This window comes from Triticum aestivum, chromosome 4B (assembly GCF_018294505.1).
Source record: "Triticum aestivum cultivar Chinese Spring chromosome 4B, IWGSC CS RefSeq v2.1, whole genome shotgun sequence".
In the NCBI taxonomy this organism is placed as follows: domain Eukaryota; kingdom Viridiplantae; phylum Streptophyta; class Magnoliopsida; order Poales; family Poaceae; genus Triticum; species Triticum aestivum.
Window position 1 is genome coordinate 480,990,117 of NC_057804.1, and position 72,089 is coordinate 481,062,205.

At 44.2% G+C, this 72,089-nt stretch overlaps 1 protein-coding gene and 1 long non-coding RNA gene across 2 annotated transcripts; both read left to right on the forward strand.

The window, feature by feature from the left end:
- Positions 1 to 18,368: 18,368 nt before the first annotated feature.
- LOC123092837 (protein Barley B recombinant) lies at positions 18,369 to 20,310 on the forward strand. The gene is made up of 2 exons (XM_044514686.1): positions 18,369 to 18,661; positions 18,801 to 20,310. The coding sequence occupies exon 2, from the start codon at positions 18,931 to 18,933 to the stop codon at positions 19,978 to 19,980; it is 1,050 nt and encodes a 349-aa protein (XP_044370621.1). The 5' UTR covers positions 18,369 to 18,661; positions 18,801 to 18,930; the 3' UTR covers positions 19,981 to 20,310.
- Positions 20,311 to 68,457: 48,147 nt separating this feature from the next.
- On the forward strand, positions 68,458 to 69,701 carry LOC123092838 (uncharacterized). Its single transcript, XR_006444891.1, has 2 exons — positions 68,458 to 68,931; positions 69,117 to 69,701. It is a non-coding gene; the product is annotated as an uncharacterized lncRNA (long non-coding RNA).
- Positions 69,702 to 72,089: the final 2,388 nt, after the last annotated feature.

Here is a 72,089-nt window from a genome sequence, read left to right on the forward strand (position 1 = left end):
TCCTTGTCTATGGAGCTAAAGTGGTTCTCCCACATGAGGTCAAGCATCGCTCCACGCGGGTCCTGGCATTCGATGAGGCATGTCAGGACACCATGCAGGGGATGGATCTCGTGCTGGGGGAGCAATGTCGCCATCAAGCCTCGCTCCGAGCGGCAAGGTACCAGTAGGCGATGCGGCAGTGGTACCGCCGCAGCGTCCGCTCTAGGACGTTGGAGGTGGGTGATCTCGTCCTAAGGGAGAGCTCTCTAGGGAGGGGCTGCACAACCTCTCTCCCATGTGGGAGGGCCTGTTTAGGATTACCCGTGTCTCCAGGCCTGGCGCCGCGTGCCTGGAGACATAGGACGGGGTCCCCATCCAGAACGCCTGGAACATCCAGCACCTCCGAAAGTTCTACCCATGAAGCAAGGCTCCGCCCTGTGAAGGTCTCCACTTGTGACACTCTCACGTAATAATGAGTGGGGTTGTACACACCTCGGAGTCTCCTAAGAGCTGCCCTGGGGCCTCACGGGGGCTCCCTCCCACATCCTAGTGGCAGCACTTAGCTCTGCATTAGTGAGAAGACTAGACTAGGTGCCGAACGCGGCTATTCATTTGCTTTCTGAAGTTGATTCGCAATCTTTTAGTGATCTTTAATGGAGTTGGTGTTTTCATGCTTTGGTTAGCCAAGTTGGATTTTCTCTCTCGTTCGCTCGTTCTTAGCCTGGGTCAGGAAAGGGCGGCAGTTGCCCGTCTCTCTTCCTCGTGCGCCTCGCGCATGGGGGCTAGGTATGTGTGTGTGTGCACGGGGCCGCCCTCACACAAGCACACCTCGCTGAACCCCATTGCCCAGTGCTTCGGCTTTGCTATCCTTGCGAGGAGCTCTCGATCAAGCTCATGGGCACCAGCACCCCCCTCATGTCTGTGCCCTCGGACAGCGTGACGCTGTGCATTAAGCCATAGCTAAACCTACCGCAGGGGGCTCGCGCAAGGAAGAGTGAGGTTCCTGTTAAGGTTTCTTCCCCTCTAACAGCTCTGCAGCAGATCTACAGCATCTCCCGAGGCCTCAAACACCTCCCGAGACCAGTGGCCCCCGAGTCACCAGGAATGGGGGCTTCGCCAGGTGTCAAAGGGTCTCGCCCTCATGAGGTGGGAGGCTATTGCAAACATGTTAAGCTAAGTTATCTTGCCCTTGCCTACCCAGAATACAGACATCATGGCACAACATTAAGATAATAAGCATAGCATAACGGGGCATAACTGCCACAGTTCATTACACACCCCAGCAGGGCACCCTACGTTTTCAAATTGCAGAAGAAAGGAAAGGTTAAACAAAAGTGTCCCGCAAGGCCGCGGCAAGTCTCGAGTCCAAGTTCAGCGGCCCCGAGCTCAGTCCAGGCTCTCCTCCTGCTTCACTGGGGCGTGGTGGCGAGATGATCCGCCACCTCCCTCGATCCGAGCTCGTCCGTGCGGAGGGTGATCGTAGCCTCCGCTGCTCGAGTTCTCGCCCGAGGAAGAGCTACCGCTGCAGGAGGAGGAGTGGACGTCGTCAAGGCCAAGCTCACCCCCGCCGCTGGCGCGGCCATCGTCAAGGCCAAGCTCATCGTTGCTGTCATCTTCTGAGCCGCACCCCGCGCGGCGACCGTCTTCCTTGAACACCCTCATGAAGAGGGTCGCCATGCCATCATACTTGAAGTGGAGGGTACACCTCCCGCTCAGGCCTCGTGCGAGGGCAAATGCTTTCCAGCCGTGGGTCAAGACCACGCTGCCTGCAGCGGCGACCTCAGTCCCCACCCACGAGGTCTAGCTGCTGCAGCCGTCGGCCTACAGCCAGAGGCCGTCGAGCCCCGAGGTCGGCAACTCGCTGGTGAAGAAGCGCGGAAGCCAGAATGAGGTGCCGGCGGGTCTCTCCGACCACACCATGAACTCTGGGAGTACATCTAGCAAGGAGAAGCGCGATCGAGGAGGGCGAGCAACCATAGCGCGCCTTCCCTTGTTACGGGGCCTGCCACGTGGCCGGTGGGCCCTGCCACAAGAAGAAGCACCACCGCGGATGCCAAGGGAGACGTCGGCCCTTGGAGATGCGCACCCGCGCCCCCTGGGGGCCACCGCCGGGGTCGTGGTGTACCTGCAGGGACGGCCGTGGCCCCTCTTGGGTGGTGGCGAAGCTGGTCCCTCTTTAGGAGCCTTCCCCTTCTTGGCAGTTGAAAATCTCCTCGTCGGCGCCATGGACGCAATGGCAAGATGGATAAGGAGAAGGGATGAGCAGAAAGAAGATGGAGGAGGAGATGAGCGAGGGGGGCTCTGCCCCTCCCCTCATTTATAGCCAGAAGGAGGACAACCGCCGGCCTCCACGACCTCACGCAATGATGATCCTCTGCATGCGGCATCAACTCATCAAGTCAGACGGATTTCAAGGCAGCATGGGGAAGTGGAGACGCCCACGTCCCATCAATCGCCACGCATCATCCAAGGCCGCAGGCGGTTAGGGCCCGCGGTGCTCCACACTTGCCCTTTGGCTTCGCCTAGAAGCCAAGTCCAAGCGCACCTTGGGCCCGGGGGCTACTATCAGCGTCCTGGATACACGGGTACCCAGACTTGCCTGCTTGTGGCCCACTGCATGGCTCCATCGACGGCCTGGTATGGCCCAGCTTCAGCGTCAACAACTCAAGACCCTTGCGAGGGGCCAAGCCTCGCGAGGCGGATGACACCAAGATCTCCAAGGAGATCGGCCTCCCCAGACTAGCTCCCGAGGAGCGGAGATTCCAATGAAAGGTGCACCTCGCGAGGCTCAGCTGACGTGAGCCATGACGATCAAGGCAGGAGGGCGCAGGGTACCAGTTTCCCCTTCGGTACAAAGAAGGCAAGTAGCAGGCACGGAGTCCCGAGGAATCAGCCAAAGGTTCCTATTCTGGTGCAACAAGACCAAGACCGCTAGGACAGCAGGACGGAGGTCATCATCGAGCCCACCGCAGCGTCACGACCAGAGGCTTTTTGCAGGCGAAGACCACTTTAGTCAGGATAGGATGTACTTGTTGCCCCCCTTCAAATTTGGTCGTTGTAAGATCCCTTCCCGCCTACATTTGGGAAGAGGACCAAGGCCACTATAAATAGGACCTAGCCACCACTATAGAGGGGGATCGAATCCATTCCACCCTCACCATCTCACCAGCTCACTTGAGCTCAAGAACACCTCACCTCCTGAGGCTATTCAACCATTGTACTAGTTCATCCTCAGCCCCTCGAGGCAATCCACCACAAGGCTGTAGTAGGGTATTACACCGCAAGGTGGCCCGAACTAGGATAAACTATTGTGTCTCCCTTTCCCTTCGAGTTCGTCGTGCTAGGATGTGAGGATCGCGAGTTGGCAGGTTGGGTAGGTTGAGATCTCCACACACACCCCAGAGTTCAAGCCTCTCAAGGGTTTGCGGAACCTGAAATCCGACAAGTTCCACACCTACATGGTAAATTTGCTCTTGTAAAATCATGGTTGCCTGCAACCCGCAAAAACTACCAAAAAATGAGATAATTTAAAACTCAAAGCAAATCCCAAAAGCGCGTAGCTCCCAGCAATGGCGCCAAAAAATCTTGCTAGCCTGCAAGTGCACATAGTTTAGTTGTATCCTTTTTGAAGTAAACGTATCGGTCCCACAGGGAGCACGGGAATTGAGCATTGCCTCTTGTAGTGAACTATGGATTTGTGCCTGCAAGTAATTGTCGACTACAAACAAAGTGAGGGCAGAAGTAAATAGTATTTTTTTGTGTAGAGCAAATTGAAAGTAAATAACATAAAGGTAAATAGAAAACAGCAACACGAGTAACAAGTGAAAATGACAAAGGAGTAAAGCATTCTCAGGGAGTCCAGAATCCCTTAGATGCAGTTGGATAACGTTCTACATATCACAGACGTAATGCCTATATGAGATTATATCATGAATGATCATAATCATAAATATAAATATTGTAATTTAATCGCTTCCCAACTATAATTTGTTCACCACACTACATTGTTATGCTCGCGAGAGATGCCACTAGTCCATACTAGCCTTCTTCTCGATTGTACGCCGCCCGTCAGATATTTAAAACTGCACTTAACCAACTGGAAAGGAAAGGGACACTTGCAAATGCCTTCATCATATCATGCTTTAAAGACTGTGAAGACACTCATCCCTTGAGACGAGTGTTGACGCACGAACATGTCACGTGTACCCTCGACGCCGGGGGTGATACACCGCAGCTCATGTCAAAGAAGACCCGACCGACAACGCGATACGCAGGACAGTCGACGACTGCTTTTGCAGACCCGAAACCCCGCACACCCTGGAGAGATCCCATCAGGGAGTGCGGCGGCTATGGGCTGCCCTAGGTCTATTCGCCCGCCCATATAGCCTCAGGATCCGCAACTCTCAAACTTGAGGAAAAACAAAGAACGAGAGAGAAAACGATGGAGAGATAAAATATAGATGAAAAAGTAGTATATTGATTTGTTCGATTGTGTGTTGTTCAATCGGCTGGACTTCCCGTACAAGAAAAGAATTCACCTAGGCTTTCCTTACGAGAAAAATTACATCAATTCACGTCCTAGAGTCCTAGTTCCAGTTCAACTTGTATTCAGTCTGAATCTGGCCCATATTCTGTTTTGCTTCTTGCGCGGGCCATCGAATTTGCATATGACCCCCGATCAAGACGTCCCAAACATCAAATTTATGCACCTTGATGAGAGGAACAACTCCCACGTTGACCACTTTTTCAAACAACGCCATCTTCAATACTCCACGAGACCATCTTTATCCTCTAGTTAGACTCGATCATGTAGCTGACTAGTCTGTCCGAGTCTTGTAGCGACACTGCGAGCCGTATACTATCTTAGATGATGATGCTCCCAAAACCAAAGTTGACCGTTTCAATGATACACACAACTACCATGTTGAACATTTTTCCATTCAAGCTAATCTAGATAACCTTTCGGGAACATCTACAGCTTCTTGTCGGAGCACTCGGATCTGAATCTCTTCACTCGGATGTTAGAGTGTTTCACTTGGATGTTAGAGTGTTTCACTCGGATGTTAGAGTGTTTCACTTGGATCGCCTGGCTAGACTTCTTCACTCAGATAGCAACTTTTTACTCGATCGACAAGCTTTCATTTTGATGGTAAACCATTCACTCGGATGATTATATTTTCACTCAGATGACAATCTTTTACTCGATCAGTAAGCTTTTCGTTCGAATTTCCCGACTGGAAACATAGTCTGATACTGTTTTGCCTCCCCAGGTTACATACTAACTTGGATCGAGACAATTTATATATGAAAATCGATCGGCTCGATGAGAAGAAACTTTCTTCTGTTGAAGGTTTTCCAATTCAATGCAATCTTGAGGGCCGAATTGCTCATGCATTGCATCAGACACTCATCAACATGTGTCTGGTGTCAAGCGTAATATTTTATCTCTGGACTGGCTGGACCGTATTGACTGTAACTTTTGCATATAAACTTGAATTAAGATAATATATATATATATCAAAATCGATTGCCTCGATGAGGTGAATAAAATTCCTTCAGGGCCCTCCTTCATCTGAGGTCATCTTGGAAGCGCAATCAGCCGAAAATCACTCGGAACACCAAATTCTGCCACTCCGAGTACAGTTTAGGCCCCTAAGATGAGGTCGGATGGTGATAACCTAAACATAAAAGTTTTTCCACTCGGCAACGCAAAACTTTCTCATGTTGAAAACCCTTTCACTCGAGGTCATCTTAGTTGCCTTTTATGTTGTGCCAAAATCCGATGTCAACAACGAGATATATAAGTCTCTAAAGAAGCATCGCTCGGAGCATCACCCCAGCAATGCAGGCTTGCAATCCATCACCACCGGTCAACAGGATTGGAGGAACTAGACAATGCCACAAAGCAACACAAAATAATATGTCAAAGTCACCACACCATTGGCTAACAAATTGCTCTGCTTGAAGTACACACCACTGCCAAGATATGAAGAGGGCCAACATATCTAGGGACACAAACTCTCACAAGACCTTTACCAGCACCGAGTCGGACGTCATCGAGGTAGGGAGAGACTAGAAAGATGTTATTTCAACGTGCCATTGCTGTTACCATCTCATCGATGTTGCCGGAATAAAAAATGGACGAACGGGTCCCACTCCTCTTGCTGCCAAAAAGACCGCCTGATGGAGAAGAGGAGGAGGCCTGAAGTGGCAACATGGCAGAGGAACTTGGCGGCGGCTATGGTTGAGACTTGGTTCTTCCTGAAGTTACTAAGCCTTTTGAGGGGATTGTGGCACGCACATGCGGGGCGCTGAACCCATTTTTCTTTAGGCTTTCGGTTTTGAATCTTTTGCATCTTTTGAATCGAAAGTACAAATTAAGTTTTGTTTGCATACTGGTATTCCTTGTGATGAGGGTTTTAAAATAAGACCACATTTAAATAGGTTTTGACAAGTTTTAAAGCTTCATCAAAGTTCAAGTACCGAAACATGGTTTAAAGGAACGTCAAAATAAGAAAGTTTCAGAAAGTAAAACTTAAAACTTGGGGCATCCTATGATCACGTGATCCAACTAAACTAAACTATGTCCGATCATCACGTGAGATGGAGTAGTTTTCAATGGTGAACATCACTATGTTGATCATATCTACTATATGATTCACGCTCGACCTTTCGGTCTCCAGTGTTCCGAGGCCATATCTGCATATGCTAGGCTCGTCAAGTTTAACCCGAGTATTTTGCATGTGCAAAACTGGCTTGCACCCTTTGTATGTGAACGTAGAGCTTATCACACCCGATCATCATGTGGTGTCTCGGCACGACGAACTGTAGTAATGTTGCATACTCAGGGAGAACACTTATACCTTGAAATTTAGTAAGGGGTCATCTTATAGTGCTACCATCGTACTAAGCAAAATAAGATGCATAAAAGATAAACATCACATGCAATCAAAAATATGTGACATGATATGGCCATCATCATCTTGTGCTCATGATCTCCATCACCGAAGCATCATCATGATCTCCACCATCACCGGCGTGACACCTTGATCTCCATCGTAGCATCGTTGTCGTCTCGCCAACTATTGTTACTATGACTATCGCTATCGCTTAGTGATAAAGTAAAAAAATTACATGGCGATTGCATTGCATACAATAAAGTGACAACCATATGGCTCCTGCCAGTTGCCGATAACTTTGTTACAAAACATGATCATCTCATACAACAATTTATATCACATCATGCCTTGACCATATCACATCACAGCAAGCCCTGCAAAAACAAGTTAGACATCCTCTACTTTGTTGTTGCAAGTTTTACGTGGCTGCTACGGGCTTCTAGCAAGAACCGTTCTTACCTACGCATCAAAACCACAATGATTTTTCATCAAGTGTGATGTTTTAACCTTTAATAAGGACCAGTTGTAGTCAAACTCGATTAAACGAAAGTTGGAGAAATAGCCATCCGCCAGCCACCTATGTGCAAAAGCACATCGATAGAACCAGTCTCATGAACGCGGTCATGTAATGTCGGTCTAGGATGCTTCATCCAACAATACCGTCGAATCAAAGTAAGACGTTGGTGGTAAGCAGTATGACTATTATCGCCCAACACTTTTTGTATTCTACTCATGCATAATACATCTACACATAGACCTGGCTCGGATGCCACTTTTGGGGAACACGGTAATTTCAAAAAAATTGCTACGATCACGCAATATCTATCAAGGTGATGCATAGCAATGAGAGGGAGAGTGTGTCCATGTACCCTCGTAGACCCAAAGCGGAAGCGTTTCAATAACGCGGTTGATGTAGTCGAACGTCTTCGCGATCCAACCGATCCAAGTACCGAACGTACGACACCTCCGCGTTTAGCACACGTTCAGCTTGATGACATCCCTCGTGCTCTTGATCTAGTTGAGGACGAGGGTGAGTTCCGTCAGCATGACGACGTGGCGACGGTGATGATGATGCTACCGACGTAGGGCTTCACCTAAGCACTACGATGGCATGATCGAGGTGTGTAACTGTAGAGGGGGGCACCGCACACGGTTGGGACAGAAACTTGTGTGTTCTAGGGTGCCCCCTGCCCCCGTATATAAAGGAGCAAGGGGGAGGCCGGTGGCCCCTGTAGGAGCACCCCAAGAGGGGAGTCCTACTAGGATTACTAGTCCTAGTAGGATTCCACCAAGAGGGAGAGAGGGGGAAGGAAGGAATGGGAGAGGGAGAAGGAAAGGGGGGCGCCGCCCCCCTTCCAAGTCCAATTCGGACACAAGGGGGAGGGGGGCGCGGCCTGCCCTGGCTACCCCTCTCTCTCTCCACCAAGGCCCATGTGGCTCATTAGTTCCCCCGTGGGGTTTTGGTAACCCCTCCGGCACTCCAGTTTTATCCGAAACTTTTCCGGAACTCTTTCGGTGTCCGAATATAGCCGTCCAATATATCAATCTTTATGTCTCGACCATTTCGAGACTCCTCATCACGTCCATGATCTCATCTGGGACTCCGAATAAACTTCGATCATCAAAAACACATAACTCATAATACTTATCGTCATCGAACGTTAAGCGTGCGGACCCTACGGGTTCGAGAACTATGTCAACATGACCAAGACACATCTCCGGTCAATAACCAATAGTGGAACCTGGATGCTCATATTGGCTCCTACATATTCTACGAAGATCTTTATCGGTCAAACCGCATAACAACATACGTTGTTCCCTTCGTCATCGGTATGTTACTTGCCCGAGATTTGATCGTCGGTATCATCATACCTAGTTCAATCTCGTTACTGGCAAGTCTCTTTACTCGTTCTGTAATACTTCATCCCGCAACTAACTCAGTAGTTACAATGCTTGCAAGGCTTATAGTGATGAGCATTACCGAGAGGGCTCAGAGATACCTCTCCGAAACACGGAGTGACAAATCCTAATCTTGATCTATGCCAACCCAACAAACACCTTCGGAGACACCTGTAGAGCACCTTTATAATCACCCTTTTATGTTGTGATGTTTGGTAGCACACAAAGTGTTCCTCCGGTATTCGGGAGTTGCATAATCTCATAGTTTGAGGAACATGTATAAGTCATGAAGAAAGCAGTAGGAATGAAACTGTAACGATCATAATGCTAAGCTAACGGATGGGTCTTGCCCATCACATCATTCTCCTAATGATGTGATCCCATTCATCAAATGACAACACATGTCTATGGTTAGGAAACATAACCATCTTTGCTTAATGAGCTAGTCAAGTAGAGGCATACTAGGGGCACTATGTTTTGTCTATGTATTCACACATGTACTAAGTTTCCGGTTAATACAATTCTAGCATGAATAATAAACATTTATCATGATATAAGGAAATATAAATAACAACTTTATTATTGCCTCTAGGGCTTATTTCCTCTAGTCTCCCACTTGCACTAGAGTAAATAATCTAGTTCACATCGCCATGTGATTTAACATCAATAGTTCACATCTGTATGTGATTAACACCCATAGTTCACATCGCCATGTGACCAACAACCAAAGGGTTTACTAGAGTCAATAATCTAGTTCACATTGCTATGTGATTAACACCCAAAGAGTACTAAGGTGTGATCATGTTTTGCTTATGAGAGAAGTTTAGTCAACGGGTTTGTCACATTCAGAGTTGTATGTATTTTGCAAATATTCTATGTCTACAATGCTCTGCATAGAGCTACTCTAGCTAGTTGCTCCCACTTTCAATATGTATCCAGATTGAGACTTAGAGTCATCTGGATCGGTGTAAAAGCTTGCATTAATGTAACTCTTTAGGAGAACTCTTTATCACCCCCATCACCGAGAAACATTTCCTTAGTCCTCACTAAGGATAATTTTGACCGTTATCTAGTGATCTACTCTTAGATCACTATTGTACCCCCTTGCCAAACTCATGGAAAGGTACACAATAGGTCTGGTACACAGCACAACATACTTTATAGAACCTATGAATGTGGCATAGGGAATGACTTTCATTCTCTTTCTATCTTCTCCCGTGGTCGGGCTTTGAGTCTTACTCAACTTTACACCTTGTAATACAGACAAGAACTCCTTCTTTGACTTATCCATTTTGAACTCTTTCAAAAACTTGTCAAGCTATTTACTCATTGAAAAATCTTATCAAGCGTCTTGATCTATCTCTATAGATCTTGATGCCCAATATGTAAGCAGCTTCTCCGAGGTCATTCATTGAAAAACTCTTATTCAAGTATCCCTTTATGCTATCCAGAAATTTTATATCATTCCAATCAACAATATGTCATCCACATATAATAATAGAAATGCTACAGAACTCCCCCTCACTTTCTTGTAAATATAGGCTTATCCAAAAGTCTGTATAAAACCATGTGCTTTGATCACACTATCAAAGTGTTTATTCCAACTCCGAGAGGCTTGCACTAGTCCATAAATGGATTGCTGGAGCTTGCACAATTTGTTAGCACCTTTTGGATCGACAAAACCTTCTGGTTGCATCATATACAACTCTTCTTCTAGAAATCCATTCAAGAATGCAGTTTTGACATCCATCTGCCAAATTTCATAATCATAAAATGCAGCAATTGCTAACATGATTCGGACAGACTTAAGCATCACTACGGGTGAGAAAGTCTCATCATAATTAATTCCTTGAACTTGTCGAAAACCTTTTGTGACAAGTCGAGCTTTGTAGATAGTAACACTACTATCAGCGTCTATCTTCCTCTTGAATATCCATTTATTCTTAATGGCTTGCCGATCATCGGGGAAGTCCACCAAAGTCCACACTTTGTCCTCATACATGGATCCCATCTCAGATTTCATGGCCTCAAGCCATTTCGCAGAATCTGGGCTCATCATTGCTTCCTCATAGTTCGTAGGTTCATCATGGTCTAGTAACATGACTTCCAGAATAAGATTACCATACCACTCTAGTGCGGATCGTACTCTGGTTGACCTACAAGGTTCGGTAGTAACTTGATCTGAAGTTTCATGATCATCATCATTAGCTTCCTCACTAATTGGTGTAGGAATCACTGGAACTGATTTCTGTGATGAACTACTTTCCAATTCAGGAGAAGGTTCAATTACCTCATCAAGTTCTACTTTCCTCCCACTCAGTTCTTTCGAGAGAAAACTCCTTCTCTAGAAAGGATCCATTCTTAGCAACGAATATCTTACCTCGGATCTATGATAGAAGGTGTACCCAACAGTTTGCTTTGGGTATCCTATGAAGATACATTTCTTCGATTTGGGTTCGAACTTATCAGGTTGAAGCTTTTTCACATAAGCATCGCAGCCCCAAACTTTAAGAAACGACAACTTTGGTTTCTTGCCAAACCACAGTTCATAAGGCGTCGTCTCAACGGATTTCGATGGTGCCCTATTTAACGTGAATGCAATTGTCTCTAATGCATAACCCCAAAATGATAGTGGTAAATCAGTAAGAGACCTCATAGATCGCACCATATCCAATAAAGTGCAGTTACAACATTCGGACACACCATTACACTGTGGTGTTCCAGGTGGCGTGAGCTGTGAAACTATTCCACATTGTTTTAAATGAAGGACAAACTCATAACTCAAATATTCTCCTCCACAATCTGATCGTAGAAACTTTATTTTCTTGTTACGATGATTCTCCACTTCACTCTGAAATTCTTTGAACTTTTCAAATGTTTCATACTTGTGTTTCATTAAGTAGATATACCCATATTTGCTCAAATCATCTGTGAAGGTCAGAAAACAATGATATCCGCCACGAGCATCAACACTCATTGGACCGCATACATCGGTATGTATTATTTCCAATAAGTCACTAGCTCGTTCCATTGTTCCGGAGAACCGAGTTTTAGTCATCTTGCCCATAAGGCAGGTTTGGAAGCATCAAATGATTCATAATCAAGTGATTCCAAAAGTCCATCTTTATGGAGTTTCTTTATGCGCTTTACACCGATATGACCCAAACGACAGTGGCACAAATAAGTTGCACTATCATTATCAACTTTGTATCTTTTGGCATCAATATTAGGAATATGTGTATTACCACGATCGAGATTCAATAAACCATCAACATTGGGTGTATGACCATAGAAGGTTTTATTCATGTAAACAGAATAACAATTATTCTTTGTCTTAAATGAATAACCGTATTGCAATTAACATGATCTAATCATATTCATGCTCAACGCAAACACCAAATAACATTTATTTAGGTTCAACACTAATCCCGAAAGTATAGGGAGTGCTCGATGATGATCATATCAATCTTGGAACCACTTCCAACACACATCGTCACTTCATCCTCAACTAGTCTCTATTTATTCTGCAACTCCTGTTTCGAGTTACTAATCTTAGCAACCGAACAAGTATCAAATACCCAGGGATTACTACGAGCACTAGTAAGGTACACATCAATAATATGTATATCAAATATACCTTTGTTTACTTTTCCATCCTTCTTATCCGCCAAATATTTGGGACAGTTCCACTTCCAGTGACCATTTCCTTTACAGTAGAAGCACTCAGTTTCAGGCTTAGGTCTAGCTTTGGGCTTCTTCACGGGAGTGACAACTTGCTTGCCATTTTTTTGAAGTTCCCTTTCCTTCCCTTTGCCCTTTTCTTGAAACTAGTGGTCTTGTTTAATCATCAACACTTGATGCTCTTTCTTCATTTCTACCTTTGTCGATTTTAGCATCATGAAGAGCTCGGGAATCATTTTTGTCATCCCTTGCATACTATAGTTCATCACGAAGTTCTAGTAACTTGGTGATGGTGACTAGAGAACTCTATTAATCACTCACTTATCTGGAAGATTAACTCCCACTTGATTCAAGTGATTGTAGTACCTAGACATTCTGAGCACATGCACACTAGTTGAGCAATTCTCCTCCATCTTTTAGGCAAAGTACTTGTCAGAGGTCTCATACCTCTTGACAGGGCATGAGTCTGAAATACCAATTTCAGCTCTTGGAACATCTCATATGCTCTGTGATGTTTCAAAAACGCTTTTGAAGTCCCGGTTCTAAGCCGTAAAGCATGATGCACTAAACTATCAAGTAGTCATCATATTGAGCTAGCCAAACGTTCATAACGTCTGCATCTACTCCTGCAATAGGTCTGTCACCTAGCGGTGCATCAAGGACATAATTCTTCTGTGCAGCAATGAGGATACACCTCAGATCACGGACCCAGTCCGCATCATTGCTACTATCATCTTTCAACTTAGTTTTCTCTAGGAACATATAAAAAACATAGGGAAGCTATAACGCGAGCTATTGATCTACAACATAATTTGCAAAATACTATCAGAACTAAGTTCATGATAAATTAAAGTTTAATTAATTATATTACTTAAGAACTCCCACTTAGATAGACATCCCTCTAGTCATCTAAATGATCACGTGATCCAAATCAACTAAACCATGTCCGATCATTATGTGAGATGGAGTAGTTTTCAATGGTGAACATCACTATGTTGATCATATCTACTATATGATTCACGCTCGACCTTTGGGTCTCCAGTGTTTCGAGGCCATATCTGCATATGCTAGGCTCGTCAAGTTTAACCCGAGTATTCTGCGTGTGCAAAACTGGCTTGCACCCGTTGTATGTGAACGTAGAGCTTACCACACACGATCATCACGTGGTGTCTCGGCACGACAAACTGTAGCAACGGCGCATACTCAGGGAGAACACTTATACCTTGAAATTTAGTAAGGGATCATCTTATAATGCTATCGCCGTACTAAGCAAAATTAGATGCATAAAAGATAAACATCACATGCAATCAAAATATGTGACATGATATGGCCATCATCATCTTGTGCTCATGATCTCCATCACCGAAGCATCGTCATGATCTCCATCGTCACCGGTGCGACACCTTGATCTCCATTGTAGCATCGTTGTCGTCTCGCCAACTATTGTTACTACGACTATCGTTACCGCTTAGTGATAAAGTAAAACGATTACATGGCGATTGCATTGCATACAATAAAGCGACAACTATATGGCTCCTGCCAGTTGCCGACAACTTTGTTACAAAACCTGATCATCTCATACAACAATTTATATCACATCATGCCTTGACCATATCACATCACAGCAAGCCCTGCAAAAACAAGTTAGACGTCCTCTACTTTGTTGTTGCAAGTTTTACGTGGCTGCTACGGGCTTCTAGCAAGAACCGTTCTTACCTACGCATCAAAACCACAATGATTTTTCGTCAAGTGTGTTGTTTTAACCTTCAACAAGGACCGGCCGTAGTCAAACTCGATTAAACTAAAGTTGGGGAAACAGACACCCGCCAGCCACTTATGTGCAAAAGCACGTCGGTAGAACCAGTCTCATGAACGCGGTCATGTAATGTCGGTCCGGGACGCTTCATCCAACAATACCGCCGAACCAAAGTAAGACGTTGGTGGTAAGCAGTATGACTATTATCACCCACAACTCTTTGTGTTCTACTCGTGCATAATACATCTACGCATAGACCTGGCTCGGATGCCACTTTTGGGGAATGCAGTAATTTCAAAAAAATTCCTACAATCATGCAAGATCTATCTAGGTGATGCATAGCAACGATAGGGGAGAGTGTGTCCACATACCCTCGTAGACCGAAAGTGGAAGCGTTTCAATAACGCGGTTGATGTAGTCGAACGTCTTCGCAATCTAACCGATCCAAGTACCGGACGTACGACACCTCCGCGTTCAGCACACGTTCATCTCGATGACGTCCCTCGTGCTCTTGATCCAGTTGAGGACGAGGGTGAGTCTGTCAGCATGACGGTGTGGCGACAGTGATGATGATTCTACCGACACAGGGCTTCGCCTAAGCACTACAATGGTATGATCGAGGTGTGTAACTGTGGAGGGGGGCATCGCACACGGTTGGGAGAGAAACTTGTGTGTCCTAGGGTGCCCCCTGCCCCCGTATATAAAGGAGCAAGGGGGAGGCCCGCCAGCCCCTATAGGCGCGCCCCAAGAGGGGAGTCCTACTAGGACTACTAGCCCTAGTAGGATTCCACCAAGAGGGAGAGAGGGCGAAGGAAGGAGAGGGAGAGGGAGAAGGAAAGGGGGGCGCCGCCCCCTCCCTAGTACAATTCGGACCCAAGGGGGAGGGGGCGAGCGGCCTGCCCTTGCCGCCCCTCTCTCTCTCCACCAAGGCCCATGTGGCCCATTAGTTCCCCGGGGGTTCTGGTAACCCCTCCGGCACTACTGTTTTATCCAAAACTTTTCGGAACTCTTCCGGTGTCCGAATATAGCCGTCCAATATATCATTCTTTATGTCTCGACCATTTCGAGACTCCTCGTCACGTCCGTGATCTCATCCGGGACTCCGAACAAACTTCGGTCATCAAAAACACATAACTCATAATACATATCATCGTCGAACATTAAACGTGCGAACCCTACGGGTTCGAGAACTATGTAGACATGACCGAGACACATCTTCAGTCAATAACCAATAGCGGAACCTGGATACTCATATTGGCTCATACATATTCTAGGAAGATCTTTATCGGTCAAACCGCATAACAACATACGCTGTTCCCTTTGTCATCGGTATGTTACTTGCCCGAGATTCGATTGTTGGTATCATCATACCTAGTTCGATATCGTTACCGGCAAGTCTCTTTACTCGTTCTGTAATACTTCATCCCGCAACTAACTCAGTACTTATAATGTTTGCAAGGCTTATAGTGATGAGCATTACCGAGAGGGCTTAGAGATACCTCTCCGAAACACGGAGTGACAAATCCTAATATCGATCTATGCCAACCCAACAAACACCTTCGGAGACACCTGTAGAGCACCTTTACAATCAGCCTTTTACGTTGTGACGTTTGGTAGTACACAAAGTGTTCCTCCGGTATTCGGGAGGTGCATAGTCTCATAGTGTGAGGAACATGTATAAGTCATGAAGAAAGCAATAGCAATGAAACTGTAACGATCATAATGCTAAGATAACGGATCCATCACATCATTCTTCTAATGATGTGGTCCTATTTATCAAATGACAACACATGTCTATGGTTAGGAAACATAACCATCTTTGATTAATGAGCTAGTCAAGTAGAGGCATACTAGGGACACTATGTTTTGTCTATGTATTCACACATGTACTAAGTTTCCGGTTAATACAATTCTAGCATGAATAATAGACATTTATCATGATATAATAAAATATAAATAATAACTTTATTATTGCCTCTATGGCATATTTCTTTCACTTCCAAGCTCTGTGCCGATGCTGGTGCAAACGCCGTCGCAACGACGGAGCCCGAGGACACAAGTCCACCACGAGGATACCATTGTCGCCATGCCACCCTTGCTTACAAACTAGTTTCCTAATTCATCCCTAACCTTAGGGTCAATCGCCTCGTCGAGGAAGGATATGAAGCTTCTTTATTCATCGTCGTCATCATTACCACTGAAGCCAAAACGATGAACGACCAAAATTCTAAGCTACTAGGGCCTAAAACCTAAAGCTAAACGATTCACATGCGTGGATCCGGCGACCCCCCTCACCACCAGTGATAGAGGTCATCGGCAGAGGGGAGTCACCGGAGGACAACGACTGAAGGAGACGCCTTGGCGGTTGTGCGAGATTGCCCGATGTTTCTTCCTGGGAAAGAAAAAAGCAAATGATGTGAGTGAACCCTAAGCCGATCATGGGAATTAAGAGCATCTATAGGTGGATACACCAAATCAGCCCCCTCAAACGCCCGCGGACGCGCCCGGGCGCGTCCGTAGATAGTGACCAGTCACACCTCAAAAATTCATTTCCACAGTCGGATGCATCAATTACGGAACCTCAAATCCATACAATTACATGCAACGTGAAACCAGGTCTAAGCGAAGCTCATCCATCTCCCCCGTGCCCACCGCCGGCCTGCTACGCCCCTCAAAGTGTTGCTCTAGTCACTGACGAGGTAGAGTAGGACATGCGACACACATGGGCTCACGGGACTCAAGGCGTCGCCGTCTTCCACAACCTACTCTTCCTTGTCAGAGTCCAGAGCCTTGACGGTGCCAGTCGATGTGAGGTCGGCGATGGATCCGTCGTGTTTAAGGGAGGCTGACACGTCCACCACGACACGACTGCGACGTCTGGGGTTGTCGGCCACCCATATCGGCGTCGGAGAGTGCCACTCCGCCTCGCCAACATCCGCCACGACCTCCCACGCCCTCTGCCTCACATGACGGGCGCACCACGCCATAGCCTCAGCGGACGGGCCATAGACAGCCTCGTCATCGACGCGCCAACGAAGGGGTTGCGCGTCCGCCACGACGTTTGGACGCCAGACGGAGCGCATCGTCTCCAGCAAGGCAACGATAACGCGCTGCGTGCCGGATCCAGGCGCCATTTGGGTGGAGGCGACGGATTCCCGGTGGATCGAGTCCGATTGTTGTCGGGTATTTCTCCTCGCGGGCGCGGCGAAGCATAATGCGGACGACCATCTCCTCCTCGAGCCCGAGTGGGATGAGGTCCCAGTTCGCAGATCGGCTGACGCAGGACTCGGATCCACTGCCCGCCATGTCGGAGAATGCTGGAGTTCGCCGAAAGTGAGCTTGGGGCGGGGGAGGAGGGGAGTTGAGTGGCTAGGGTTTGGTCCAGGTTGCAGAAGTGGACGAATATATGTGCGGGCGGGATGGACCATCGCGGATCCGACGTGGCGGACGCGCCCGGGCCACCCATATCCGTCCTAGATTTGGGTTGGATATGAGGAGTATCAGGGCATGTACAATGGTGGCACATGAATACATATGCCTCATGACAAAAAGTAATTTGAAGCACCTACATTCATTTTTCCTCTCCAATGCAAGCTATCACTAGTGTGCCTCATTAAGAAATAAAAAATAAAGACTCTAGTACACATGCATCTCTACTTTTCACTCCTATCTTTTCAGCTTTTGTCACCAGACCACGCTTTTTCTCTACAAGCACCCGTCTCCTGGAGAGGATCCTGCTTCCCTATCCAAACCTACTTTACGTCATATCCGATCCTACATGGCATGCGAGGCATCACCTTAAGGCTATGCATTGTACATGCCCTCAATCAGCCCGGGCGTTTGAGGCCGGTTTAAAGCGCTCGACTGGGTCGTATTTTTTTTGACCGGTCACTGATCTGCCGACCGTCCGGGTGTTTGACGGTGGTTTGAAGCGTCGATTGTAGATGCTCTAATTTCACTAGAAGATAGGAAATCTAACTGTTGCTGTAATTCCGTGGTATTTACTCGATCATACATTTAACTTTACATGTTTCGTTTGGAGATGCTCGGCAGTTTGGCTTTGACGAAGCGCCATTTCGGTACCGCTTACACGTGGGGGCTTATCCACGGCGTGGCATTTGTGTCAAATTGCAGAAAGAAATATGCCATTTTCTCTAGACCGTCCTGTACCTTGCTTTCGTCTTCCTCGCCCCGAGCCTCGGCCCTCCTGACCTAACCAATCCGACCCAAGGCGGCTCCATCTCCCCTAGACTGTACCACGCCGTGCCCTGCCGTAGCACTGCGTCACCGCCGACGCCTCACCCCCCCCCCCCCCCCCCCCACTCCCACAACCCCTCCGCCCCTCTCACGCGCCTCGCTGCCATCGCCGTTCCTGTTCTTCCCCGTCGCCGAATTTCGTCCCCGCTGTCCCCGCCCCGTCCGCAATCTCGGGCCATTGGGTTTTGAGGTATGAGGGTTGTTCCCAATCAGAGATTTGTTAAATCCCACTCACCAATCGCAATTTCTGGGTGTGCCGGTGCGCACCATCTAGATCCGCCCCTGCTTACGGATCCTTGAATTTTTTTTCTACTTGTTTTTCGAAATAGGTCTCAGGGATTGACGTCTGGAATGCAATGGTGGGGATAGCCTGACCGTCCAGAGCCCGAAAGAAGAGCACATTTCTCGTTCCAATCTCGGTTTCTTGGATTTCGATTCGTTTGTTCAGGGCCGGCCGAGATGGACGACGACGGCAGCCTGAGCATTCGGAATTGGGGCTTCTATGAGACGATGAAAGGCAACCTCGGCCTGCAGCTGATGCCATCTGTGGCCGGCGCCGGCCACCGGGACACAAAGCCGCTGCTCCCTAACGGCACCTTCTTGCAGCACCACAACGCCCCGCACCACCCGCCGCATTCACATCATCCCCGCGACTATGGTAACGGCGAACCCTCTGGTGGCATGCCCACCGAGCCGCCGGCTATTCACATGGATTTTGTGCGCAATGAGGCCTGGATGCACCCCTCGCAGCATCAGCATCAGCACCAGCACCAGCACCACCACCAGAACCAACATCAACAGCAGCATCAGCATCAGCATCAACATTCCCGTGAGCAGAAGGTCCTTCATGCTGTTCCTCTTGGGCCTGCTGGACATATTGGACATCCTGGACATGCTGTGCATCACCACCCTACAGGTTTTGGAATGATGCCAGATGCGCGTGGTGCGCACACTCTCCAGATGATGCAGCCACAGGAGCCTCCTGTGCCCGAGGAGGAAAAAATTGCCCCACCGTTGGTTGAAGAGCATTCTGTGGTTGGAAGCAAGCCTCCGGTAAAGAAGAGGCAGCAAGGTCGTCAGCCTAAGTTGCCGAAGCCGAAGAAGCCTAAGAAGGTTGCTACTCCAGGGGAAGATGGGGCACCCAAGGCCCGTGCACCCCGAAGCAGGGGTCCTCTTAAGCCTGTGGAAATGGTAATTAATGGTATTGATTTTGACATTTCAAGGATACCAACACCTGTGTGCTCATGCACTGGAGCTCCCCAGCAATGCTACCGGTGGGGTGCAGGTGGCTGGCAGTCTGCATGCTGCACAACTTCTATTTCGACATATCCGCTGCCAATGAACACAAAGCGCCGGGGCGCACGTATTGCTGGAAGGAAGATGAGCCAAGGTGCATTCAAAAAGGTTCTTGAGAAGCTAGCTGGTGAAGGGTACAACCTTAATAATCCAATTGACTTGAAGACCTTCTGGGCCAAGCATGGCACAAACAAGTTTGTAACAATCAGGTAAGAGACATGCTATGTTGATCGCCTTGTAGGGTCCAACGCTGCAGTTTGGTCTGGGTTATTCTCTGTACCTGCTCTTGCCAATCTGTAGACGTCTTTAGAAGTAGCTTGCAGCCATGTTCAGTTTCCTGGACTTAATTTACATGCCTATTTCGAGCTTCAGCTGTGAAGTAGGAAGTCTGTCTGTATCTGTCATGTCAATTTAGAAGTTGTAGTGTAATGGCAACAGTTTTTCTGATTTAGTTAGCATTTAATGCTTCAATGTCTGTTATGACCTGGATGTTTATGGCTTCATGTAGAGGTTTTCTCCATTAAAGTTGAAAGATAATCGCTACCTCTTCTAGGGCTAGTTATCATTTAATTTGGTATTTCTTTACGTCTGCCAAGTTTATATATGAAATACTCGCATGACTCATGCGGTTCTTATCTTTGACCTGCTATTAAGCTTGTGCTCCCCATGGATCTAAGCAAGTTAAATGCCTGATAGTTTCTCATTGTTCCGATCTGGTGTTACAATGCGCTGAACCAAGTATTTTTAATTGTGTGCCTCTACCTTAATACCTTGGACATAATTATAGCGACTGCTCACCAATGGTTTGCATATCTTAACTCAATATGTGTAGTATTTTCCTTTTGAAATAGCATGAACTTTAACTTGTGTGGTGTTTGATCGCCCTTTCTCCTAGAATTATGCAAGGGAGTATATTTATAAGGTATGTGTAAAAGTCTTACAAGTTAAAGAAAAAACATGACAAATGAAAACAGAAGAGAAAGAAAAACATCATCAGCAAGTAGACAGGCAACTACTGCTGCACAGCGTACCACCTGAGTGCCCCCAAGAGTGAAAGATTTGCTACCAAAGGTCAGTAAGATCCTGCAAAGGTGTGGCTGGGCCTCCTTGTGAAAAAACCTTTCCTTCCTTTGCTTTCATAGGTGCCATGGGCCCAAAATAATGAAGCTCTCCATACATTTTCCTTTCTGAAAGATCTGGGAGTCCCTATCCTCTTGCCACCAGTCTTAGAGTTCACTATCAAGAGAGGGTGTTGCATTTAAGACCAGTCCATCTGTAGTTGAAGATGTTTATTTGTAGAGACTTTCTATAACGAAATCTGAGTTGTTGAAATCTGATTACACGGCTTTCTGTCAACATCTTACTAGCTTAGAAGGTTTCCAGAAGTATGAAGATAGATCTTTGCTCAGGGTTCAGTATTTGGAAATTGAGGTTTCGTTGTGGCGTCTGTTTGCAAACATTTATCTATACTTGGAAACTGATTAGGTTTGATCGCAACAAGGGGAAAAAACATGGGTAGCAAAACTAAGTAATATGCAGATTGTTTGGTTTAGCCATTGAACAAAAGCCTATTTGCTTGCCAACTCTGGTTTGTTTCTTTTAGCTAACAGACATGATGAACTACTACCAATCTTTTTGCATTTACGTTCGCTGGCTTTCTGAAAGCGCTTTTCCGTTTCTATTTTTGTGTTTTTCAGTCATCTTAAGATCTACTACCACGCAGAAAGCGATTTCTTATTTCTATTTTTGGATGTACTCCCTCCGTTCCAAAATAGATGACTCAACTTTGTACTAACTTTGGAACGGATGGAGTATCAGTTACTTTACCATCCTAAAAGCGTTTGTCTGCTTCTACCATTTGATGTATTACTAGTTAGCTGGAAAAGCTGGAAAGTACTACTATCCTTTTGTGGAACTAACATCAACATCTTGCCGAAGTTAGTAATTATTCTCTATCACAATACAACATCGGCCGGATATGCTATGGGTCTATTTCAAGAAACTGGTGTGGCGGTGTAGGAGGTTGGGCCCCCCAACCAAATTAAGTAAAATCAATGATAGATCACTCTATCGCTCGCTGTATACATCTTTAAAGAATGACACAGCGAGAGAGGTTATTTTGAAGAATGTTCGCGTTGCTGGGCTCTCGCCTCCGCGACGGGTGAGTGACCGCGTCGATGGCGACTCCTTCTCTTTCCTCCGATCTTCCCCGTGACAACCTCGACCGGATCTGGTACCCCCTGCGTGTCCTCACTCCTCTCCCGTTGAAGCCACGCTCTCCCGTGCTCCCTTGAGCTCGTCTATGCTGCTGGCGCCATGGCTCCCGGAGCCCTTCTCCCAGCCGTCGTCAGCAGCGGTGGAGAGCCGGTGGTAGGCTCTCTGTCAGTGCTCCTGCAGCACACCCCCCGGTCTGCTTTGGATGGGGGGCGAGCACACCCCCCGGTCTGCTTTGGATGGGGGGCTTGTCCTGCTCGGTGGCCAGCCTCCCCAGCCGCGGTCGCCAAGATTCCTCGAGCTCTTCCTTATTTGGTGTCCGAGACGTCAGGAGCGACGGCAGGCTCTTCGTCCATGCTGCTGCAGCCCGCGCCGCGGTCTACGCTGGTTGGGGGGCTTGTCCTACCCGGTGACGAGCCTCCCCTAGCCGCGGTCGCCATGGCGCAATGACCCCTTATGCCTTCGGTCGTCCACGAGTCCCAGACTCTTCTATTGCCACCGCCGTTGTCCGTCCCTATCGTGTTGACGCAAGCCTCTGCTGCTCAGGACGATGCCCTTGTCCAGGTTACCTCGGATGGCATTACCCCTTGCGTGATGATACAAGGGCTCTGATGGCCACATTCCTCGCCTCCCGGGTCGCACGCGTCTGCGGCTCTGGAGGCTCCCCCAACCCTAGAACAACTAGATCCTCAGATCGCCTCCTCCGGCCGCTACCGCCGTCCCGACGGATCTCCTTCGCGCGGAGCGGGACGCCTCCGGGGGCGGCCATGGTGGTGGGGTGACCGGCGGCGCGATTCGCGGCGATGGTCGCCGGCGCACGACGGAGAGGGCGATGGAGAGGCGGATCCAGGCGAGCTGCTGCAGAATGGTGGAGGTTGGTGGTGCGCGGACATTGATTGTGGCGGCGACGCGAGCTCCGCCATGGAGGCGGCGACACCGAGGAGGCCCAGCCAGGAAGGAGATCCTGCGGGCAGCGGGCGGCCGACCGCCTCCTCGTGAGGGGCTTGCGGTGGTGCTCTCGGAGGTGTGGGCGCTGAATTTGTGGATGGAGGTGCGGGCCGGATCTGATTCGTGTCTGATTTGATCTGGGTCTTTGGGGTTGTTTCCATCGCCTGGCAGTCCCCTGGTGCGGGTGAAGGCCGACGTGGTGGAGCAGGCCCTTGCACGACGTGGTAGGAAGCGGCGACTCCTCGTCTGGATTGTTGGTGGCATGTTCTCTCGGCAGTGCTGGTGTGGGAGGGTCACGGCTATGCAGCTTCGTCGACAATTTGCTGCGGTGACGGCGGTGCGAGGATTCATGGACATTGCTTCCCCAAATCTTGAGGTGTGGAGATGAGTGACATTATGGATGAAAATCCTGTCCGGTTTTCGCTGGGTCGGCGACGATGGCAACTGCGGGTGTCATTCCCTTCCCTGGAGGTGTCGTCGAGTGTGTTGCCATTTCCCTTGTCTTCTTGGTGTTGGCAGTTGTCTCCGGACGAAAGCCTTGATTCGGTGTGGGATCAGCACGATGGCGGCGTCTTCCATGCCTTCTCTCTGTTGGAAGCATCGTGGCAGGAGACATGGTTTGGAGGTCCTATGTTGTGCTCCATCGGTGTTCGCCGCTACCCTTGTTCGTTCTTCTCCGGCGCAATGTACGGTCGTCGGTGGTGATTCCAGGACGGTGCCTTTGTTGGGTTGGATCGAGTCCTGCCATCCTCTTGCCACCTCCTTTAGGCATCAAGGGGGGATGGTGCGTTGACGAGGGAAGCTTGGTGAGAGCTGCTGTTCTTCAGAGGTGACTGACGTCGGTCGAGACGCGGTGAGGTTTTCGAATTAGGGTAGGGTCTTTTGCGTCCTAGTTGTGTTGCCGTTGCTGGTTGTCTTTGGACTAGCCGGTTATGGAGTGGGTGCTACGTTCGTTGTTCGCAACAAGTGCTAGTCATCTTGTACTTGCAATTCTCTTCTTCTATAAAGCTATGGTACGCAATTTGCGCACTCTTGAAAAAATACAATGGTGCCTGGGCGGCCTGTGATGTGGGCCTCCCTCGCCAATGACGACGAGGCCAAGGAAGACGGAGTGCTAGCCCCGCAGGTGGCACTGGCTACCAATTGCTCACCTCCAACTGCTCAGCCGTGTGTGGGGTGTGAGGCGGTGCCAGACAGGATGGTAGGAGGTGTTGTCGCAACGTCCAGCACCACCGGCCCCGGTGTTGACTCCCGTCCTATCCCCGCCTGGCTTCATGGTAGATGTTGCATATGCCTCGCTCTTGGGCACCATGCACTGTTTGTCGAGATTCCCTTTGGTGCTCCCGCTGTTTGAAGAACGATTACCGTGCGCGCGAGTGTCGTAACCCCTGGCGTCCACTCTGCTTGTCGGCATGCCTTGTCGTGTCGTCCCAGCCCCGCCTCGGCATCGAGAATCGTCGAACTCTAGCTTCCCGTGGAGGTCCGATGAAGTCTGTGCTTCCCTCCAAGGCGCTTCGTCGTGAGTCTTGGGCATATGTCATCTCTGCCTCTCTAGTATAGCTGGCTCGACAACCCCGTTTGATGTGGTGTTGCAGTCCGCTCTGGCAGATCAGTCCAAGCTGTTGCAAGGCTTGCTAGCGCGGGTTGGGAGCTTTCTGGAGTAGGTGGAGGCTGCTCTGGGCAAGCTCTCCCTCGTGCCGACTATGTTGTCGACTACTTCGACGTCGCGACCTCCTGTTGTTTCTGGTGTTGGTTTTGCGGAAGACAAGGGTACAAAGCTCTTCAATTGTTTCTCCCTTCATGTTGGGGTTAGTTCGTCATTGTTTGGCCTGCCCTCTGTGCCGTCTACCGCTGAGGGAGAGGCCATCATCGTGATCATCACCCCTGTGCTGCAGGTCATGCTTGAGCTTCAACAACTATGTGTGATACCTGCTTCGCCTCTGTCTATGGAGCATATGTGGCCAACTCGTCGGCGACCTCGTGTAAGGGACATGATTCACCTATGTCATGTGAGCAACTGGAGGCACTTGAGTCCATCGTGTCGGTAGTACCTATGATTGATAATGCTGAGGTGGTCGGTATGCTAGCACCTGATCCTTTGGAGCCGAGCCAGCCGCTCAACTTTGTGGACCGTGGACGTTCTGATGTTGCAGTCACCCACTCGCACGTGACCGTTGGGCAGGTGGTGTCTACGCGTGACAAGGTCGATGAGATTCTCTTCGAGTTAGAGCTTTGATGCTTGCTCACACGTTTGGAGGCAGCTAGCCCTGAATCTAGTAAGATGTTTGTGGAGAAGGCTCTCACGAGCAAAGGAAAGAAGAATGGCGCCATAGGAAAGGCCTCCGCAACTACTTGATGGATGGTCATCAGTCTCTTGGGTTGTGGCCTGGCTTGTCTCCATGGATGGTCATCAGTCTCTTATTTGGGGTTTCTTTGCGATGTAGCAGTGTGAGGGTCGGTGGTCGTTGCGTGTTGGTATGGTTGTCAGGGCGATCGTGTGCTTACGAGTTGCATACTTTGTGAGTAGTCGACATGTGGTTGGTTTGTAGCGGGTTTTGCTTGGTTTTTCGTTAATCAACTGGGCAATTCTTTTATGCTTAATTAATCAATGATAACTTGCGTCTACACAAGGGCACTTCAAATATTTATATCTTAGCATGGTTTCATGGATTTGATGTGACAACATGTTTAACAAGATGACAACATGTTTAACAAGGTGACAACATGTTTAACAAGGAAAGAGAGAGCAGCTATATCTTAAAGCAAGGATAGTATGTCCAATAGCTGGCTATATGAAGTTGTCACGTCACATATAGCCAACCTAATAATTCACTCATATAATAGTTAATTATACGAAAAGAAAGTAAATGGACATGACTGCTCGCCCCGCTGCTCCCAGGGGTGCGGCACGGACAAACTCTAGCCATTGTCGCTGCCTACTCCTCTCCCTCCCGATCTCCCAGCCGCCACCGAAGGAAGCCGGCGAGCAAAGCTCATCCGGTGGACGGCGGTGGCGGGTTCGCCTCTTTCCTATGTGGGAGGCCTTCGGCTAGAGCGTGGCCATGTCCCTAGGTAGCACGCGGGGCGGCGGAGCTGGGCGCTGGGGCGACGACTGACTCTTGGTGGTGGCCGTACCGCCATGGGTTGCGGGGGCAGTGTGGTGGCTGGCGGCTGCAGCGACGGACCTCCATTGTGATAACCCACAAGTATAGGGGATCGTTTGTAGCATTTTTTGATAAATAAGAGTGTTGAATCCAATGAGGAGCTAAAGGTAGAACAACTATTCCCGCAAGTTCTATCGACCACCGATACAACTCTACGCACACTTAACATTTGCTTTACCTAAAACAAGTATGAAACTATTTTGTAGGTGTGATGCTAGAACTACTTTGCAAGAATAAAACTATGAATAAATTGCAAGATAATAAAAGTAGATAGCTTTTGTCACACAAGAAAGTCATTTGTCCCTAGGTGATCGATAACTAGACCGGTGACCATTATTGCAATTTTATATGAGGGAGAGGCATGAGCTAACATACTTTCCGTACTTGGATCATATGCACTTATGATTGCAACTCTAGGAAGCATCCGCAACTACCAATGATCATTAAGGTAAAATCCAACAATATCATTAAATATCAAGTCCTATTTATCCCATACGCAACAACCCCCTTACTTGGGTCTGTGCTTCTGTCACTCACGCCATCCATCATAAGCGAATCATGAACGTATTGCAACACCCTACAACGAGGACCCCTCATGTTTGCGCGACATGGAGGGCATCGTAGGACAACACCAAAATAAAATATACAACTCAAACCAATCATGATCATCTATCAACCCATAGGACAAAACAGATCTACTCAAACATCATAGGATAACCACATATCATTGGATAATAATATATAGTGTTGAGCACCATGTTTAAGTAGAGAATTACAACGAGAATAGGGAGGTTACACCACTGCATAGAGGGGGAGAAAGTTTGTGTTGACGGTAAGGTTGTTGGTGTAGATCGCCGTCATGATCCTAGGCCTGACGGCACTCCGGCGCCATCGGGAGAGAGAGGGGGAGAGAGCCCCCCTCCTCCTTCCTTGGCCTCCCCCCTAGATGGGAGGAGGGTTTCCTCTCTCGTCCATGGCCTCCATGGCGGCGGAGGGGCGAGAGCCCCTCCAATTTTCTGGCCTTTCACCGTTTCATAAATATCCAGAGATCCGTAACTCGGATTGCGCTGAGAATTTAACACGATTTGTTCCGGATATAAGCTTCCTTGTGCCCGAAGTAGAGCAGCAACCGCCTTACGAGATGGCCACCACCATGTGCATGGGGCTGGGCCACGCCCTGATGCCTTGTGGAGGCCACGGGCCTCCATTTGCGTTGATTGCGTCTCCCAAAAATCACATATATTCTAAAATAATTTTCCATAAATTTTTATCGGGTTTGGACTTTGTTTGATATGGATATTTCGTGAAACAAAAAACATGCAACAAACAGGAACTGACACTTGGCACTAGATAATAAGTTAATCCCAAAAAATAATATAAAATGTTCTCAAAAGTGTATAAAAGTTGTATAATATTGGCATGGAACAATAAAAAAATATAGATACGACGGAGACGTATCTATATCCCCAAGCTTAATTCCTGCTCGTCCTCGAGTAGGTAAATGATAAAGAAAAGTTCTTGATGTGGAATGCTACCTAGAATAATCATGATCATATATCTAATCATGGCATGAATATTAAGACACGAGTGATTCATAGCAATAGTCTATAATTTGACATAAAGACATCAATACTCGGACATCCCAACAAACAATCATCTCTTTCAAAATATCAATGCTAAAGGACCCTACTGCAAAATCATATAGTTTTGTCATGCTCCATCTTTTTAACACAAAGTATTTATCATCTACTACCATGGTGTCAGCCAAACAATTGGTTCATACTTTTTAATGTGCTTCAGCTTTTTCAACCCCCACACAATACATGAGTACAAGCCATGGACATAGCACAATGGGTGGAATAGAGTATGATGATAGGGGTAAACATAGAGAAGACAAAAAGGTAAGAAAGTTTCACATCGACGCGACTAATCAACGGACTATGGAGATGCCCATCAATTGTATCAATGCGAGGAGTAGGGATTGCCATGCAACAGATGCACTAAGAGCTATAAGTGTATGAAAGCTCAGACTGAAAACTAAGTGGGTGTACATCTAACTCTATAGTGAAAAATTCCCACTAGTATATCAAAGTGACAACATAGGAGATTCTCCATACGAAAAACATGGTGCTACTTTGAAGCACAAGTGTGGTATTTGCATGCTCCTTCTCTCATTTTCTCTCATTTTTTTCTTTTCTTTTCTTTCCCTTTTTTTCTTGGGCTCTTTTTGGCCTCACTTTTTCTTTCTTGTTTTTTTCATTATTTTTCTTTTTGTCCGGAGTCTCATCCCGACTTGTGGGGGAACCATAGTCTCCATCATCCTTTCCTCACAGGGACATGCTCTAAAAAATAATAATGATGATCATCACACTTCTATTTACTTACAACTCAATACCTAGAACAAAGTATGACTCTATATGAATGCCACTGGTGGTGTACCAGGATGTGCAATGATCTAGCGTAGCAAAAATATAAAAAAAACAGACAAGCACTACAAAAAACCCACTTCCGCGATGATACGTGTTTGTCACAGTAGGTCACGTTTTTTGTCATGCATGTACATCCATGAGGATTTTATGACAGAATCAAGATAGTCAATACTTATGCTGTCGTAGAAGTGTTCCATGTCAAGGGTAACCGACATGTGGCATCCACCATAACGGGTTGCCGTTATGCTACCGGGTCTGGTTTTGGATCCGATAATCTGTTAACAGACCAGATCAATGGGGATTTTCCATGTGTAAAATTCTCATTGGCCGTAGCATCCACATGTTAGCTTCGCGTTGAGACATATGTCAACCGTCCAATGGACAGGAGGAGCCTCTGATACGTCGACACGTGGCAAGGCCAACAAAAGCCCATTTAGGTTAAAAAGGCCGGTCTAGTCAAAATTAGCGTGCTGGCCCATTAACGGCATGCTTGTAGATGACCCATTCGTAGTTTAGGCCCGTTGGAATAGTGTCAAATTGGTCCTCAACGGCACATTCTAGATTTCTCATCATTGCGGCCCATGGTCACTTCTGACCCGTTAACAAACCTCTAAGTATATGGACCGAATTATGGCCCGGTGTATTTTCGGCCTGTTAAAGGGCCTGCTACATTTGGTCCATTTATTGCCCAATGAAACTTTCGGCCCATAAAAGACCGTGAAGGAATTGGGTCATATTCGGCCATGTCTATCATTCGGCCTGTTAGCGGCCCACTATAGATTTGGGCCACTTACAGCCTGTTGTGTTTTCGGCCTGTTAACGTCGGACGGAATATATGGGCCATATGTGGCCCAATGTCACATCGGGCCTATTAACGACCCATATAATCACTGATACAGATCAAGCCCGATCGCACTTCCGGCTTGGTAAAGGCCCGTGTAGTAGGTCGGCACATTTACGACCCATCTGAATTCCGGCTTGTCAACGATCCACATTGTAAATGGGCCACCATGAGCTGAGATACATATCGGCCTGCTAATGACTAGTGGGTTATTTGGCCCAATCATCTTTCGGCCTCCTAAAAGCAATGGGCATAATCTGGCCCAACTAGGGTCCAATCTTAGGCCCAATCTGATTTTTGGCCTATTAAAGGCCCATGTTATTCATGGGCCATATTAGGCCTGCGAGATATTTACACATGTTAACGACCTGTTGTTACTATCGGCCCAAATTATGTTTAGGGTGTTAAAGGCCCACTGTGGGCACAACCCTATGAAAAATAAGAAAGCTTATGTTGGTTTAGGCCCAGACATTTTTAGTGGGCTACATGCCCATAACGACCCATAACCGTTTTTAGCCAAATTGGAATTGCGGGCCCGACGAATGTTGGCCCCTTGGGCTCCTACGATGCTTTCGGCCGAAAGGAGATCGATGATTTCGAATACATTACAAAGATAAACCTACACTACACAAAAATAGCGTCATAATTTCTACGACCTCTGGCAGCACGATAAATGCTGTATCACAACAAAATAAATTACATCCATACAACAAAAGGCATATTATCATAAAAGTTTACAGTCCTTGTAGATAAATGCGCCATCAGATGTATAGAAGCACATATCATTTGACCTGAGTGCTAATATTTCAGGCCATAGAATATGATGGAGCAGTATGACCTTCCCCTTTTTTCCCCCATTGCTCTTGAACAATGAAGCAAATGTCTGATAGTCTGGTGTCAAAACCATTCATATCTTGACGACATTTGTCAACCACTATTCTTGTTTCAGAAACGACCTCCATTAGGGGTTGGACTTGTTTCTGGAGCACAGATATATCACTCTGTCTAGCCGGAAGATTTTGTTCAGTAGGCAATTTGGACGAGGTTACCTTGACACCCAACCCAAAATTACGGAGGAAGGTGCTTTTTGCACTGTTGGTGGAGAGATATTGACGCACTGCAGCAAGAGGTGACACTGTGCCTGTGGTAGCCTCGTCACCTTCAGGTGGTTGTGGCTGTTCAATCATTTGTTCCATAGCTTGTTGAAAGTTTGAATTTGTAGATTAGTGTACCAAATGAATTACTAATGAGACAAAAAGAAACAAAATAGGTTTCACGTTTATACATCACTTATTTTGGTGAACTACTGTAATACATTAGCATGTATTGTAGTGCCAACTACATAATAAGATTACTTTTGCAACATATGTCCATGTAGCATGCCTACTGCATTGTCTATTTTCTCACATTCATTGACATCTAAATATAAAGAGACATGGTTTAAAGTAGGATGAACATACTATGACATCATTCATATCACGGGCAAAAAAATATCAAACAAACATGCTATTGTATCATTGTGTGGGCACGTGAACATCACAACTAGATTATAGATCAAGACCAAAAGAATACCCTTCCTCTCTTTTAAACCGTGTAAGGTGAAATGATACGTTAAGACAACTATGTATACAAGTGAACAGAATAACTGACACTGGCTGCAAACTAAGCAGTTAAATGAACATGTCACAGTAACAAGCAGTTCAAAGGCATGAGGAGTAAGGACTTACAACAACGACTTGAACTGGTGTGATCATGCCCTTTACCTTGCTGGTGTGGCAATCCTTGAAGATTTGCACTGCATTCGATTCAAGTTCTTTTTGGTCCGCACAGGCTTTCCTCTGTATTTGGAACAAGTCAATATAGATAGGATAATATGGCACAAAAAAAGAACTAGCAGCTATTTACAAGAGCACCATAGTGTCCAATATAGCTACGAGATCCTGTTGTCTGTTGGAATATCACTTTAGAACGGTTGGTCTTGTTCTTCAAACAGTTAGCCTAGAAGAAGATAGACCTATAAGGCACATACGTATATGAGTTCAATATGTGATCTGATCAAATACATATACCCTACCTAATACTTTGTATCAGGCCAGTGTTTAACAAGGGTTGTCCAGTCTTCATCCGTAATATATTCCACTGGAGATGTTTGGCAATTTCATTGTTAGCTGCTACGTCTCGAGCTTGTGTTGGATTTCCCCGAAGAAGAGAGGATGATGCAACACAGTAGCGTAAGTATTTCCCTCAGTTTTTGAGAACCAAGGTATCAATCCAGTAGGAGACCGCGCGCAAGTCCCTCGTACCTGCACAAAATGATAGCTACTCGCAACCAACGCTTAGGGGTTGTCAATCCCTTCACGGTCACTTACGAGGGTGAGATCTGATAGAGATAATATTTTTTGGTATTTTTGGTATAAAGATGCAAAGTAAAAAGTAAAAGCAAAGCAAGTAAATAAAGTGATGGAGATTAATATGATGAGAATAGACCCGGGGGCCATAGGTTTCACTAGTGGCTTCTCTCAAGAGCATAAGTATTCTACGGTGGGTGAACAAATTACTGTTGAGCAATTGACAGAATTGAGCATAGTTATGAGGTTATCCAGGCAATGATCATGTATATAGGCATCACGTCCATGACAAGTAGACCGAAACGATTCTGCATCTACTACTATTACTCCACTCATCGACCGCTATCCAGCATGCATCTAGAGTATTAAGTTAAAAACAGAGTAACGCCTTAAGCAAGATGACATGATGTAGAGGAATAAATTCATGCAATATGATAAATACCCCATCTTGTTATCCTCGATGGCAACAATACAATACGTGCCTTGCAACCCTTTCTGTCACTAGGTAAGGTCACCACAAGATTGAACCCAAAGCTAAGCACTTCTCCCATTGCAAGAACTACCAATCTAGTTGGCCAAACCAAACGGATAATTCGAAGAGACTTGCAAAGATAACTCAATCATACATAAAAGAATTCAAAGAAGAATCAAATATTTTCCATAGATAAGCTGGATCATAAACCCACAATTCATCGGTCTCAACAAACACACCGCAAAAAGAAGATTACATCGAATAGATCTCCACGAGAGAGGGGGAGAACATTGTATTGAGATCCAAAAAGAGAGAAGAAGCCATCTAGCTACTAACTATGGACCCGAAGGTCTGAAGTAAACTACTCACACTTCATCGGAGGGGCTATGGTGATGATGTAGAAGCCCTCTGTGGTGGATGCCCCCTCCGGCGGAGCTCCGGAACAGGCCCCAAGATGGGATCTCGTGGATACATGAAGTTACAGCGGTGGAGTTAGGTTTTTGGCTCTGTCCGCGATCTGTTGGGGGTACGTAGGTATATATAGGAGGAAGGAGTACGTCGGTGGAGCGTCAGGGGGCCCACGAGGTAGGGGGGCGCGCCCAGGGGGGAGGGCGCGCCCCCCACCCTCGTGACCGCCTCTGGTACTCCTTGGAGTAGGGTCCAAGTCTCCTGGATCACGTTCGGTGAGAAGATCATGTTTCCGAAGGTTTCATTCCGTTTGGACTCCGTTTGATATTCCGTTTCTTCGAAACACTGAAATAGGCAAAAAACAGCAATTCTGGGCTGGGCCTCTGGTTAATAGGTTAGTCCCAAAAATAATATAAAAGTGGAAAATAAAGCCCATTATAGTCCAAAACAATAGATAAAGTAGCATGGAGCAATCAAAAATTATAGATACGTTGGAGACGTATCAGGCATCCCCAAGCTTAATTCCTGCTCGTCCTCGAGTAGGTAAATGATAAAAAGAGAATTTTTGATGCGGAGTGATACTTTGGCATAATTTCAATGTAAATCTTCGTGATATGAATATTCAGATCCAAAAGATTCAAGACAAAAGTTCATATTGACATAAAAATAATAATACTTCAAGCACACTAATCAAAATAATTATGTCATCTCAAAATAACATGGCCAAAGAAAGTTCATCCCTACAAAATCATATAGTTAGGCTATGCTTCATTTTCGTCACACAAAGATGTTCCCAACTTCTATACCCCCGATGACAAGCCAAGCAATTGTTTCATACTTAAATAATCTCAAACTTTTTCAACCTTCACACAATACATGAGCGTGAGCCATGGATATAGCACTATGGGTGGAATAGAATATGATGATGGGGATTGTGTGGAGAAGACAAAAAGGAGAAAGTCTCACATTGACGAGGATAATCAACGGGCTATGGAGATGCCCATCAATTGAAGTCAACATGAGGGGTAGGGATTGCCATGCAACGATGCACTAGAGCTATGAATGCTCAACAAAATAAAACTAGTAGGTGTGCATCCAACTTGCTTGCTCATGAAGACCTAGGGCATTTGAGGAAGCCCATCATAGGAATATACAAGCCAAGTTGTATAATGAAAAATTCCCACTAGTATGAAAAAGACAACTTATGAGACTCACTATATGAAAAACATGGTGCTACTTTGAAGCACAATATATGAGACTCACTACATGAAGAACGAGGTGCTACTTTGAAGCACAAGATATGAGACTCACTACATGAAGAACATGGTGCTACTTTGAAGCACAAGTGTGGAAAAAGAGATAGTAGCATTGCCCTTTTTTGGGCCTTTTACTATTATTATTTTGGCCTTTCTCTTTTTTTATTTGGGCAATGCTCTAATAATGATGAGCATCACACTTCTATTGATTACAACATGAGGATTACAACTCGAAACTAGAACAAGGTATGACTCTATATGAATGCCTCCGACGGTGTACCGGGATGGTGCAATGAATCAAGAGTGACATGTATGAAAAATAATGCATGGTGGCTTTGCCACAAATACGATGTCAACTACATGATCATGCAATGGCAATATGACAAAAGTAATGTATGTCATAATAATGATGAACGGAACGGTGGAAAGTTGCATGGCAATATATCTCGGAATGGCTATGGAAATGCCATAATAGGTAGGTATGGTGGCTGTTTTGAGGAAGATATAGGGAGGTTTATGTGTGATAGAGCGTATCGTATCACGGAGTTTGGATGCACCGGCGAAGTTTGCGCCAACTCTCAATGTGAGAAAGGGCAATGCACGGTACCGAAGAGGCTAGCAATGGCGGAAAGGTAAAAGTGCGTATAATCCATGGACTCAACATTAGTCAAAAGAACTCATATACTTATTGCAAAAATTTAGAAGTCATCAAAAATCAAGTACTACGCGCATGCTCCTAGGGGGATAGATTGGTAGGAAAAGACCATCGCTCGTCCCCGACCGCCACTCATAAGGATGCACAAGCCAGGTACACTTCATGTTTCAAATTTGTTACACAACTTTAACCATACGTGCATGCTACGGGACTTACAAACTTCAACACAAGTATTTCTCAAATTCACAACTACTCAACTAGCATGACTTTGATATTATTACCTCCATATCTCAAAACAATTATCAAGCATCAAACTTATCTTAGTATTCAACGCACTCAAAAGAAAGTTTCACATATCTTGAACACCAAGTATATTAACATTAAGCAAATTACCATGCTATTAACGACTCTCAAAATAATCTAAGTGAAGCATGAGAGATCAAGTTTCTTTAAAACAAATCCACCACCGTGCTCTAAAAGATCTAAGTGAAGTACTAGAGCAAAAAATTATCACGCTCAAAAAGATATAAGTGAAGCACTATGAGCAACTATCAAGCTCAAAAGATATAAGTGAAGCACATAGAGTATTCTATCAAATTCCAAATCATGTATGGCTCTCTCAAAAGGTGTGTACAGCAAGGATGATTGTGGTAAACTAACAAGCAAAGACTCAAATAATACAAGACGCTCCAAGCAAAACACATATCATGTTGGTGAATAAAAATATAGCTCCAAGTAAATTACCGATGGAAGTGGACGAAAGAGGGGATGCCTTCCGGGGCATCCCCAAGCTTTGACTTTTTGGTGTCATTGGATTATCTTGAAGGTTCCATGGGCATCCCCAAGATTAGGCTCTTGCCACTCCTTGTTCCATAATCCATCAAAAGAATTCACCCAAAACTTGAAAACTTCACAACACAAAACTCGATAGAAATCTCGTGAGCTCCGTTAGAGAAAGAAAACAAAAGACTACTTTAAGGTACTGTAATAAACTCATTATTTATTTATATTGGTGTTAAACCTACTATGTTCCAACTTCCTTATGGTTTATAAACTAATTTATTAGCCATAGATGCATTGAAATAAGCAAACAACACACGAAAAACAGAATCTGTCAAAAATAGAACAGTCTGTAGCAATCTGTAACTAACGCAAACTTTTGGAACTCTAAAAATTCCAACCAAAATAGTACGTACTGGAAAATTTGTTTATTGATCAGCAGCAAAAAGAATAAATGCAAAAGCACGTTCCTGTGATTTATTGAATTTTTTCTCGTGAGCGCAAAATTTCTGTTTTTTAGCAGAATCAAATCAACTATCATCATAGCTTATCCTATAGGTTCTACTTGGCACAAACACTAATTAAAACATAAAACCACATCTAAACATAAAGTAGAAACAAAATTTAGCACTAAATAGGAACAAAAAACAAAGAACAAAAAATAAAATTGGGTTGCCTCCCAACAAGCGCTATCGTTTAACGCCCCCAGGTAGGCATAAAAGCGATGATAGATCTAGGTATTGCCATCTTTGGCAGGCAATCCATAAGTGGCTCTCATAATAGATTCATATGGTAATTTTATTTTATTTCTAGGGAAGTGTTCCATACCCTTATTTAAGGGAAATCGGAATCTAATATTCCCTTCCTTCATATCGATAATTGCACCAATCGTTTTAAGGAAAGGTCTACCAAGAATAATAGGACATGAAGGATTGCAATCTATATCAAGAACGATAAAATCTACGGGCACATAATTCCTATTGGCAACAATAAGAACATCATTAATTCGTCCCATAGGCTTTTTAATAGTGGAATCCGCAAGACGCAAATTTAGTGAGCAATCATCAAAATCACGGAAATCTAGCAAATCACATAATATTTTGGGGATAGTAGAGACACTAGCACCCAAATCACACAAAGCATAAAACTCAAAATCTTTAATTTTAATTTTTATAGTAGGTTCCAACTCATCATAGAGTTTTCTAGGGATACAAACTTTCAACTCAAGTTTTTCTTCATAAGATTGCATCAAGGCATCAACAATGTGTTCGGTAAAGGCCTTATTTTGACTATAAGCATGAGGAGAATCTAGCACGGATTGCAACAAGGAAATACAACCAATCAAAGAGAAATTTTCATAATTAAATTCCTTGAGGTCCAAAATAGTGGGTTTAGCAAAATCACGATTTTTATTTATTTCAATCCCACTTTCATCAATTTCATCATCAAGATCTAGAAACTCGGAATTCTTAGAGTGCCTTCTAGCTAAAGGAAGATCATATTAAGTTTCATCAAGATTCATATTTCAAAACAAGGATTTAATAGGGGACACATCAATAACTTTTAGATCTTCATCTTGATTTTATAGGAATCGGAAGAACACGCTTTAATAAAGGCATCTTTGGAAGCACGCATCCTAGCGGTTCTTTCCTTGCACTCATCAATGGAAATTCTCATAGCTTTGAGAGACTCATTGATATCATGCTTAGGAGGAATAGATCTAAGCTTTAAAGAATCAATTTCAAGAGAAATTCTATCAACGTTCCTAGCCAAATCATCAACCTTAAGCAATTTTTCTTCAAGCAAAGCATTAAAATTCTTTTGTGAATTCATAAACTCTTTAACACTACTCTCAAATTCAGAGGGCATCTTATTAAAATTTCCATAAGAGTTGTTGTAGGAATTTCCATAATTATTAGAAGGATTACTAGGATAAGGCCTAGGATTAAAATTCCCTCTATACGCGTTATTTCCAAAACTATTCCTTCCAACAAAATTCACATCCATAGATTCATTATTATTCTCAATCAAAGTAGATAAAGACATATCACTGGGATCAAGAGAAGTATTTTTAGTAGCAAACATCTTCATAAGTTCATCCATCTTTTCACTCAAAACATTGATTTCTTCTATAGCATGCACTTTTTACTAGAAGTTCTTTCGGTATGCCATTGAGAATAATTAGCCATAATATTATCAAGCAATTTGGTAGCATCCCCTAACGTAATTTCCATAAAAGTGTCTCCCGCGGCCGAATCTAAAAGATTTCTAGAAGCAAAATTCAATCCGGCATAAAAATTTTGTATGATCATCCAGAAATTCAAACCATGAGTAGGGCAATTGCAAAGCATTAATTTCATTCTTTCCCAAGATTGGGCAACATGCTCATGATCAAGTTGTTTAAAATTCATGATATCGTTCCTAAGAGTGATAATCTTAGCGGGAGGAAAATACTTAGAGATAAAAGCATCTTTGCACTTGTTCCAAGAATCAATACTATTTTTAGGCAAGGATGAAAACCAAATTTTAGCATGATCTCTAAGTGAAAACGGAAATAAGTTTAATTTGACAATATTGTTATCCGTATCTTTCTTCGTTTGCATATCACACAAATCAACAAAATTGTTTAGATGAGTAGCGGCATCTTCACTAGGAAGGCCGGCGAAGTGATCTTTCATAACAAGATTCAGCAAGGCAGTATTGATTTCACAAGACTCATCATTATTAAGAGGAGCAATCGGAGTACTAAGGAAATCATTATTATTGGTATTGGTGATGTCACACAATTTGGTGGCATCTTGAGCCATCGCGACGAACAAGCAAACTAACACACGAGCAAACAAAAGGCAAAGGGAAAAAGAGGAGGAGATTGGGAAAGAGAGGGCGAATAAAACGACAAAGGTGAAGTGGGGGAGAGGAAAACGAGAGGCAAATGGCAAATAATGTAATGCGAGAGATAGGGATTGCGATGGGTACTTGGTATGTTGACTTTTGCGTAAGCCTCCCCGGCAACGGCGCCAGAATTCTTCTTGCTACGTCTCGAGCTTGTGTTGGATTTCCCCGAAGAGGAGAGGATGATGCAGCACAGTAGCATAAGTATTTCCCTCAGTTTTTGAGAACCAAGGTATCAATCCAGTAGGAGACCACGCGCAAGTCCCTCGTACCTGCACAAAACGATAGCTACTCGCAACCAACGCTTAGGGGTTGTCAATCCCTTCACGGTCACTTACGAGGGTGAGATCTAATAGAGATAATATTTTTGGTATTTTTGGTATAAAGATGCAAAGTAAAAAGTAAAAGCAAAGCAAGTAAATAAAGTGATGGAGATTGATATGATGAGAATAGACCCGGGGGCCATAGGTTTCACTAGTGGCTTCTCTCAAGAGCATAAGTATTCTACGGTGGGTGAACAAATTACTGTTGAGCAATTGACAGAATTGAGCATAGTTATGAGGTTATCCAGGCAATGATCATGTATATAGGCATCACGTCCGTGACAAGTAGACCGAAACGATTCTGCATCTACTACTATTACTCCACTCATCGACCGCTATCCAGCATGCATCTAGAGTATTAAGTTAAAAACAGAGTAACGCCTTAAGCAAGATGACATGATGTAGAGGAATAAATTCATGCAATATGATAAATACCCCATCTTGTTATCCTCGATGGCAACAATACAATACGTGCCTTGCAACCCTTTCTGTCACTGGGTAAGGTCACCGCAAGATTGAACCCAAAGCTAAGCACTTCTCCCATTGCAAGAACTACCAATCTAGTTGGCCAAACCAAACGGATAATTCGAAGAGACTTGCAAAGATAACTCAATCATACATAAAAGAATTCAGAGAAGAATCAAATATTTTCCATAGATAAGCTGGATCATAAACCCACAATTCATCGGTCTCAACAAACACACCGCAAAAAGAAGATTACATCGAATAGATCTCCACGAGAGAGGGGGAGAACATTGTATTGAGATCCAAAAAGAGAGAAGAAGCCATCTAGCTACTAACTATGGACCCGAAGGTCTGAAGTAAACTACTCACACTTCATCGGAGGGGCTATGGTGATGATGTAGAAGCCCTCCGTGGTGGATGCCCCCTCCCGGAGCTCCGGAACAGGCCCCAAGATGGGATCTCGTGGATACAGGAAGTTACGGCGGTGGAATTAGGTTTTTGGCTCTGTCCCCGATCTGTTGGGGGTACGTAGGTATATATAGGAGGAAGGAGTACGTCGGTGGAGCGTCAGGGGGCCCACGAGGTAGGGGGCGCGCCCAGGGGGAGGGCGCGCCCCCCACCCTCGTGACCGCCTCTGGTACTCCTTGGAGTAGGGTCCAAGTCTCCTGGATCATGTTCGGTGAGAAGATCACGTTTCCAAAGGTTTCATTCTGTTTGGACTCTGTTTGATATTCCGTTTCTTCGAAACACTGAAATAGGCAAAAAACAGCAATTCTGGGCTGGGCCTCCGGTTAATAGGTTAGACCCAAAAATAATATAAAAGTGGAAAATAAAGCCCATTATAGTCCAAAACAATAGCTAAAGTAGCATGGAGCAATCAAAAATTATAGATACGTTGGAGACGTATCATTAGCCTTGCCTTCAAAGTGAGTTTTTCTAAGTTGATACCGATATAGTCGCAGAGCAGATTGAAAAACATTAGTGCATGCTTGTTTAGTTGCATCATCTTTAGGATCCAACTTGAATCTCATCTGTTGAAGAAAGAATGTGAGTCTCATTAGGAAGAAACTAGAAAGTATGGGACAGAGCAAGACAATATTACAAATTGCGATGAATAACATTACTTACGGATAAATGGTCAAGGAAGGTGTTAAGCTGGGTATTGTCCTTTTCATTCATGTACATGATCCACGTTTGAAGGATACATACATGACACCTAACGGCAACAAATGCCTCTGATACTAACTTGGCTGACTCTATAGCATCAAGTGGGCTTTTTAAACCTGCCTCAAAATGGATCTCCATTCTCCCCCCTTTAGATTTTGTTAATCTCTCAAGCATTATCCCTGATGTATGTTTCCGCTTGCATCATGGTGCTAGTTCAACAACGAATATGAAAAGTGTTAGTGCACATCAAACTATGAGAGTACATATAAAGGAGCAGGCAACTGCAACTTGACTCAGTCAGGTACTGTCTTGGTGTTGATGCTCATGAGGTTCATTTGATCTTGCCAAGTCCTGTTGTGTCAACAGTGCTTCGGAAGTAGTGTTAGGTGTGAAGGCAGCTTGGGAACATGCCACTTGTGGATCAAATGAATGAGTAACTCATTGATATGTCAGTATAGTTGAAGGGGGTGCTGTAGCTAGTGGAGCAGGTGATACTGTGGTTGTAGATTTAGCAGGTGGACTTGGACCTTCTACTGCACTATAAGTACCAGCATAATCTCGAGGGAAGATCCTTTTCCATGGCACCCGACGAGTAACACCATTCCCTACTATATTCTTTTCTTTACTCTTTTTTGACTTTGCCATGTCAAGATGTACCCACAACACAAAAGAATAAAATTGCGCTTCAGAACACATTGATGCATGATACAGACGAGCAATACTTTGATGTAAGACAATCATATGAGGAGGATGAAATATGTAAGAAAAACAGGACGACATGACATATTCACACCTACGATGTGTAAACTAAGCAGAAGGATTTTCAAGAAATTAGAAATAATGCAAGCTAGACACCGTATGAAAGATGCAACCAATATCATTCTGTGAAGTTAAAAGTGTCTTGTCATAAGTGGCACACCGAAAAATTAGAAGCAGTACAACCTAGGAATCAATGAAAGATGCAACCACTATCATACTGCCAAGTTAAAAGCATCCAATCATAAGTGATTGATGCGGAATACACAACAAAGTACTTTGATGTACGAACATGGTACGATAGATAGATCCAGTGTATTCTAGACACAGAAAGGCATGTCATATGCACATGTATAACGTATAAACTCAGCAGGTGCAATTTAATCAAATTAGAAGAAATACAAGCTAGACAACATATGCAACATGAAACCAATTATCACACTGTCTACTTAGAGCAAGCACGTGCGATGGTGGAGTAGGGGAGATGAACTCATCATATAGACTTGGGACTTCAACTGCAGTAGCAGTGGCAAATCTAGAGAGCCTCCGTTTGCGTCGGTCCAGAGGACCACCAACATCCCCTAACTTACTCTTTTCCTTCCTCTTTTTTGATATTGCCTTCTGAAGTCAAAACGACAAGAAGAGGAATAAAATTAGCTCTGCATAACTGGTTGATGCATGATACGGTCAAACACTACTTTGATGTAAGGCAAGCGCATGATAGCAGGATGGAATATATACAAAAAACAACAGCATTGCATATTCACACCTATGATAGGAGGATGAAATATGTATGAAAAACAGTAAGAAGAGGCATTTAAACAAAATTAGAAGAAGTAAAAGCTAGGCACCATATGAACATGCAACCAATATCACTCTACCAGGTAAAAACTGTCTCATCATAAGTGCCATTTAAACAAATTAGAAGCAGTACAAGCTAGAAGACAATGCAAGATGCAATCTACATCACACTCCCAAGTTAAAATGTGTCTATGGGTAAGTGACTATTGCAGGATACACAACGGTACTTTGATATAAGAACATGGTGTGATAGAAAGATATATTATGTTCTAGAAAAAGGAACACGTGTCATATTGACAGGTATAAGTTGTAAGCAATGCAGATGCAATTCAACAAAATTAGAAGCAACACCAGCTAGACATCATACAGAACACGCAACCACACATAACAGTGCCAAACCACACATAACAGTGCCAAGTTAGAGGAAGCACCTGTGATGGTGGAGTAGGGGAGATGTGCTCATCATCTACACAGCTACGTTGACTGTCCAGCCTTGTGTTGTCTTGTGAATCTTGTTGGGAGGATGGCGGAGTAGAATCTGTAGAGACGCTCTATTTGAGTTGCTCCGAAGGACCACCATCATCCAGTGCCTTACTAATTTCCTTCCACTGTATTTATTTTGCATTGTGAAGTCAAACCAATCAGAAAAAGGAATACAATTCGCTCTTTAGAACTCATTCATGCATGATACTGTCGAACACTACTCGGATGAAAGGCAAACACATGATACGAGGATGGAATATGTACGAAAAACAGGATGGCGTGACATATTCACACCTATGATGTGGTAACTAAGAATAAGGCATTTCAACAAGTTAGAAGCACCGCAAGCTAGACACCATATGAAAGATGCAACCAACATCACTCTCCCAAGTTCAAACTGTCTGGCATTTCAAAAAATTAGAATTAGTACATGCTAGACATCATATGCAAGACGCAACCAATATCACAGTGGTGACTTAAAGGTGCCTCATCATAAGTGACTGATGTGGGATACGCAAGAACATTACTCAGATGTAAGAACATGGTGTGATCAGATATAGTATGCTCTAGAAATAGGAACACGTGTCATATTCACAGGTATGATGCGTAAAGTAAGAAGATGCGATACAACAAAGTTAGAAGCAATACAAGTTAGACATCAGACGCAACATGCAACCACATATAATAGTGCCAAGTTAGGTCAAACACCTGTGATGGTGGAGTAGGGGAGATGTGCTCATCATCTTCACAACTACATTGACTGTCTAGCCTTGCGTTGTCTTGCGAATCTTGTTGGGAGAATGGCGGAGTAGAATCTGTAGAGACCCTCTATTTCAGTTGCTCGGAAGGACCACCATTATCCAATGCCTTACCAATTTCCTTTCGCTTTATTGATTTTGCATTGTCAGGTCAATCCGACAAGAAAAAGGAATAAAATTTGCTCTTTAGAACTCATTCATGCATGATACTGACGAACACTACTCTGATGAAAGGCAAACTCATGATACGAGGATGGAATATGTACGAAAAACTAGATGACATGACATATTTGCACCTATGATGTGGAAACTAAGCAGAAGGCACTTCAACAAAATCAGAAGCACTACAAGCTCGACACCATATGGAAGGTGCAACAAATATCACTGTCAGGGCCCCGACCCTAAGTAACACCGATCTAGTGTGTAACACATCATATCACTTTGCGGCCTCATGCACGGTATTCTCACGGGTGCCACCTTACTTGGCCTGGGATCGTTTGCGCCTTTTGGCTCACGTATATGATAGTGTCGCTAGCATTCATATGCCAGAGACCCCGGGCCGACATGACTAGTCGTAAACCCAAGGTGGCGCTAACTTACAGGGACACACATACATGACCGAACAACGAACGTGTCGATCATCAATGTATGAACCCAAGTCGTAGCAAGCTAAAAGGCATAAAGGAACAACACATGACATTTCCTCGAAGGGACAGACACAGGAACGAAGAAGGACACATGCCGGCCAGCCTATGTGTTCCGGAGCAGTAGCAAGCTACCATGGCTCAGTGGAAGCACTAGGAGACATTTACCGGTAAGAGAGGCTACCAAGAATAAACAACTAGGTTGTCGGATCCCACACATACCAAGCATTTCAAATCATACACACAATATGCTCAATATGTGCAAATACAACATGGCATCACAACAAAACTCTACAACTCGAAGTATTTATTCATTAGGCTCCGAGGAGCCAGATATTACAAACATGGGTCTGGTGACCCAACATTCAGAGCATACAAGCAACATAAGCATAACATGTTTGAGTATAGACAACTATAAATGAGAAAGGGCCGAGAAGCCTGACTATCTACAAGACCCTCCCAAGGGTACAAGATCGTAGCTGAGGTATCAAGCTAAACATCGAAGTCCATGCGGAACTAGTAGTGAGACTGAATTCTCTCTGCAAAACATAAATTAAGCAAACGTGAGTACAAATGTACCCCGCAAGACTTACATTAGAACTAGCTACATATTCATCAGTATCAACAAAGGGGTGGTGGAGTTTAACTGCAGCAAGCCAGGTTTGACTTAGTGGCTATCCTGTACTATGACTGTTGGTAACTCTTTTGAGGTGGCGCACACGAGTCCACATACTCACCATATCAATACACCATTATGGATCCGCTCCCGTCTCCCTACGAGAACGCCATCCATAGCACTCACGCTTATCTTGTGCATTTTAGAGTATCCACTTTCACTTGTCTATGAACTACACAAGCAACCCAGTAGTCCTTTTTCACGGACGCGACTATTCGAATAGATAATGTTAACCCTGCAGGGGTGTAATTCTTCACATACGCTCTCGCCACTTACCTCCATGTACATGTCATGTATATTGGCAACCTTCAAGCGGAAGCCTGGCGAGGGTGTCGGCCACGACCTGACTGACCACACAAGTCCGTAGTCTAGGTTTATCGCCTATTCAGGTTCCATCCGCAGGGAGTCCGGCTGAGATTTCCACACAAGGCCCCGAATGATGTGTGCAGGGTTCTCGAGGCACCAAACGGGCATCCCGGTACACCGTGCCACGCGCCTACCTCATCACAGCCCACCCCTCGGGTCAGCGCTGTGCACGACCTCCAGCATACTACAAACACCATAAACTACTTGCAACTCCTGGACAGAGGACATGGGGGATAATAAGTCGAGAGGGGCACTTAAGCATTCCAATGCGTGGTAGTAACTGTCCTGGATCACAGACACATAACTCAGTTCTCGAGGACGGCTTCAATGAGACAACCCACCATGTACTTCTACATGGCCTCTCATTGATACCTTTAGCAAATCGTGTTCACACACTTAGCTCTCAACAGTAGGACATGTTCACCACATTCCAATTCATCCCCGATGAATCAGGCCCAACTCAACTCTAAGCAGTAGCAGGCATGACAAACAAGCATGAATGAGTAGGCACATCAGGGCTCAAACAACTCCTACTCATGCTAGTGGGTTTCATCTATTTACTGTGGCAATGACAAGTCATGCAGAGAAAAGGGGTTCAACTACTGCATCATGTAACAGTTGAATCATTGTTGTCCTAACGCAGTAAAAGAGAGCAGGAGCGAGAGAGTGGGATTGTGTCGAAATGAACAAGGGGTTCTGCTTGCCTGTCACTTTTGAAGATAGTATAGTTCTTCATCGGTGTCATCGATCTCATCGTCGAAACCACGTCTACTGAGAGGGGATAAATACCGGCAAACAAGGAAGAACACAATCAATGCAATGCAACAACATGATGCATGATCATGACATGGCAATATGCTGTGATTTGGGCTAATGCATCTAGCAATAATTTAAATGAAGTTGGTTTGAATCAACGATTCAAATTCAAACTCCATATGTGATGGTTTAAATGCCCTTTATATGATTTATCCTAAACAACAACCATAAGTTGTTCTAACATGCATGAAAATGGTACAGATGAATAGATTGGATTTTTCTGATCATTTTTCGTATATAAATTATTTGTAGCTATAGATTATTTTCTATGAATTTTTGAAGTTTAGGGTATTTTCTAAAAATAAATAAATCATTTAGATTTATTTAAATTCAAGAAAAGGCTTTGTGACATCAGAGTGACATCATCACTATATTAGCAAGTAAAAGGCGCCAACCCAGGTCAAACCTGATGGCTGGGACCCACCTGTTAGTGTAACAACTAACTAACATAGTTAATTAGTGTTAGGTTAAACACTAATCTAGGTTAATTAGAGCCTGGGCCCACATGTCAGTGACTCATTTAGTTAACCAAGGTGTTTAGCACTAATTTATCCTAAACTAAAAGCTGTCAGTGGCCGGGCCACAGGTCATTGACCCAAGGGAGGTCAAACCCAGTCAACCCGGGGTCAAACCCGCTGGAGTTAGCCCACGGCTCGTCGCCGGCGAGGCCTGACGCGGCGGAGCGCGTCGGAAATCGCTCACAGGCGACCATTTGGACAACGGATTGGTGCTACGTGTAGCTGGGGCTCGCGCGCATCTGGTAGTCCAAGTGGGAGGAGCTGGGGTGGAGTGAGCTCACCGGAGTCGAGCTCGTGGCGGCAACTGGAGTTCGGGAAAGCTCGGGTTTGTGGCTACGGCGTGCAACCCTTTTTGTCCGGACGAGGGGTTTAGTGGAAACCAGTGGCTCCCAAGAGGCTGCCTGAGTTATCCAGGCACTTTCCATTGTGCAGTACTTCTGTAGTATGGTTGCCAGGTCAGCGAAGTATGATACGTGACGGTGATTGATTGCATTAAGGATTCCCTCATCCGTGCAGTTTTTGCAGAATAATGAGATTGCGTCTTCATCGCGGCAGTCTTTGATCTTGTTCTTGACAAGGAGGAATCTAGCCCAAAAGTGATGGACCATTTCTCGGGACTGCAGTTTGATGTGGGTAACATCGTTTATATCTAGGTGGGTGGGTGGATTTAAGTCTGAACCCTGACCCAATCTGGGATCTAGAGCTTGAGAAACTTTTGATCTTAACAGTTCGGGCTCCGGGATATCAACCAATTTCTCAGGCCCACAGTCCGATTCTAAGTTCGGAGTACGGGGCAGGTCTTCCCGTGGGTGAGTATCCGGCTCTATGAGCTCGGAGATCCGAACATAGTTTATCCTCAACATAGGGGAAGAGTCGTCACACTGCTCCTCCAATACCGCTATCTGATGGGTGATCAGTGGAGATTCAATTTCTCTCTGATTGGGTTTAAGCCCAATCCGATCGTAATCCGTAGCGACTCGCCAGGCGGTGATGTGGTCTAGGAGTTTGTTTAAAGACGACAACTCTGTCAGATCCATCTGTTCGGAGTATTCTGAGCTGATGTGAAGGTGATTTTCGATTACACGGGAAGTGATACGTCTCCAATGTATCTATAATTTTTGATTGTTCCATGCTATTATATTACCTGTTTTGGATGTTTATGGGCTTTATTTTATACATTTTTGGGACTAACCTACTAACCGGAGGCCCAGCCCGTATTGCTATTTTTTTTGCCTATTTCAGTATTTCGAAGAAAAGGAATATCAAACGGAGTCCAAATGGAATGAAACCTTCGGGAGCGTGATTTTTGGAACGAACGTGATCTAGAGGACTTGGAGTGCAAGTCAAGAAGTAGCCGAGGCTCCCACGAGATAGGATCCCCCCCTGTAGGGCGCGCCCCCTATCTCGTGGGCCCCTCAGGCGTCCACCGACGTACTTCTTCCTCCTATATAAGCCTACGTACCCCAAAAACATCCAGGAGCCACCTGAAGAAATATTTCCACTGCCGTAACCTTCTGTATCCGCGAGATCCCATCTTGGAGCCGTCGCCGGCGTACTGCCGGAGGAGGAATCCACCACGGAGGGCTTCTACATCAACATCCTTGCCCCTCCGATGAGTTGTGAGTAGTTTACCATAGACCTACGGGTCCATAGTTATTAGCTAGATGGCTTCTTCTCTCTTTTTGGATCTCAATACAATGTTCTTCCCCTCTCTTGTGAAGAACTATTCGATGTAATCTCTTTTTGCGGTGTGTTTGTCAAGATCCGATGAATTGTGGGTTTATGATCAGATTTATCTATGGATAATAATTGAATCTTCTCTGAATTCTTTTATGTGATTGAGTTATCTTTGCAAGTCTCTTCGAATTATCGGTTTGGTTTGGCCTACTAGATTGATCTTTCTTGCCATGGGAGAAGTGCTTAGCCTTGGGTTCAATCTTGCGGCGTTCTTACCCAGTGACAGAAAGGGTTGCAAGACACGTATGTATTGTTGCCATCGAGGATAACAAGATGGGGTTTATATCATATTGCTTGAGTTTATCCCTCTACATCATGTCATCTTGCTTAATGCGTTACTCTATTCTTATGAACTTAATACTCTAGATGCATGCTGGATAGCGGTCGATGTGTGGAGTAATAGTAGTAGATGCAGGCAGGAGTCGGTCTACTTGTTATGGACATGATGCCTATATACATGGTCATGCCTAGATAACGTCATAATTATTCTCTTTTCTATCAATTGCTTGACAGTAATTTGTTCATCCACCATAATACTTATGCTCTCGAGAGAAGCCTCTAGTGAAACATATGGCCCCCGGGTCTATCTCTTATAATATTTGTTTCCAATCTACTTTTATTTGCATCTTTATTTTCTGCATCTATATTATAAAATACGAAAAATATATTTATCTTATAATATTATCTCTATCAGATCTCACTTTCGCAAGTGGCCATGAAGGGATTGACAACCCCTTTATCGCGTTGGTTGCGAGTTCTTTGTTTGTTTGTGTAGGTTCGTGGGACTTGTTGAGGAGCCTCCTACTGGATTGATACCTTGGTTCTCAAAAACTGAGGGAAATACTTACGCTACTGTGCTGCATCACCCTCTCCTCTTCGAGGAAAACCAACGCAAGCTCAAGACGTAGCAAGAAGGATTTCTGGCGCCGTTGCCGGGGAGGTCTTCGCTCAAGTCAAGACATACCAAGTACCCATCAAAAACTCATCTCCCTCACATTTACATTATTTGCCATTTGCCTCTCGTTTTCCTCTCCCCCACTTCACCCTTGCCGTTTTATTTGCCCTCTCTTTCCCAATCTCCTCCTCTCTTTTCCGTTTGCCGTTTTCTGTTTGCTTGTGTGTTGGATTACTTGTTGCCATGGCGCAAGATAATACCAAATTGTGTGATTTCTCGAATACCAATAATAATGATTTCCTTAGTACTCCAATTGCTCCTCTTAATGATGTTGAGTCTTGTGAAATCAATACTGCTTTGCTGAATCTTGTTATGAAAGGTCAATTCGCCGACCTTCCTAGTGAAGATGCCGCTACTCATCTAAACAATTTTGTTGATTTGTGTGATATGCAAAAGAAGAAAGATACGGATAAGGATATTGTTAAATTGAAGTTATTTCCATTTTCACTTAGAGATCGTGCTAAAGCTTGGTTTTCATCTTTGCCTAAAAATAGTATTGATTCTTGGAACAAGTGCAAGGATGCTTTTATCTCTAAGTATTTTCCTCCCGCTAAGATCATCACTCTTAGAAACGATATTATGAATTTTAAACAACTTGATCATGAGCATGTTGCCCAATCTTGGGAAAGAATGAAATTGATGCTTCGCAATTGCCCTACTCATGGTTTGAATTTATGGATGATCATACAAAATTTTTATGCCAGTTTGAACTTTGCTTCTAGAAATCTTTTAGATTCGGCCGTCGGAGGCACATTTATGGAAATCACTTTAGGAGATGCTATGGAACTTCTTGATAATATTATGGCTAATTATTCTCAATGGCACACCGAACAATCTACTAGTAAAAAAGTGCATGCTATAGAAGAAATCAATGTTTTGAGTGGAAAGATGGATGAGCTTATGCGATTGTTTGCTACTAAAAATACTCCTCTGGATCCCAATGATATGCCTTTGTCTACTTTGATTGAGAATAATAATGAATCTATGGATGTGAATTTTGTTGGTAGGAATAGTTTTCGAAACAATGCTTATAGAGGAAACTTCAATTCTAGACCGTTCCCTAGTAATTCCTCTAATAATTATGGAAATTCCTACAATAATTCTTATGGTAATTTTAATAAGATGCCCTCTGATTTTGAGAATAGTGTGAAAGATTTTATGATTTCTCAAAAGAATTTTAATGCTTTGCTTGAAGAAAAATTGCTCAAAGTTGATGATTTGGCTAGGAATGTTGATAGACTTTCGCTTGATGTTGATTCTCTTAAAATTAGATCTTCTCCTCCTAAGCATGATATCAATGAGTCTCTCAAAGGAATGAGAATTTCCATTGATGAGTGCAAGGAAAGAACCGCTAGATTGCGTGCTAAGAAAGATAGCTTTATAAAAGCGTGTTCTTCTAGTTTCCATGAAAATAATGATGAAGATCTTAAAGTTATTGTTGCGTCACCTATTAGATCTATGTTTTGCAATATGAATTTTGATGATTATGGGACTGATGATGAATCATCTTTTCCTAGAAGGCGTCCCAAGAATTTGGAGTTTTTAGATCTTGATGCTAAATTTGGTAAAAGTGGGATTGGAGAGGTCACAACTTTAAATAGCATTGAACCCACTATCTCGGATTTCAAGGAATTTGATTATGATAATTGTTCTTTAAAAGGTTGTATTTCCTTGTTGCAATCCGTTTTTAATTCTCCACATGCTTATAGTCAAAACAATGCTTTTACCAAACATATTGTTGATGCCTTGATGCAATCTTATGATGAAAAACTTAATTTGGAAGTTTCTATACCTAGAAAACTTAATGATGAGTGGGAACCTACTATAAAGATAAAAATTAAAGATTATGAGTGTTTTGCTTTGTGTGATTTGGGTGCTAGTGTTTCCACGATTTCGAAAACTTTATGTGATATTCTAGGTTTCCATGATCTGATGATTGCTCTTTAAATTTGCACCTTGCGGATTCCACCATTAAAAAGCCAATGGGAAGGATCAATGATGTCCTTATTGTTGCAAACAGAAATTTGGTGCCCGTTGATTTTATCGTTCTTGATATAGATTGCAATCTTTCTTGCCATATTATTCTTGGTAGACCTTTCCTTATAACGATTGGCGCTATTATTGATATGAAGGAAGGGAATATTAGATTCCGATTTCCATTAAAGAAAGGCATGTAGAAATTTCCAAGAAAGAAAGTCAAATTACCTTATGAATCTATCATGCGAGGTACTTATGAATCAAGTGCCAAAGATGGCACTACTTAGATCTGTCTTCGCTTTTATGCCTAGCTAGGGGCGTTAAACGATAGCGCTAGTTGGGAGGCAACCCAATTTTATTTATGTTTTTTGTTTTTGTTCCTGTTTAGTGTTAAACTTTGTTTCTACTTTCTGTTTAGATGTGTTTTCTTGTTTTATTTAGTGTTTGTGCCAAGTAGAACCTATAGGATAACCTATGCTATGAGTTGATTTGATTCTGCTGAAAAACAGAAACTTTGCGCTCACAAGAAAAAAATCAATAAATCACAGGAACGAGATTTTGCATTGATTCTTTTTGATTCTGTTCAACAAACAAATGGTTTAGGATGTCCTATTTTGGTAGGATTTTTAGAGTTCCAGAAATTTATGTTAGTTACAGATTGCAACAGACTATTCTGTTTTTGACAGATTCTGTTTCTCGTGTGTTGTTTGCTTATTTTGATGCATCTATGACTAGTAAAATAGTTCATGAACCATAGAGAACTTGGAATACAGTAGGTTTTACACCAATATAAATAAATAATGAGTTCATTACAGTACCTTATGTGGTGGGTTTTTTTTCTTTCACTAACGGAGCTTATAAGATTTCCTGCTGAGTTTTGTGTTGTGAAGTTTTCAAGTTTTGGGTAAAGCTTTTATGGACTATGGAATAAAGAGTGGCAAGAGCCTAAGCTTGGGGATGCCCAAGGCACCCCAAGATATCCAAGGATATCCAAAATTCTAAGCTTGGGGATGCCCCGGGAAGGCATCCCCTCTTTCATCTTCGTTCATTGGTAACTTTACTTGGAGCTATATTTTTATTTACCACATGGTATGTGTTTTCCTTGGAGCGTCGTGTATTATATTGGTCTTTGCTTGTTAGTTTACCACAATCATCCTTGCTGTAACACACCTTTTGGGAGAAGCCTATTTGCTTATGATTTGATAGAATACTCTATGTGCTTCACTTATATCTTTTGAGCTTGATAGTTTTTGCTCTAGTGCTTCACTTATATCTTTTAGAGCACGGTGGTGGATTAATTTTGAAGAAATTTCTAGTCTCTCATGATTCACTTATATTATTTTGAGAGTCTCTTAGAACAGAATGGTATTTGCTATGGTTATAAATTGGTCCTAGAATGATGAGCATCCATGTTGGGTATAATAAAAACTATCATAGGAAGTGAATTGGATGCTATGATCAACTTGATACTTGATGATTGTTTTGAGATAGGGAGGTAGTGATATTAAAGTCATGCTAGTTGGGTGATTATGAATTTAAAGAATGCTTGTGTTGAAGTTAGTAAGTCCCGTAGCATGCACGTATGGTTAAAGTTGTGTAACAAATTTGAAACATGAAGTGTACCTGGCTTGTGCATCCTTATGAGTGGCGGTCGGGGACGAGCGATGGTATTTTCCTACCAATCTATCCCCCTAGGAGCATGCGCGTAGTGCTTGGCTTTTGATGACTTATAAATTTTTGCAATAAGTGTATGAGTTCTTTTGACTAATGTTGAGTCCATGGATTATACACACTTTTACCTTTCCGCCATTGCTAGCCTCTTCGGTACCGTGCATTGCCCTTTCTCACCTTGAGAGTTGGTGCAAACTTCGCCGGTGCATCCAAACCCCGTGATACGATACACTCTATCACACATAAACCTCCTTATATCTTCCTCAAAACAGCCACCATACCTATCTATTTATGGCATTTCCATAGCCATTCCGAGTTATATTGCCATGCAACTTTCCACCGTTTCATTCATTATCATGACATACATTACTTTTGTCATATTGCCATTGCATGATCGTGTAGTTGACATCGTATTTGTGGCAAAGCCACCATGCATTATTTTCCATACATGTCACTCTTGATTCATTGCACCATCCCGGTACACAGCCGGAGGCATTCATATAGAGTCATATCTTGTTCTACTTTTGAGTTGTAATTCATGTGTTGTAATCAATAAAAGTGTGATGATCATCCTTATTAGAGCATTGCCCAAAAAAAGAAAAAAAAGCCAAAAAGAAAAAAGGGAAGGCCAAAGAAAAAAAAGAAAAATAAAAAAAGAAAAAAAGAAAAAAGAATAAAAAATAAAAAATAAAAGGGCAATGCTACTATCTCTTTTTCCACACTTGTGCTTCAAAGTAGCACCTTGTTCTTTATTGAGTCTCATATATTGTGCTTCAAAGTAGCACCATGTTCTTCATGTAGAGAGTCTCATAGGTTGTCACTTTCATATACTAGTGGGAATTTTTCATTATAGAACTTTGCTTGTATATTCCTATGATGGGCTTCCTCAAATGCCCTAGGTCTTCGTGAGCAAGGAAGTTGGATGCACACCCACTAGTTTTCTTTTGTTGAGCTTTCATTCATTTATAGCTCTAGTGCATCCGTTGCATGGCAATCCCTACTCCTCATGTTGACATCAATTGATGGGCATTCCCATAGCCCGTTGATTATCCTTGTCAATGTGAGACTTTCTCCTTTTTGTCTTCTCCACACAATCCCCAATCATTATTCTATTCCACCCATAGTGCTATATCCATGGCTCACGCTCATTTATTGCGTGAAGGTTGAAAAAGTTTGAGATTATTTAAGTACGAAACAATTGCTTGGCTTGTCATCGGAGGTATAGAAGTCGGGAACATCTTTGTGTGACGAAAATGAAGCATAGCCTAACTATATGATTTTGTAGGGATGAACTTTCTTTTGCCATGTTATTTTGAGAAGACATGATTGCTTTGATTAGTATGCTTGAAGTGTTACTATTTCTTATATCAATATGAACTTTTATCTTGAATCATTTGGATCTGAACATTCATGCCACAATAAATAAAATTACATTGAGAATTATGCTAGGTAGCATTCCACATCAAAAATTCTCTTTTTATCATTTACCTACTCGAGGATGAGCATGAATTAAGCTTGGGGATGCTTTCTACGTCTCCAACGTATCTATAATTTTTGATTGTTCCATGCTATTATATTACCTGTTTTGGATGTTTATGGGCTTTATTTTATACATTTTTGGGACTAACCTACTAACCGGAGGCCCAGCCCGTATTGCTATTTTTTTTGCCTATTTCAGTATTTCGAAGAAAAGGAATATCAAACGGAGTCCAAACGGAATGAAACCTTCGGGAGCATGATTTTTGGAACGAAGGTGATCCAGAGGACTTGGAGTGCAAGTCAAGAAGCATCCGAGGCTCCCACGAGATAGGAGGGCGCGCCCCCTGTAGGGCGCACCCCCCTATCTCGTGGGCCCCTCGAGCATCCACCGACGTACTTCTTCCTCCTACATAAGCCTACGTACCCCGAAAACATCCAGGAGCCACCTGAAGAAATATTTCCACTGCCGTAACCTTCTGTATCCGCGAGATCCCATCTTGGAGCCGTCGCTGGTGTTCTGCCGGAGGGGGAATCCACCACGGAGGGATTCTACATCAACATCCTTGCCCCTCCAATGAGTTGTGAGTAGTTTACCACAGACCTACGGGTCCATAGTTATTAGCTAGATGGCTTCTTCTCTCTTTTTGGATCTCAATACAATGTTCTTCCCCTCTCTTGTGAAGAACTATCCGATGTAATCTCTTTTTGCGGTGTGTTTGTCAAGATCCGATGAATTGTGGGTTTATGATCAGATTTATCTATAGATAATAATTGGATCTTCTCTGAATTCTTTTATGTGATTGAGTTATCTTTGCAAGTCTCTTTGAATTATCGGTTTGGTTTGGCCTACTAGATTGATCTTTCTTGCCATGGGAGAAGTGCTTAGCTTTGGGTTCAATCTTGCGGTGTTCTTACCCAGTGACAGAAAGAGTTGCAAGACACGTATTGTATTGTTGCCATCAAGGATAACAAGATGGGGTTTATATCATATTGCTTGAGTTTATCCCTCTACATCATGTCATCTTGCTTAATGTGTTACTCTATTCTTATGAACTTAATACTCTAGATGCATGCTGGATAGCGGTCGAGGTGTGGAGTAATAGTAGTAGATGCAGGCAGGAGTCGGTCTACTTGTTATGGACGTGATGCCTATATACATGATCATGCCTAGATAACATCATAATTATTCTCTTTTCTATCAATTGCTTGACAGTAATTTGTTCACCCACCGTAATACTTATGCTCTCGAGAGAAGCCTCTAGTGAAACCTATGGCCCCCGGGTCTATCTCTTATAATATTTGTTTCCAATCTACTTTTATTTGCATCTTTATTTTCTGCATCTATATTATAAAATACCAAAAATATATTTATCTTATCATATTATCTCTATCAGATCTCACTTCCGCAAGTGGCCGTGAAGGGATTGACAACCCCTTTATCGCGTTGGTTGCGAGTTCTTTGTTTGTTTGTGTAGGTTCGTGGGACTTGTTGAGGAGCCTCCTACTGGATTGATACCTTGGTTCTCAAAAACTGAGGGAAATACTTACGCTACTGTGCTGCATCACCCTCTCCTCTTTGAGGAAAACCAATGCAAGGTCAAGACGTAGCAGGCAGTCATCATCGGCCCGACTGCCGAGCGGGCGACCATGCTAAAGCCGCCCAGACGGAGTGTTTGGCCTGAGGCCAGGGCTCCCCTGGCGGTGATGTTGTCCTTGATAACAAGGTGAGCCATGAAGCCTATCTTCGACGTCATAGCGAAACTCTCAATGAAAGCACCATGTCGGTGTCAAAACCGGCGGATCTTGGGTAGGGGGTCCTGAACTGTGCGTGTAAGGCTAATGGTAACAGGAGGTGGGGGACACAATGTTTACCCAGGTTTGGGCCCTCTCTATGGAGGTAATACCCTACTTCCTGCTTGATTGATCTTGATGAATATGAGTATTACAAGAGTTGATCTACCACGAGATCGTAATGGCTAAAACCTAGAAGTCTAGCCTATGAGGATATGATTGTTGTGACTACAGACTAAACACTCTGGTTTATATAGACACCGGAGGGGGCTAGGGTTACACAAAATCGGTTACAGAGAAAGGAATCTACATATCCGCATCGCCAAGCTTGCCTTCCATGTAAAGGAGAGTCCCATCCGGACACGGGACGAAGTCTTCTATCTTGTATCTTCATAGTCCAACAGTCCGGCTAAAGTATATAGTCCGGTTGTCCGAGGACCCCCTAATCCAGGACTCCCTCAGTAGCCCCCGAATCAGGCTTCATTGACGATGAGTTCGGTGCGCAAATTGTCTTCGGCATTGCAAGGCGGGTTCCTCCCCCGAATACTTCAAAGTACCTGACTTGAACAACAGTGTCCGACTTTTCATTTAATGATGCGCTCCTCGGCTTCCACACCTTCATGATTTCAGCTTCCACGTGTTGAGTGAATACGAGAGGTCGGGGCATGTTTGCATTTACCACCCTGACCACATAAGAAAATTCTCTATTAAAGAGATGGGGATCTTCAGATCTAATCCACCCCATCTTCCCCAACGAGAAATCCTCGGAGCTTGCTCGCAGAAACCACCCCAACAAGGCTAGTGCTCCCAGCTCTTCCTCCCGCCTTTGCGGCCCCAAACAGGGTGATTGGGAAAAGTGTTTTGTATCCCACGACCAATTGGTGAAGTTGCAGACCCAGGGATTTCTTCCACCCGCAGATCTAGTCCCCGTTCGAGCCGGACTGGCTTCCTTCGACGGTGGGGAGCTGGTGGAGAAGTTCCCCAACCCATCCTGGGGGGAACAAGTATGCTTTGTTCCCTATTTATTGAGAGGCGTGGATTTCCAATACATCCGTTCCTCCGGGGGGCTTCTGGAGCACTACGGCCTCCAACTGCACAACTTTACACCTGCCTCTATCCTGCATATCGCGGGTTATGTTGCTCTTTGCGAGCTATTCTTGGGTTGCGAAGCTCATTTCGAGTTATGGAAGAAGCTGTTTTGCCTCGTCCCTCGTAATCAAGATGGATCGATATTCCAAGTGGGCGGAGCCAAGATATGGCGCATCGCCGGGACCGGATACCTATCTGGTACACAGAAGAAGGCATCTGAAGAATGGCCTTCCGAATGGTTTTATATTGAAGACGTCTCCCTTCCTGACCCAATCCTGAGGGGTCTTCCCGAATATTCAAATACTCCATTGAAGAAGCGCCTCAAATGGCGTCCTTGGAGCCCTAGGGAAGAAGATAGCATGGAAGTCCACCAACTGATGAGCAAGATAAAGATACTCGCTCAATCTGAATTGTCGATAGTCGAGGTTATGGCGATATGTATAATGCGAGGGGTTCATCCACTCCAATACCGAGGGCGCCCCATGTGGCACTTTAATGGAGAAGATGATGTCACCCGCTATGGTTGAAAGGGTCCGGACACTTACACTACGTTAGCGAAAATACTATCCGGATTATATAAGGGGGGGGGGAGGAGGAGTTTATCCAAATTAAGCCCAGGGATGGATTTTCCATGTATAACCCTCCCAGCTGGGTGAGTTTCCGTCTCACCACTCTACTCCATCAACTCCCTGAATCCTAAATATTAATCCGTCATTTATAACAAGAATGGCGGAAAGTCATCAGGGAGATCCACAGCCCCGCACCACAGCCAGAGGACCACAACCAGGCCTTCGACCCCGGATTCGAAGAGGATCCGGATATATTCGTGGAGCTCGGGAAATGGTTTTTTTACCAGGCGAGCTATGATGGCACCGAAGTGGCCATCACTGCCGACTATCCTGGCCTCCTCCCTGCGACGCATGTAAGTAATCAGGAGACTTGTCCTTTGAGATAATTCCCTCTTTCTGCCTTACCCACCGTAGTATATTATGCTCTAAAGGGGAGGCGATCGGCGCGCAAGAAGGCGGCGCCAAAGACGGGCAGGCTTCCGAAGAGGAAGGCAAATAGAACTATGACCGAGCCTTCATTAAAGAGGTATGGTTTTAAATATGCCCCATGGCCGTCATCTTAAAGTATGACATTATCCGCTGTGTCTTATCAGGAAAAACATTCGCCGGATTGTGTCCAGGGATCCTGCCGGTCATGCCTCTACTAGCCGGATTCCGGACCCTGCCGTGAGGACAGAGGCTAACACGGAAATGACACCGGATTGTCCTTATGCGGAGGATTCGGATAAAATATCTGCCACAAACTCCGAAGTGGAGAGCGCCATGAATCATCGGCGCCGTCGAGCCGCTCTTCCCGGCCCTGGTTTTTCAGAAGAAGCTTTCAATGCCTTCAACTCGGGTGATGCATACATTCGAGCTGCTCGAGATGGACTTTCTAGAGCCACAACTCAGTATTTGAAAGATATGCGGGTAAGTACACATTTGTGAAGAACTGATATTCATATACCAGTAGCCCCCGAGACTTGAAACAGTTGGTACAACTGATTTAAGGATCGTTATATGACCAGGTGCTCACAGAGAAGAACAATCTGTTGTCTCAAGAGCTGGAAAAGTATCAGGCCCAGCTGACTAAAGCTACCGCCGAACTAGAGAAATCCAAGAAGGCAGCATCTGGTAATGTTCCCCTCTATCAAGAAAACATAATCATATACCAGGATTATTAATACGTGAGCAACTCTTATAATAGAAGCACCGGATGTCGCACAAGCGGGAGGTTCAGGAGCTCAAAGGCAACTGGCCGCGGGCGAACGCGTCCTGACAAAGGTCAGGGTGGAGAAGAACAAACTCCAAGATGCCAACACCAAGCTTGGTGAAGATCTTAAAGACGTGCGAGCCCAGCTAGCTGACTCCGTGAAGGAAAATAAGAAGCTGCGGGGCGGCATATTTGGTATGTGTTCGGACTTACCTTTATATAGTTTGGCAAGTGAAGGGACTAACAGAATTATGTCTGTAGGTATATTGACGGGCCGTCCCGAAGAGGAGGTGTCAGGACCCCGATCCTATGCCACATCGATCTAGCATGTAACACCTCATATCACTTTGAGGCCTCACGCATGGTATTCCCACGGGTGTCGCCTTACCAGGCCCGGGACTGTTTGCGTCTTTTGGCTCACGTATATGATAGTATCGCTAGCATCCATATGACAAAGAACCCGGACTGACATGGCTAGTCGTAAACCCAAAGTGGGGCTAACTTACAGGGACAGGCATTCATGACCCAACAACAAACGTGTCGATCATCAGCGAGTGAATCCGGGCTGTAGCAACTGGGCTAGCAGGACTCCGGTAGACACCGCATGACATTTCCCCGAAGGGACAGACACATGAAGGAAGAAGGACACATGCCGGCCAGCCTAAGTGTTCCGGAGTAGTAGCAAGCTACCAAGGCTCAGTGGAAGCACTAGGAGACATTCCCCGATAAGAGAGGCTACCAAGGATAAACAACTAGATAGTCAGATCCCACACATACCAAGCATTTCAATAACATACACATAATATGCTCGATATGTGCAAATACAACATGGCATCACAACATGACTCTACGACTCAAGTATTTACCCAATAGGCTCCGAGGAGCGAGATATTACAAACATGGGTCTCATGACCCAACATTCAGAGCATACAAGTCAAAGCACAAGCGGAAGCTTAACATGTCTGAGTACAGACATCTACAAATGAAAAAGGCTGAGAAGCCTGACTATCTACTAGATCCTGCTGAGGGCACAAGATCGTAGCTGAGGTAACAAGCTAAATGTCGAAGTCCACGCGGAATTACTAGTGAGACTGAAGTCTCTCTGCAAAAACATAAATTGGGCAAACGTGAGTACAAATGTACCCAACAAGACTTACATCTGAACTAACTACATATGCATCATTTTCAACAAAGGGGGTAGTGGAGTTTAACTGTAGCAAGCCAGCTTTGACTCGGTGGCTAACCTGAAACTACGACTGCAAGTAACTCTTTTGAGGTGGCACACACGAGTCCACATATTCACCATATCAATACACCACTATGGATCCGCTCCCGTCTCCCTACGAGAACGCCATCCATAGCACTCACGCTTATCTTGCGTATTTTAGAGTATCCACTTTCACTTGTCTATGAACTGTTATAGGCAACCCATAAGTCCTTTACCGCGGACACGGCTATTCGAATAGATGATGTTAACCCTGCAGGGGTGTACTTCTTCATACATGTTTCCACCACTTAGCGTCTGCACACGACATGTGCTCGGCAGACTTCAAGCGAAAGCTGACGTGGGTGTAGACCACGACCTACCTAAACACTCAAGTCTCTAGTCCAGGTTTATCGCCTATTTAGGTTCCATCCGCAGGGAGTCCGGCCGAGGTTTCCACATACGGCCCCGAACGATGTGTACAGGGTTCCGTGACACCAAACGGGTGCCCGGTATACCCGGCCACGTGCCTACCGCATCACATCCCACCCCTCCGATCAGCGCTGCGCACGGCCTCCAGCATACTACAAACACCAGAAACTACTTGCAACTCTTGGACAGAGTACAAGGGTGAATAAGAAGTCGAGCGGGGTCATATTTCAGGGCCCAATGCATGGTAGTAGCTGAATCATGGATCACAAACACAGAACTCAGTTCCTGAGGACGGCTTCAATGAGACAACCCACCATGTACTCCTACATGGCCTCTCACCGCTACCTTTACCAAATCATATTCACACACTTAGCTCATACACAATAGGACATGTTCACACACCTCGGATTCATCCCCGATGAATCAGACCTGACTCAACTGTAAGCAGTAGCAGGCATGACAAACAAGCAAGAATGAGTAGGCACAACAGGGCTCAAACAACTCCTACTCATGCTAGTGGGTTTCATCTATTTACTGTGGCAATGACAGGTCATGCAGAGGATAAAGGGGTTCAGCTACCGCAGCAAGTAACAGATGAATCGTTGTTGTCCTAATGCAGTAAAAGAGAGCAGGAGCGAGAGAGTAGGATTGTATCAGAATGAACAAGGAGGGGTTTTGCTTGCCTAGCACTCCTGAAGATAATATAGTTCTTCATCGGTGTCATCGAACTCATCGTCGGAACCAAGTCTATCGAGAGGGGACAAATACCGGCAACTGAGAAAGAAACACAATCAATGCAATGCACAATATGATGCATGATCATGACATGGCAATATGATGTGGTTTGAGCTAATGCAACCAGCAGCAGGTTAAATGGAGTTGGTTTGAATCTAAGATTCAAATTCAAACTCCATATATGACATTTCAAATGCCATTAATTCAAATTGTTGTATACAACAGCTTTAAGTTGTTCAAACATGCATGAAACTAGTGCAAATGGAATGATTGGATTTTTCTGATTATTTTTCATGCATAAATATTTCATTCTGAGTTACGGTTGAATTTATATGAATTTTAGAAGTTTATACTATTTTCCGGAATTTCTGAATTATTTTAAATCCAGAAATCAAATACTGCATCAGCATTGCGTCAGGGTGACGTTAGCAGGTCAACTGACTCAGTCCAGGTCAAACCTAACCAGTGGGGTCCACTGGTCAGTGACACGATGCTGCCTGGGTCACAGACAGGTGGGGTCGGGTCAACAGCCATGTCAGCAAGTCAATGCTGACGTGTGGGGTCGGTCAACAGGTGACGTGGCCAGGTCAAACTGACCTGTGGGGCCTACGGGGTTAGTTTAATCTAAACAAAACTAAACTAGGGTTAATTAGGCAGTGGGGCCCATGTGCAAGTGGGTCAGGGGGTTGATTAGTGGGTGATTAGCCCTAACTAGGTGACCACGTCAGCACACCGGCGGTTAGCCTCCGACGACCAAACACGGCAGCGGAGGCGCTCGGGATTCACCGTTCGGCGACCGTTTGACTCGCGGTTTGGCCCTACGGGCTGCTGGACATGCGCCGCATCCAACGGAGCATGCGGCTGGGCGGGAGGAGGCCGGAAACAATGACTGCAATGACGGCTGGCGGCGGCCGGAGTTCAAGCAACAATGGTGTGGGCGGCCCGAGGCACGGGAGGACCCGTGGATGGTCGTGTTCGACTTGCGGGAGTGCGGTGAGTGCAGCGGTGAGCTCGAATGTGAGCTTGCGCGACCGTGGCCACGGTGGCGACATGGACGGCGGCAAGGAGCGCTCGGCTCTGGTGGTTACACGGTCTAGAGAGAGCAAAAGAGCGCGGGGAGAGAGGGGTTCGGTCCGTGAGCTCACATCGGTTGCAGCAGTGCAGACGGCGAGCCCGGAGGAGGTCCGAGGCGAGCGGGGCGGTGGAGGAGATCTCGGTGGCCTGAGGAAGAAGAAGGTGTCGGGGGCGGTGTTACGGTGCGTCCGGGGCCTCGTGGCTCGTCGAGGAGGTAGAGGACGTCAAGACGGAGCTTCTGGGCGCGTCGGTGAGGCATGGGGTGGCCGGTGGCCGTGGCAGCAGCGAGCGGCGGTGACGGCTGTGCTCGGGCGAGCTCAAGGGAGAGAGCCAGTGGAGGGGAGAGAGAGCAGCGAGTGAGGGAAAGGGGACAAAGGCTTCGGGGCGTCTCCGTGGCGTCGCTAGAAGGGGCCAGGGAAGCAGGAGGTGGCCAGAGAAACTTCGGCGCTCACCACGCACCTGGTTGTCCTCCTGGCAGAGGAGGAAGATGACAAGGGGGCGCTAGTGGGCTGGGCCGCCAGCTGGGCTGCCAGCAGGCTACAGTAGCGGGCCGCATGTGGGTGCAGGTAAGTTTCCCTCTCTCTCGGTTTTCTGTTTTAGTTTTGTTGAATGTAAAAGTGATTGAATTAAGGAAAGGCTCCTGATTTCATTGATTCTCAAGATATATATACACTCCGAAGAGGCGCCTTGTAGAGGTGGTAGTTACAATAGAGATGGGAAGGAAAAGAGCGCGTCCGTACGGACACATGCGTCCGTACGAGGCGTCTGTTCGGTGTTGGACACACCTATTCAACTAATGACGGTTCGTTAATTAACCCGTGTTAATTAACTAACATGTAAAATCTATTCCTAACACTCCCCCTTGTACAACACGTCTTCTTGAATAATCCATTACCGAAGGCTTCTTGTATATCGTCATTCATCTTGAGAAATCCTTGTATAATCTTTAAAGTCTCCTCCAAAAACCCTGTGGGAAAAAATATGAGGAGAATAGTGTAGATATGTTGCTAAAACTCCTTTAAACCCAGTGGGAAAAATAATAAGGAGAAAAATATGCAACATATAATGATTATTGTCTCTTGATAACCCATGTGAGAAAAACCTTTGAAGAAGGAGAAAACTCATCGACGAATTTAGAGAACAATTAATATGTCTTGATTATACTTCCTTTAAAAACCCCGGTAGGGAAAATAGAAAGTATGACATATGATCTTTGAGAAGATATTGCCTCATTTAAAAACCATTATGAGAAACTTTGAGATAAAACTCATGAGGGAAAAGAGTGCGATCTGATATGCCATTGAAAACTCCTTTAAAACCAAGTGGGAAAACATAAGGAGAAAATGATATGGCATATATGGACACTTGTGTTTATATTGTCTCGTTAAAAACCTTTTATGAGAAACCATTAGGGAAAAACTCATGAAGGGAAAAAGAGTACAATATATGTAATCTGATGATTGTTAACATGTTATATTGGGAGATTACTCCCCCTGAACTTTGCAAATCTAGAGGATATGTTATACCAGTTCCATTGACATGATCATGACAATGTGAATAATCTGTTGGATTTTCACAATATTTTATTTGGTCTCACTTTTCTATAATCCGTGAGGATAAGAAATTCAAGCAATGTGATTTATGATATTGCTCTTCATATAACATGTAGGTATTGAGTAACACAAGTGGTAGTATCTTGATAAATCAAGTAATGTGATTCAAATGAATCTCAACCACATGACTTTGAGTGTGGTTAATCATGCTACTGAGTCATGCATACTTTGCAATGCTGTTAGATAAAAGAATTATGTCTGAATGATAAGTGAAAGTAGCCATTAAAGTATATTTAGACGACTTCCATAAGAAGGCTATTCCAGTCAATTCAGTCATTGATATGCCATTTTTGGGATCAATAAGTAGCCAATATCAATTATATCATATCATGGTCATATCTTGATTTTCCTGATGGAATTGTCCAAGATTTATTATGATCTTGAGATAGAAGTTGATATTCCTTATATCAACCATATTCCTTTTGTTGGGGTTGCACTCTTTGGTATTAGTGAGATAAAGAACTTCAGGTCCTGATATCACTTCATTATCATCCCTAGGTATAAATAGATTTGTATCCGATCAGGGTAGTATGACCAAATATGTACTTCTATTGGTATGATATATCCACATTGAACTTCTCATATATGTTTTGGATATATGTAGACTAATATGCATTTCTTGAGAGAACGCTCAAGTTGTAAACTTAAGCTAAATTTGGTTGAATCCAAATTTTCCGTCTTGAGATGATTTTGTGCATGTTTATGTCTTATATAGACATTGATGATGAGGTCATGGATATACATTAAGGTCATGAAAGGAAATCAAATTGATTCCTCTGTTAAACATGTAATTAATCATCATTATTCGAGTAGTTCTTTTGAAGAAGGAACTCATTTAGTCGGTAGTACCATATGATTTTCGACTAATTCAAGTCATAGAGTGACTTATGAAGTTTTACACAAAAACTTGTTGCGATTTGCTTTTGGATTCGGAAGTATAAGCCCTTTACGGACTTCAATAGAGATTTCCGAAATGAGTGACTCATATGAGTATGTAGCCACTTCATCCATCAACTACATGGATAATATTATTATTTTATTGCCAATGATATTTAGTATCGAAACATAATTCCACTCATACCAAGAGGGTATGTTACATCATAGTCGATGTCGGGTCTCTGCGTGAACCCTTTTTCTACAAGCCTCGCTTTCTCACCACCTCATTGACTTTGTCTATGAATGAGAAGTTTTTACTATTCCATGTGGAAGATACTTATGAGGAGTGGGTATTACTGCGGTAAATACCACTCGTTTGCAGAGCGAGTACTATTCTTCATTATTTGCTTCCTTTTATGTGAACCAATATGAGTGCAAGAGGCACTCTACCATGGATTTTGGTTCAGGGCCCAAAAGGTTCTAGCAATTTGAGAAGAAATATATGTCGACAAATGTAGTCTTTAGTTTATATGATTCTGGTGGAATCATTGAAGTTTGTGGATAATATATTTATTCCTTTTTAACTCCTTGTGATTTCCTACAACAAGAAAGTCAAGGTGTTTCGATGTACCGGCATCAAAACTTTTGTGCACAATTATGCTAGGTTTAAGATGATGAGCATCCTATGAGGTGTCTCTCAACTTGATGTTGAATTACATTTACTGGTTGACGACGTAATTTCATATGTTTCCGCGGAAGCATATGAGAAGTTATATCTCGTGTGGTCAGACTTTCTCCCCCTCTTGCTCTCATTTGGGGAGAAGAGTGGTTTATCAGGTACCTCCACTCTTTCCGACACTTTAATGCAGGAATATAGAATTTGCGAAACCTTATCATCAGTAAATGTATATGGCTGATTTGCAATGTGTTGCAAATATATGAGTCTCTAAACTTCTAGTTTAGATTCTTTGAGTACATGGATATAAGGATTGAATGTCAATAACATTTCTAATTTATTTCTAGGCATTATTTGTGGTACTTATCTCCCCCTAATGCCGGAAAGTATCCTTATTGCTGATGCAATCAGCATACGGGCTATGAATAATTTTTATTGACAGATAAATTGTTATTCCTCACTTAGATCCCTAATTTTCTGTGAGTGCCCATTGATGTACGCTGGAGTGGTGATATCGGTATGTAACCGAATTATAGCAGATGGGAAATACTTTGTTGATTTTCACGTAGTAACTACAAGGGGAAAGTAGTATGATATGCAGTTGGTATGATTTAGATCATACTTACAGTGTGTAAGGCCGTATGTGTCCAACAAGAGGCCGGTAAATTTACAATTCTTTAAAAGTGGTCATGTAATTCATTTAACTCTCTTTGATAAGAAATTTAGCTAAACCATTCTGGGTATGCATAGAAAGTACTTAATGCAAAAAATGCTCATTGAATGAGTTCAACAACATTGTTCATTCGAATGGGTTTACAGATCCTGTTTTCAGGAGAATTTGCTCTTACTTTGATAAGTTGAGCAATTTATTTAGTAAGATCATGCATGGTTGTGTGTGATAAGAGAGACACTTAAGAACATTTTATGAATGTGTATATGAGTACCATGAAGTATCTAAATTATCCCAGATAATGGTTAAGCAATCCAGACATATCTTTTGAATGTGTTCAAGGAAGAATAAGTGTCATGCTTAGAATTTTAAGGTGAGAGTGCCTTAAAACTTATTTCCCCAATGACACATGTGGTGCACATAAAATCTGATGATTTGGGAAAATTTGTTACTTGATAAGTTGTGACCAAGAGGATTGTCAATAATTTTCTAATCATCCCCAAACCAGGATGGTTAAGGCTACCAAGCCAAATATTTAATTTATTAAGATCTAGAAAATTATTGTGTATGCAACAATATTGAGTATGACTTGATTCATACATTCAAAATTTATCGAATATCATGTCCGAAAAATAAGATATTTAACATCGCACTACTTGTAGTACAACAAGTATAGGTTAATAATATTTTGGGATAATTAAGAGATTACATGAGGTCTCCAATATTATTGAAAAATTTATTACGCAAACATATCATCGTTGCAATGGAATTCACCATCCTTTTATTGCACTAGATTTTTGGTTCTCACCTTTTGATGAAGATTTGAGAACGATCATTTACCAGAATATTTTCTGGTTGTAAGTTTGCAAATTTTAAAATTTATCCCAAATGTGGGGTGTGGTTTGACTATGTATTTGAGGTTTTGGTAATCATAGGCACGATGTCTGTATAACCACACATTTGACGAACTTGAGAGTTGTCTTTGTGATCGTTTGAATACGATTTATTCCCTATTAGAGGTAATTATGTCTTCAGTTGCCTCCACTTTACTTTGAATTCCTCATGGTTCTATTTTGTGAGCACTAAGTTGCATAGTATTCTCGGTATTAGCAAGAATTTTAAATTGTGGTATAGCACCTATTGGGTGAATTTGATGACTTTAAGAAATTCGATGTTTCTTAATCATAAAAATGGTAGTACCATCTTAAGAGGATGTAAAGTGCATTAAGGGATTTTCAACTGGATATATATATAGGAAAATATTTGACCATGAGAACTCAACTTGAAGTTGATTAAGTGATAAAATTGTGAGCTGCGATAGATTTGAGGTCTTGAAAACTGAATGGTGGTCATCTGCGATGTGCTCATTAGCTATTAAGAGAATAGCCATGACATATTATCCCGTCATTGGAGTTATAGTGGCAACAAGGCCATAGGTGGATACAATGACTTATGTCATGAATCATCTTAAAATAAATTCTCCCACCTAATTATGAATTTCGTGCATTTGAAAATGTAAGCAATGAAAATGATTTGTTTGAGAACAATCATTGGCCGAGGTGATCCTTGGTGAACCTAGGTGTATCATTCAATACAACACATGTGATGGAATCATTGTTAATATTTTGGACTTCATTCTTGAGGAAGTGTGTGACGTTAGAGTCGCTGCCAAATCGTATAGAATTTGCATGTTCGACATTGGTTAGTCACTATGAAAGTATAACCACAATGTGATGTGGACATTGCAATAGTGTTTGAGACACTTGCTATAAATTATGGTATCCATCTTGATGGATGGACGCCACTATAATTAGAAATAGTGACATAGGCTCTTCTTCCATGTATTTTACCAATGTAATAGAAGGTAATCGCTGGTATATGCAAATATTTGCATAGTTTTCCATCACATATTCAAGCAAAGTGAGGCTTGAATAGTTTGTGTTAGAACAAAAATACCATTTCAGCATATAACAAGTGTGCAAGAACAATATTTACTATGAGAGTAAAATATTTTAGTGAACAACAACAATAAATGCTTCGGATGAGCAAGTTTTAATTTGGCTGATGCCTTATAGCCATATGTGTAGACCTCAATTTTTATATAGGATAACACTTTGAAGATAGTCATCGGATGCAGTGTAGATCTCGCAGTAATAGAAAACATAGTCTGACTTTTGTCAGTAGATGTTCATATCTCTATTACCTTATGTTATGCTATATTTAAGAAAATCACTTTGAAGGTAATCATCTGTCAAAGTGACATGATGTAGACCTTGCAGTAATAGTGGATAGTTTGTAAAAATTTATAGTAGATGTCACTATTACCTTATGATATCTCGAGGTAGTCACATATAATATTAATATTTGGAAGAGCACTTGAAAGTAGTCATCTTATCAAATGACAAGACGTAGACCTCGCAGTAGTGACGGATAATCTGCAAATTACGCAGTAGATGCCATCATACCTTGTGATTCGCAAATAAAATATGATGTAGTCATATTAAGTATGACACTTCACAATCCTTGTTTTGAATTTACATCATGATTTGCAAGAAGAAGAAAATCAACTGCAAAACATAGTTGTTGCACTTATTGTAAATAATAGCACTAGTATCTTGGGGTCAATAGCAGATGTAATGGTCGACCCATCCAAAAACATAGGTTCAATGCCTTGGAACTCAACCAATATTATATACTGGTATTAACCATAATCTAAAACAATAAACCTGATGGCTTGTGTTCAAGTAATATTAAGTCTGATGATGCATTTGCCAATGAAAGAAACTAGAAGGTCTTAGACTCAAATGGCCGAAGGGATAAGGTTCCCTATCGTCATCCACTCATCCTCGATGCATCACAAATCCATCGATTTGTTTAGTTCTGCAGAGAGGCACCGATGTTGCGGTTCATGGCGTCGCCAGCCATAGCCGGGGGGCTTGCTCGTACAACGCCACGCGCCAGAGAGCGTTGCCGGCCGTCGGTTTCCCCATCGTGCCGGAGGACGTCGCCTCCACTGCTGCTCATGGTCCGCGCACGCCGAAGGGCTGCATGGCCGCGTCGTGGTTGGTTGCTCCGTGGGAGCCGCCTTGAGGCCGAGGGCCTCAGATGATGTCCGTGTGACGCGCGTGTCGCTCTTCGCGGAGGATTCAGGCCGAAGGAGGGCACCGCCGCACCACCGGGGTGCGTCGGGCGTAGTGGGTGTGCCTCCACCGACAGCGTTCATATTTGTTTTCTTCTGTTCTTGGTAAGGTTGCTTGTGTTTGATCGCCTCATAGAAGAAGTAGTACAGGTCGTGGACTTGATTCTATCCTGTGCTTCACTCCTTTTCTTCTCGGTTCTTGGTGTTCCTAGTAAAGCAATTGTTTTGTGCAAGAATAAAATCAAACTGAATCACCTTGTTTGACACCGATTTCTCTTTCTCGAGGCCAGCGATGTGTATGGCGTCCCTTATTGAAGGTCCCCGGAGTTGCTTGGTGCCGTTCGTCGCTTGATGCCGATGGGTAGTGCAGAAGCGAGCGCGGCGCGTGAGGGTGGCCTCGCCGGGCGCAAGAATGGCGCTGAGGGCCGTCGGGCGCTCCGTGGTGTGCCACGGATGCAATATGAGAACTCCGTCGCCGGACGAGCGTCGCGCGTCGGCCGTTTTGCCTCCAGATGCGGGAGAAGATCCCTTGGCGCCTCGCCGCTGTTACGCCGCCTCCCTATCACTTTCTTCTCGCTTTCTATGGCCAAATCGCTCTCGGTTACGAGCGTGCTAATAACGTGTTGAATGTAAAAGTGATTGAATTAAGGAAAGGCTCCTGATTTCATTGAATCTCAAGATATATATACACTCCGAAGAGGCGCCTTGTAGAGGCGGTAGTTACAATAGATATGGGAAGGAAAAGAACGCCTTGTAGAGGCGGTAGTTACAATAGATATGGGAAGGAAAAGAACGCGTCCGTACGGACACATGCGTCCGTACGAGGCGTCTGTTCGGTGTTGGACACACCTATTCAACTAATGACGGTTTGTTAATTAACCTGTGTTAATTAACTAACATGTAAAATCTATTCCTAACAAGTTTTCTATTTTTATTGCTCTGTTTTGAATTAGTAAAAATGCTAATTCATTTTTAAAACTCCCGAGACAAATTGTGGACACTAGTTGGTTTATTCCAAAGCCCCACAAATTATTCCAGAATATTTGGAGCAATCTAAAAATATATATATAATTCAAATGCCCCAATTCAAATACATTATGATTTAACTTAGAAATCCAGGAATGACCTATAAATATATTCATCATTTTTGGCAGAGGTTTTCACCTTTATCAGAAATCATGAACATTTCCAAAGGGCATTCTGGGTCATTGAGAAAATTATTTAGTAACCCTAGTTGGTTTAGGTGGTGCTGGGGTTTTTGAATCATCCCCATTTCATGTTTTTGAAAAATTAAACATGATGCAACACCAGATGCTAGCACTAGGCATTGACAAAACTAGGGATGTGACAGGAGGTGTCCAGATCGTCGAGCGATCTGCTACAAGAGTTGTCGCAAATGCATGAGCGAGCTCGGCAGACGATGCAAAGTGTTGCTAAGGCTTTATGGCCATCCGACTCCCCTCTAGTAAGTATGGAGGGGCTTGTACAGCTACTCTAGGGAGCGCGGCGGCGCTTCCGATTATGGAAGATATCGACCTGCCGTGAAGGTGCGCGAGAAGCCTGGGCAATGGTGTAGACCCGCTATACCAAGCTCGACCCGAATCACATGGCCCGAGTCAGACCTGTAGGGTCAAATGGAGAAGAAATTCCCGTTGGTTTGGTATATGACCAGGTCCAAGTAGCTGCCAAGTATTCCCAATAGGATTGTAGGCTAGAAAGCCTATTGGATGGCATAGAGGAAGAAGTGTGTGAGTCTAAGTGACTATGTACTTCATTTGACAGATTATGTCTCTAGCTGAATTCTAAAAACGCTTGTCATGGCAGACCTTTTCGCTTCAACCTCTGGACCCTAGGGTGCGGAGTGCTTCCGAATACCCGCTCGGTAATATAAACTGCGGTATGCGTGGAAGCCAGACGTAGGGGTCATAGTTGCTTGAACAGACAAGTATCCGGCTAGTTATGTTATATTACATTTTAATTGTAAGAAACATCTTCCAAAGTGGGCGGAGCCAAGATATGGCGCATCGCCGGGACCGGATACCTATCCGGTACACAGAAGAAGGCATCTGAAGAATGGCCTTCCGAATGGTTTTATATTGAAGACGTCTCCCTTCCTGACCCAATCCTGAGGGGTCTTCCCGAATATTCAAATACTCCATTGAAGAAGCGCCTCAAATGGCGTCCTTGGAGCCCTAGGGAAGAAGATAGCATGGAAGTCCACCAACTGATGAGCAAGATAAAGATACTCGCTCAATCTGAATTGTCGATAGTCGAGGTTATGGCGATATGTATAATGCGAGGGGTTCAGCCACTCCAATACCGAGGGCGCCCCATGTGGCACTTTAATGGAGAAGATGATGTCACCCGCTATGGTTGAAAGGGTCCGGACACTTACACTGCGTTAGCGAAAATACTATCCGGATTATATAAGGGGGAGGAGGAGGAGTTTATCCAAATTAAGCCCAGGGACGGATTTTCCATGTATAACCCTCCCAGCTGGGTGAGTTTCCGTCTCACCACTCTACTCCATCAACTCCCTGAATCCTAAATATTAATCCGTCATTTATAACAAGAATGGCGGAAAGTCATCAGGGAGATCCACAGCCCCGCACCACAGCCAGAGGACCACAACCAGGCCTTCGACCCCGGATTCGAAGAGGATCCGGATATATTCGTGGAGCTCGGGAAATGGTTTTTTTACCAGGCGAGCTATGATGGCACCGAAGTGGCCATCACTGCCGACTATCCTGGCCTCCTCCCTGCGACGCATGTAAGTAATCAGGAGACTTGTCCTTTGAGATAATTCCCTCTTTCTGCCTTACCCACCGTAGTATATTATGCTCTAAAGGGGAGGCGATCGACGCGCAAGAAGGCGGCGCCAAGGACGGGCAGGCTTCCGAAGAGGAAGGCAAATAGAACTATGACCGAGCCTTCATTAAAGAGGTATGGTTTTAAATATGCCCCATGGCCGTCATCTTAAAGTATGACATTATCCGCTGTGTCTTATCAGGAAAAACATTCACCGGATTGTGTCCAGGGATCCTGCCGGTCATGCCTCTACTAGCCGGATTCCGGACCCTGCCGTGAGGACAGAGGCTAACACGGAAATGACACCGGATTGTCCTTATGCGGAGGATTCGGATAAAATATCTGCCACAAACTCCGAAGTGGAGAGCGCCATGAATCATCGGCGCCGTCGAGCCGCTCTTCCCGGCCCTGGTTTTTCAGAAGAAGCTTTCAATGCCTTCAACTCGGGTGATGCA

What these genes read in the sequence shown, in the direction of transcription:
- LOC123092837 (XM_044514686.1), top strand. Translation starts at nt 18,931, where the DNA reads ATGGACGACGACGGCAGCCTGAGCATTCGGAATTGGGGCTTCTATGAG.